At 42.7% G+C, this 65,996-nt stretch overlaps 2 protein-coding genes across 3 annotated transcripts in view; one reads left to right on the plus strand and one right to left on the minus strand.

Moving 5' to 3' along the window:
• The window catches only part of WISP1 (WNT1 inducible signaling pathway protein 1), a 35,578-nt gene extending 19,710 nt beyond the window's left edge, over positions 1-15,868 (plus strand). For both annotated transcript variants that reach the window (XM_009273976.1, XM_019470671.1), the window contains 4 exons: positions 8,633-8,912; positions 12,709-12,966; positions 14,771-14,964; positions 15,500-15,868. In XM_009273976.1, the coding sequence (XP_009272251.1) occupies positions 8,633-8,912; positions 12,709-12,966; positions 14,771-14,964; positions 15,500-15,799 (1,032 nt within the window). In that variant the 3' untranslated portion in view covers positions 15,800-15,868. The remainder of the gene's footprint in view (positions 1-8,632; positions 8,913-12,708; positions 12,967-14,770; positions 14,965-15,499) is intronic.
• A 9,427-nt stretch (positions 15,869-25,295) lies between these two features.
• NDRG1 (N-myc downstream regulated 1) lies at positions 25,296-51,986 on the minus strand. Its single transcript, XM_009273977.1, has 15 exons — positions 51,910-51,986; positions 49,919-49,954; positions 42,611-42,716; positions 40,759-40,879; positions 38,735-38,797; positions 36,995-37,055; positions 36,450-36,536; positions 34,835-34,891; positions 33,776-33,879; positions 33,336-33,392; positions 32,342-32,393; positions 31,525-31,572; positions 29,920-29,955; positions 28,500-28,551; positions 25,296-27,147 (listed from the first exon to the last, which is right to left on the minus strand). The coding sequence occupies exons 1-15, from the start codon at positions 51,970-51,972 to the stop codon at positions 26,882-26,884; spliced, it is 1,209 nt and encodes a 402-aa protein (XP_009272252.1). The 5' UTR covers positions 51,973-51,986; the 3' UTR covers positions 25,296-26,881.
• Positions 51,987-65,996: the final 14,010 nt, after the last annotated feature.

The following is a 65,996-nucleotide window of genomic DNA, read 5'->3' on the forward strand; positions in this document are numbered from 1 at the left end:
GGGGCCATTAAAGTAGCAGTAACAGCAGCTTCTCTTTCCTTCTATTATCTTGAAATCTTCCAGCTATAAAGCCAGACTTCTGATACGTTTTCTGTTATCAGCTAAAATAATAATTAACTGCCAAATAGCGTTTTTGGCTGTGCTCATGATATGAGGGGATAGACCTGCAAAACAGAATTCTTTTTTCTGTATTAAATGAACAATTTAACAAAAAGATTAGTTTTTATTTCTCTGTGCCAGAACCAGACTTTAGGTGGCACAACACAGGACTGAACTGATGAAGATACCTTGTTGTTTTTTTTGGATTTATGGTCATATTCCATGTGCGATTTTGGCAAGGTATGCATTCACAGGCTGCCAGAAACGCTGGTTGTCAGTGCCCTCTGGAGGTCTTTAATCCAACAGCTGAGGATGGAGAATTCAGAGCCTCCCTGGGTGACCTGTCCCGATGCTGCACTGCTCTTCTACTGAAGAAGTTGCCTTCCTGGTGTTCAGACTAAACCTCCCCAACTACATTTTGTGGCTGCTGCCCATTAGCATACCCTCTGCTACCACTGAGAAGGGTGGACTGATACTAGATCACCTGTTAACCTCTTTGCCAGACTACCCAAGCCCAGCTCCCTCAGCATCTTGTCCTGGGTCATGACCTTAAGGTCTCTGACCATCTTGGTTGCCGTTCTCTGGACTGCCGATTCCTTGATATCCCATTTAAAGTGAGAGTTCAAAACTGTAGTCCAGGAATTGAATTAATCTATTAAGATATCACCAAGACCAGATTCTTTTCCATATTCTGTCTAAACAAACTATTAAACACTGGCAAAATGAGAGCAAGTAACTAGCCCTTAGTAAAGGAGGAAGACACTTTGACAGTTGGAAAATAAAATTATCAACTCAGAAAAGCAAAGCTAGGGGGAAATAGCAGTGGAAACTTGACATGGGAGGAAAATTGCTATTTAAAGGAAATAGGGATGCATAACTTCGTCAGTTCATCAGCAACTCTACAGAAGTACAGATATTAGGTCAGGCAAACTGTTTCAGATTTGAGAATTTAAATAACAGTAAAAAGTTGTTTTAAGTCAAAATGCTCTTCATTGGAACAGAAACAGAAAGTTGTTGATACTTAAAAATGCAGATTTCTATTTTTATTAGAAAAATCATGAAAACCAAGATGATTTTGAAAAATGCCATGAAATCGGTGCTATTCTTGCCATGGGAAAAAAAAATAAGTAAGTGGAGCTTCTTAATTTTACTTACTTTACTTTTTTGCCCAGCCTGGGACAGAGTGTCCCCAAGGGAGTAAGAGGACAGAAGGCATCTTCCTTTTGATTTCAAGGCCATGACTGAAAAATAGGAGATGAACAAATGCAGAACATGGCTAATTGCAAAGTAAAACCTCTGCCAAAGCAGTCTGCTCTTGTCTGGCAGCTGGAACTGTGATACTGCTTTTGTTACCCAGCTCGTGGCCCATATGTCAACATCTTGTTCTGTACAGTTTTAGGATGGTTTGTAACCCTATGACCTTGGATGGTCCAAATGCACTTTCCACTTTCCTAAAATTGAAGTCTGTCTGCTTGTCCCTTCTGGAGACTTTTCTTATTGCTCCTCCAGATGTTCCCTGTTACTTTTCAAACTCTAGTTCAAGCTAGTTTCACTTCACTAGCTGCACAAACTGAACATGTGCAGTGCAAGACATTAAAATGTTCTTAGAGCACATAAACTATGCTGTTTAATATCCCGATTAGTGGAGTCTGTGGTGGCAGTGTCAATTTGTTAATGATGTCCAAACATTTTTAGGTCACCCTATTCTAAGCAAGCGCTACTCTTACTGGGACAACACTTATGAAACATCAGGTTGCTTTCTAACAGGGAGGTTCTTTCCTTCTGAGCACTCCATGGAAAAATGTGAAGAAAATGTCAGGCCACACTGAGTTTGCCAGTATAAGCAAGATTTTGGCAAAGAGGTAAATGTATGTAATCTTTACTCTGTAATTATCTAAACTGAGTAAGAAAAGACTATTCCAAACATCTGCCGCATTCTTCCCACAGATAGATTTCCCAAAATAAAGTTATGGGAAGTTGATTGTTCATCACTCATAGATCCACAGAAATATTAATGGTTGACTCACTGTGGATATTTTATTTTCTTAGGTTATTGAATGTTATGCTTCATGCAGAACGTTCCTTTCTGCTCAGCCTACAGTGCACAACAAGAATAAATCCAGCTGGCACCTCACATCTATGAAACTGTCTTATATTTTCTGGATTTAGAGTCTGTTATTTTACAATAGATTCTGGAGATTTCATGTCTGGGATCAATTTTAATGAGGTATCTAGAAGCTCATGTGTGCTCTGGGGAAGCTAGGCCCCGAATAATCGTATTTTCCTCTTACCATTATATGTCCTGCAGAATCTGATTTATATCTCTGTCCTGATGCTACCTCACTTGTTACTAGTATTACCTTGTGACAGTTTATGAGCATTCATGGGGACTTAGGGATTTGTAGCAAGAGTATAACAGCGAGGAAGTCCTGATGGTACTGTGATTACTGCTGATCTTGCTGTAAAAAGAACTGGCTTTTTGTCGACCCATCTGTTTTTGGGTGTAATAATAATGCAAATATTCAGCAATATTCAGCTCAGGAGTTCCAACTGAGCAAGACCAAGGAACAAATTTCTACCTTCAGGGCCTGGTTTAAGCCCACAGATGTAAGCCGGGTCCTGTTTTTCATTGCTAATGTGCCCATCTCTCTGACATGCATTATGACTTGCTAACCTCTGTTCTGGGATAAAACTAAGCAGTGTCTATGCTGGCCCAGAGATGCAAGTGAGGGATGGAATGGTATGTGGGTTTATTTAATAGATTATTTATATTTCATTTTGTCTTTTCGTTTTTACTTCTTTATTAAGCTCCAGACACTGTGATCCCCTTGGATCTGTGCTATGTCAGGTTAGCATTAGGAAGTTTTCAACACTGTGAATGTGGATGCGAGTCTCCTGGGGTGGCTTTTAAAATCGTTTTGGTTAATGGGAACATTTGGGTGGTACGTGGTGTTGGGAGTTGGCTCTACAGGCGTTTCTGCTTGTGCTGTCTAAATAGTTCAGCCAGTAGGTGGAACCAGGAGCAAGCAGATGTGTCATCTGGCAGGGAGACAGTACAAACGCACAACCCATTCCTGGGAGATGCATCCCTCGGTGTCCGCTTAAAGTTGTGTTTTTAACTTCAGTGTCCCTGTTTAGGACAGCCAAACTGCAAAATCTGGAGTTATTTCTAAACAGTGGCAGGCTGATGCTGTCAGGCCTTGGTGCGTGAACTGCCACTGGTAAGGATGTTTGGGTCAGCCTGCAAATCAGCTGATTTGGTCACATAGTAGTAAGGAGGGCATTTCAATAAAGATTTCCTCACTGACAGTTTTCTCCTGTGAATGTGTCAGAGACGGAGGACAAGGGATAATCCAGATCACGTGATATCCCTCCATCAATGACATCTGGCATTTGGTCAGAAAGGCAGTATCAGAAATGTAGGTTAAAAATATTCCTTTAATGTGTTCTATTGTGGGAAATTAAAAGGAGTCCACCCGATGGCATGTGCCCTGCAAAACACAGCTTGTGCAGCTAAGAGTGAGCTCAAAAGTCCTTTTAGAGCAAATTACCACCAAGGAGAAAACAGCAGGAGGTGATAAGGTACTATGGTTTGAGCAGATCTCTATCTGCCAACTTCTCATAACCATTTCCCCAGCTCGGCCAATAGCCAGAGGAATTGAATTCAGAAGTCACCGTCCTTTCTGGACTTTTTCCCAACAATAAACTGGAGGGGAAGAACATGGATAGCTTCTCCCTGCCTTCACCCAGCTCATCGTTATGAGAAAAATACTTGAAAGAAAAAGGCTTTAAGAGTAAGATCTTGCAGCACTGAAACAGTGAAATCAATACACATTAATATATTTTTAAACACCTGTAAAAACTGGAAGCAAAGGAATATATTGCAATGCATCTAGGGCTTTGCTGCTTAAAAGCAAAGCTGGAGGTTTCCTCGTGCATTATACAAAATTGCTGCTATATATCTGGCTGGCTTGCAATTTGGACTGTATACACTAATTTCGACACTGTAGCTTGGTCCCTCCAGTTTTGAAAACTAAAACAAACTTAAAATTACAGTATTTTCCAATAAATTGAAAATATACTTTGCCAGTAGGTAGAACATGCTGCTAAAATGCTGCTATCCATTTTGTATCTTTAAGACTTGGATAGTAAAACTCATGGCTATTAAAAATACTGAGTTTGTGGCCATGGCAGGCAGTGGGTCATTTTTTATTTTCTCCTCCTCTCCTCTTGAATGTGAACGCAGAAATTAGCTGGAAATTGTTGCTAGCGAAATACTATTCTCTGCAGATGCAAAAAGAAAGCCATTTTGGAGCTTGCCAAGCATAAATCAGGGGTGACTTTAATAGAGAGTTATCAGCCATGGCAGGGTGAGAAAGGCTTCATCTTGTTTTAATGACAATGGGCTTGTACCTGCAAAAGCAGTAAAATTAGAGCTCGTGAATAACTTGTGATGGAATGTTTTCTCCTTAGCATCCAAGATAACAAACCTGCAGACCCCAAGATTGAAGAGTAATTATACAAAACAAGTTAGTTACCAGTACCTGGAAAAATTAATGTCCTAGCAGGCACATTCTTTTATCTTTCTGATATTTTAAAATAAACTTGTCAAATCCCCACCACTGTGCTTTTTGGTGTTAAGTTTCTCTTCACTCTCATTTTGGATTTCTTACAAAACCATTGTCCTCCTATACATTATATTGACCCTAAAGACATGATTCCTGAAATCTTAACTTACACGAGGGGTTTTTTTGGTTTGTTTGTTTGTTTGTTTCTAGTTAAGGATGGCCATTGATGAAGGCCATTACACTGTGATTTCCTGTTGATAGCACCTGTGGAAAGAGTTGTTTTCATTGTGGTATTTATAAAGCATTATTCATGATGTGTAAACCATCATACCTATTAATAAGAAAGTGTCTATATCCCAAAATGTTCTGGGACAATGAAGTAGTAGGGCTGAATGACTTTTCCAAAGGGATTTAGATATTCCAGTGATGACAGCTGACCATGGAAAAGGAAAAGCCAAGAATTTTATAAATCTACAGGATTGTTTCTCCCATAGCAAAGCTCTGAGGGACTTAGAAGGGGAGAGGAGGAGGGCCTGGAAGCTGTACAGGTTGTGCACTTGTTCTAGTGTCCAGTGGATAACAGTTTCCAAAGGTTGGGTTTTGGTTGGGTGGCGATGGAGCCTAGGACATGATGCTGCTTTCGTATCTCCCTGCCTTCCCTATTTGTAAAATAAGGGAGTCACAGTATTTTGACGCCTGTCCACACTGGTTATTTGAAGATGCTCATGTAGCCCACACTAAGTGTCCTTCCTATGGCTTACTCAGCCATACCACTGGACGTTTCAGCTGGCAAGTCCAACTACAACAGCTAGTGACTATAAGTACACTTGAAAATCTTCGCTGGCCAGCCCAGGCTTTAGACCTAGAGGAAGGGCTGTTAAATAATTTACTCTAAATTCCTGTCTACCACAAGCCACCGAATGGCTCCCAGCTACCCAGTCCTTTACAAGAATTCACATATTAACTAAAACCATGGGACTAGCAGAGTTCCTCTTTGCTACGTGTGTTGATTCACAGATACTTTCATATCTACACAGGGTAGAAGCTGTTTGCTTGCTCATGTTGACAATAGAAACAAGGGACTGTGAAGGGATTTACTTACAGGGTTGGGCCATAGCAATGGGCTCTTTAAATAGCTGTGTGACTTTTATCTGTGTTTCTGGATTTGATTATTAAGCACTTTTTTAATGATCAGCAACAAAGTAAATAGGTTTATTGCACTTGAAGAGACCTCTCTTCTCAAGTGACAGATTATTGCACCTACTCAAATTATTGTGAGTGGAATGAAAAATACTACTATTAAAAGGCCAGGGCTTTTCATTGATCTGAATGTTCCTCTTTTAACAACTTTGGCAGTACCAAGGAGCCTTAAAGTGGGAGTAAATTATATTGGTATGTTTTAGTTTAAACACGAGTCTAAATGTGATTTTAAGCCAACTTTAAGGCCAACTGTTTGTAAAGGGGGCCTTAATGGAATTGGGAATTATGCCCAGAGCAAACACATTGCCTATTTGGCAGTGATTAGCAATGTGTTAACAATTTAGTGTTCTAAATACAGGGTACCTAATTACTAAGATACTTAAATACACCTTCAGATACAGCAGTAGCAGGTTTAGAAATGTACTTTAATAAAATTTGAGTCTGCTAGCAAGGAAGCTGTAGAAGACAGTAAAAGGGCTTTGCAGAGGTATCCTGCTCATCGGCTGGGGGGGGGGGCGGCTGTGGGATCACAATTCTTGGGGATGCTTTTCCCCACAAAGCCTTGGGTTGGGGCATTTTGTTCATGGAGAGGTAGTGGAAAGCCTTTTGTTTGAGACATCTGCAACTGTAAAGAGGACAAAACACCGGGGAATATATAGTACAGTACAAGGTAACCAGGAATGGATGGGATTACCTTAGTGATTTCTAGACCTTGACTTTCCTTGTCTGAACTTTGTAGGGTTGCACGCTTATTGTTTGCAGCCCTCACATTTTGTCATCAGACAGGGCTTCTGGACCACGTGTGCCCAAGCAAGGTCATGTTCTGGTTGCTGTTGATATCCTGTAAATAACCCCATTTGTTTCTGTGCCTGAGCTACTGTGTCCTGCTTGACCCCCATGTGTAGCTCAGATTTTCTGTGCAGCGATCCTGGTAGAAAAGGCACATCTTTGCTTTGTCACTGGGCTGGTTTGCGTCCTTCCTGCACCACAAGCATGGCTGGTGTGTTAAACGTCATCCAGAGTTTGCTCTGCAGGGACTGGAGAGTACAGAAGGCAATGAACCTCTGCCCTCTGTGGGTTTTGCTATGAGCTAAGGTACCCCAGCACTCCATTATCTCAGTAATAGTGACCTGAATGTGTCTACTGGAGTAGCCTCACTGCCTTACATGAAATCCCTTTTCTACCTTGATTTACCTTGATCAGATTTTTTATCTGATTATCAGTTTTTTAATTAAATTGCAGTTTTGTTTTTTTCTTATTTGCCAAGGCAATGGAGATCAGGAAATGGAAACCTGGCAGTATCTTCCCCATAAAAGTTTTCCTTCCTTGCTCACCATGCTGGCAAATATTTGTGCACGACTAATGGGAGAAATATTAACATTATGAAGCTTCATTTACACTCATCGGACTTAGAGGTCCCACAGTGACTCCCTGTAGGACAAAAGCATGTGCCAAAAGGCGTAAGTGGAAAATTACTGCAGAAATATCCCAATTGTTTGCCTGTGTCAAACGGCAACATCATAGGAACTACAGTGTGAGACCTGGAAGAGTCTATCACAGACAGACCTAAGAGCCTCATGACTACTTTAGGATTCACAGAGAGCATTTCTGCTGAATATGGTAGTCTGGACACTGCAAAGGATGGATAAGGGTGTTTGTCAGAGTGCTTAGAGGGAATGTGTGACTTTTTTTTTATTATTATTTTTTAATTTTTTTAAAATGTTATAGCTATAGTGTGGCTTCATTGCTTAGGACTGGGACTCTGTCAGGGAGCTGAACTGCATGTGTGTAGTGTTATAGGGGTGGAGACAAGCAAAACATTTTTCAAACAGAGGTGGGTGAACTTGTGCATCAAGACATTCACAGACAGTTAGGCAGATTTTGGTTTCAGAGGTTATCTTTTCCTGTCTCTAATCTCATCTCTATTCAAGTCAAAGGGCTGGCATATTGTAAGGCAGCAGCTGTTGTGGTATTAGTGGTATTGCAAGAAGAGCTGAAATGGCCAAGACACCCTCAGGAGGTCCGTGATGGAGTGCTAGGCTTGTGGGTTTCAGGTCATCCTCACAACGCAGAGGTTCATGACTGGGTGTCTGTGAGAGTGGTGGGCTCACAGGCCTGCTCCAGGTCCCCTTGTGGATTTATGGGATCCCGTGTTTTGGTTGCAAAACCCACACAAATGTGGATAAACCTGAGGAAGATGAGGCCAAACAGTGCCACAGGCCACATGCTTTCATATTGTAACATGATGAGCTTCATTTTGCTTGGTCACCTGAAGAACAGCTGCTGTTGCCTGAGGAAGCCTTTGAGTAGCCAAGAGGCCCTAGAGCCATGTCTCAGTGAACAGGCACAACAGCTACGGGGTGGCGCAATCCTCTGCCAGCGCCAAGCACCACAGGGTGACAGAGACTGGAGACATGTCACACCTTCTTCTCATGTATCAGAGGGGTCTTGACATGTGTGCCTGTGTTCCTACATGGAGAGAGACCTCTCTTCAGAGAGGAGAGGTCTGGAAAAGGCTGAGTACCAGCAGACTGGGGCTGTGCGGTCTGGGTGCTAGTCCAAGCTGCAGAGCATTTGCCCTCAGCTGGTATCTGAAGGGGTTTACAAGAGAGCAGTGACTGCTCTCTTTCCATGGCTTTTTGACATTAATTCTTTGTTTTTTTGGTTAAAAACCTGAGGGGATTTTTACTGAGGACTAATCACCACAGGGTTCACAGCCCCCTTTTCTCTGGAATGCTCTCCAAGCTGTGTTTCTTTGTTTGTAGGCCATTGCCCAGACCTCCATCACCATGACCCCCACCATCCCTGCCGCGACAGAGGCCTACACGCGGACTCAGTACTGTAAGTGGCCGTGCGAGTGTCCGAAGTCCCCACCTCGGTGCTCGGTAGGCGTCAGCCTGGTCACAGACGGCTGCGACTGCTGCAAGATGTGTGCCAAGCAGCGTGGAGAAAGTTGCACTGAGGCCGACACCTGTGATTTCCACAGGGGCTTGTACTGTGACTACAGTGGAGACAGACCTAGGTACGAAATAGGAGTATGTGCACGTAAGTGATGTACATATATTTTTGACTTAGATATACATTGGCAGCTCCCCTCGGTCCAAGCAATGGCTGAGATTTATCTCATTAAAGACTTGACTGTATGCTTATGAACTCCATTCATCATCTTCCATTTCCTTATAGCTGTCTTCATTCTCAAGGCAGTTGGCTAGATGAGAAATGACATCTGAATTCTTGCTCTTTGAGTTGTCTGCAGCCAAAAGCAAGGAGCAACCAGCATTTGAAGGTCTTCAGATTTGCAAGTAGATGATTCTGTATTCCCCGTAACAGGAAGAGATGCTGTAGTGGGTTGGGGATGAAGGAAGGATAGGTATGCAGCTGGCTTTAAAGACAGGCAATATGGGCGTCTATATGAAAACCGTGACATTAAGGAGACACTTTTGGCTTATTCCCAATAGTGGATCCCTAGGAAGGATAGCATGTGGCATCCTGTCAAGAGGGTGAGGGATGAATCATCTCCTAGCAAAGTTTCGTGGTGGCAAATTGAGGTCTTAGTCTTACAGATACTTACAATGGTTTCAGTCACGTTAGCTGCCATGAAGTGGAAGGATTTCTTCTTGCCTGTCATAATAACCTCTTGGTGGGATAATTCATGACTGGAATGTTTTTGTTCAAGAAGAAGAGGAAAAAGAAATGAGGTAGTGTTTTGTGTGTCAAGGATACATTCACTTGTTCTGAGATCCAGAACATTGGGGGAATCTGATCTGCTCATAAATGTCATAAATGACTGAAAATCATTACTCTGGGCATGATTAAAAGGGAAAGGATCATGAGTACAACCACACAGACAGCTGCTCAGAATGGATGCTGACTGTTTAGCAAGTTATTAGAACATATTGGTTATGGCTTTAGATTCATAAACAGCAAAAAGCCATTTAGAGGGAGGGTCTTCTAGGCTGGAATATAACCATGAATAAGGTACTAATAGAAAAGGTAAAGGTGGAAGGAAAGCTGGAGGAGAGCTGATTGCGAGATGAATAGGTAGAATAACTGATCCACAGGAAAGAGAAAAGATTGCAAAGAGTGGGCTTCAATAAACTTAGAAAATCAGCATAAGTTTCACAAGGGGCAAGTCTGAGGAGTAAAGAGGTTCAGGGTAGCTGGCAGTTTCTCACAGAAAAGATACTAGGGGTTGCTGTTCCTCAGCAGAAGGAGGATGGAAAGTGTAGTAAGAAATGAACTTGGCTTTGCATTAGCTCAGCCACAAAAAACAAGCATGCAGAAAGTGCAGCCTAACCAGATTTTTGTAGGACATGGACAAAATAACAACAAGAAAAGGTATGTGCAAGGAGCCGTAAGCTTAAACAGTGATTTTTCGATTAGAAAAGATCCAAGGTTAAGAAAAGAGGATATGAGATTATTCAAATGTATTGTCTGGAGTGTGCGTGGAGCATTCATGGGATGTCTGTAAGAACAGGTTAGACAAACATCTGTCAAAAATGACATCATTAGAGCTGGCCCTGCGTTGGGAGAGAAAAACAATATGAATGTCGTCTCAAAGCTACCTAAGCCTTCCTAGGCCTCTTTAAAGACCTTCACGTTGCTTCGCATTTATTTATTTAAATGCTTGCTTTCTTAGTTGGATTTTTTTTGTTTTTTTGTAGTCCTTGCATACATCACGGGCATTCAGTATGCCTGTGGCAACAGCAATGTGATGTAGGAAGATTGAGCTCCAGCTTCCCCAGTGAGGTCTGGAAGGATTCCCAATCCAATGCACTTTCGCATGCCTACTACCATGACAAAATATCCCGTTATGTGACATTTATGGCTATATGGTGAGGGTCATTGTGGCATGCACAGCTGAGGGACATGAGAAGTAGGTCTTTCCATGGTTAGGAAGTGAAGCGGTTTGTCTCTGGCTGCCATAGAAAGCTGTGATCTTCCCCTTGCTTTCAGCATCCAGGTAGATGCACACGACAGGCTCTGCACACGACAGGATCTGCTGCATGGTCTTTCTCATGCACTGGGTCATATATAGGCTGCATCACTCCGCTCTGAGTACACCAGCTATTGCCCTGACCACAGGGTGAGTGAAGGCAAGAGCGGGACTCCTGTGCTGGGTGTTGGGGACTAACTGCTGTGAGGAATTTGCTTTGCAGCTGGATGCCAAAAGCTAGGTCTAGAGAATCCAGTGCATGCAGGACTACAGAAACAATATAATTCATGGAAAATAAAGATCCTGAAAGAGCTAGGAACTGGTGTTGGAATGGGGTGAAACTGTGGGAAATTCAGGCTGTATCTGGACTTGTATGCTGAGGTGTGTCTCAGGATCTGGTCACCCGGACATCAGATAGGAGCTTGCTGGGAGTCACTACAGCTCTCCTTTTGTTGTTGGCTTTTCTCTGCACTGAAGCAGGGACAGCAGGGTGCTGAGCACATGCCCAGGTGGGGAGGCAGGCGTTGTGCACGTGGCACCAGGAACTGGGAAGCGCTCCCAAATCGCCTGACTTTGATGCAGTATCAGAGTGGTTCTGCATGATGGCATTCAACAGCTCCTTTGTCTATGTTTGGGGATGTTCTCATGATGAACATCTTGAAGTATGAGACCTGCAGGAGGCTGAGTTAACACAGTCCAGGAGGGACATGCTGGTAGCAAAACACCAGGAAATACAGCATTTTCTTACGCTGTCATAATCCCTGTGCACACCTAGAAGTTTAACTGAATCCTCAGCTCTGGCTCCAGCACTGAGAGATGTCTCTTCAATACAAAGGCTGAAGCATTATCAAAATTGCAGCTGAGCATGAACTGGAGATCTGGATCTGTGCTTCAAATTCCAACAAGTCTCATTTTTGTGGAAAAGGAGGGATTTGAGTTTGATGTTTTCATTCAGCCCATTCTAAAAATAGGAAGCCTTTGCAGAATTTTAATCCAGCATTTCAATTTGTTTTGGCCCTGAAGCAGCCACATTACAGCTCCATTTCTGACCAGAGTTAAAACTTGAGCAACCTGATCGGTGCGTGCACACTGCCTCCGTGTGACCAGACAAGAAACTGGTTTGAATTTTCCATTAGAAGATTTCTGCCACTGGTTCCAAATAACTGTCCATAACTTTGAAACAAAAAAGTTGCTACTTTATACAACTTGTGTCTTATTTCCTGAATCAATGTGATTCCTGTTCACGGGCAAGCAAAAAGCTTGATTTTTTTTAAAATTTTATTTAAAAATATACATAAAATATTAATTTTCATGGCTTTATAATGTGTTACTGCATTTTCCAAGAGAACTGTTCTGTGATAAACTAAGTGGGATCTAGTTGCCTAAATATAGGAATCCAGTGCCATTTTAGATGCTCCTTTGCTACCTTGGCTATCCTCTTTCTTCTGCTTCAGATGGGTACAGGTGTTGTGAAGAGATGTGTCATATTTGCAGCTCCATGTAGTCCTCTCATATACCCCTGAAAACCTCAAATTTCACTCAATAGCTGTTTTAATTACTTTGATTACTCCTACTGCAAATAACTTCTACCAGCATGCCACGAAATGATTTTTTAAGTGAGCATTTGTGGACAGAAATTGTTTTATTTTCTAACTTCTTTTTTCTATGAAACATTAAAAGATTCATTTTTTGCTGTGATTCAGAATGAAAACAGTTTCCTAGATGGTGTGACCACATTTGGCTCAGCATCACATTGAATACATTGCCCCGCAGAACAGCCGTGTCCCCGCGTTGGCTCCGTTAGCCCAGGGAGCAGCTTGGTAAAGAAACACATCAGCGCTGTTTGTTGCCAGCATTATGTTAACGGTGCTCTGTGTGTCTTTCTCTCTTTTTCTTTCCTTTCAGAGATTGTTGGTGTAGGATGTGTCCTCAATGGAGTCAGGTATAAGAATGGGGACACATTTCAGCCCAACTGCAAATACAACTGCACGTGCATTAACGGGGCTGTGGGCTGTATTCCCATGTGCACAAACTCACGCCCTCCCCTTGTCTGGTGCCCAAACCCAAAGCTGATTAAGATGGCAGGGAAGTGCTGCGAGCAGTGGATTTGTGATGACTCCAAGAAAATCAGGAAGACGTCTCCACGCCACATCTCCTCTGCAGGTATGGTGGGAGTGAGGTGGACCTCTCCTTCATCATTGGGGAACTGAAGTCAGAGTCTCTTCAACAAAAGCATCAGCTTATACTGCTAGACCTGGCAGGCGTCTAGTCTTTGTGTGAACAAGGCACAGAGACTCCTATACAGCATGTAGTGAAGGACAGGACATGCAAACACCAGTGCTGTGCTTGAACTCCTTAGCAGCAATATGAGATTCATCAAACATGCTTGTGTGACAAAGACCCCTTTGAAGCATACATCTGCTGGCACTTTGAAGATGTCACAAGTCTTTTTTACTTTACCATTTTTTTTTCAGTCTGGGCCCTCTGGAAAACAGAATGGGCTCAGTTTAATTTGGGACTGAGGCTTTCTGCCTGGGTTATGTTGCTTTAGTAGTATGATTTTAAAGCCCCTGTACCTTAGTAGTCCCAGACTTACCTAACACCTTGAACACAGTTATTGTGGTGGAAGTTTCACTGCCAACTGGGCTAAATTGTCTTTGTGTCAGTATAGCTTTTTAGCAATTCTGGACTGATGACATTATTGAACTACCTATTTTATGTATCACATAAGGTATCTTCTTTCCTCACACTCACATTCATAGTGGGGATCATATAGCCCACTGCACAGAGGTGGTGCCATTTGCCTCAAACATGGTCCCAAATGCTTAAGATGGGCCCACCTTGCCATATATCTTAAATTTATCTTCATAACACCCTGTGATGCAATGTAGTGACATTAGCCACATTAGCCCCATTTTACAGACTATCTCACAAAAGCAGAGCTCAAGGAGACACAGGATGCTTGTTGTAAACCAGGATGTTGGTTCCTTGATGGCAAGGGTTTTTTTCCCAATCCTTGGTCTGTATTTTTGTTGCACAAAACAAAGCCTTAGTGTCCATTTTGTGGGTTAAAAACACCAGAGTTTAGCCCTCACTTCTGTCCCTGGTAGCTTTGAACTGTGAGATAGGTCCAAATTCGAAACATCTACTACTGAAATTGGCCTTATTTCTTCATGGCTTGTGTCCCAAAATGGGCATAACACAGGTTTCCTTGCCTGACTTTTTCTCTTACAAGTAGAAGTCTTGTAGAAGTGAGACTAGCATTTATTACATTTAATATAATAATTAATATAATAATAAATATAATAGTGAGCAAGCTCAATGCAGCAGAGTTTCTATCAGAGTTTTGCCTGTGGGCTGTACTGTGAGTTGCAGACCAGTGGGGACTTTGGCCAAGGCTGTGAGGGAACCTGAACTGGGGTTGTCGGCTGCATTCAAAACAAAGCCCACCTTTCTTCAAGTGGCTGCCAAGCTCCCTGAGAGCTATTCAAGCTGCTCTTCCTCCCAGTGAAAGGCTGTGGCTGCTTCCCAAGCCCCTCGGCCATCCAGCAAAGACTGTCAACCACTTTCTGCCACAGGGAATCAATTGAATGAGCTCAGAAATAAACCTTCATGGTGAGATCAGATCTCATCCCTTTTCTGCACCGGCTGGTGCAGGCTTCTGTAATTAAGTGTTTGTATTGTGGCAGCACCTGGGGGTCCCAGACAAGGACCCCCTTGTGCAAGGCTGCGAAGGGAAATAAAGAAAAGAGCCCTGGCCCCGAGAGCTCACAGCACTGGAGGGTCTGACACAAGTAGGTCAGCGGCAAAGGGGGTGGGATGAGGCGGTTTGCAGGAATGCTGAACCACTTCACTGTGATTTAATTATTTGGGTTAGTGGCCTGAATGTGTAATGAGCTGGGGAGAGGGTGTTTAATATGGAAAGCTGCCCTGGCTGAATAATGTGGGGTTAATCTGGTCTCTGCAGCATACGAGGGAGAGGACGAAGCCTGGCAGAAGAACTGCATCGTTCACACCTCATCCTGGAGTCCCTGCTCAAAGACCTGCGGGCTGGGCATCTCCACCAGGATTTCCAACGACAACGACCAGTGCCGGCTCCTGAAGGAAAGCCGCCTGTGCAACATGCGGCCCTGCGAGGTCGATATAACCACGCACATTAAGGTGGGGACTGTTTCTTCACGTGCCCCTTGAGCTTTGTCTGGACATGGGGTCAGCTTTTGTTTGGTAGTGTTCAGGCCTCTGAGGGCTGCACTTCTGATCTTGGAGGCTGTTAGAGAGTACATGTGGACTCACTGTGCTGCAGAGAGGTCAAAAATGTATGCTTCCTCTGCTTCCACACGCTGGTATGAAAACCTTCCCCTGAGAGCTTTAATTCCAGCCAAAAGGTCCTTGAAAGGAAAGGCAAGGCAAGTCCACTATACTCACTGCTGGTTCAGAGAGACCTGTGACTCGGTTAGCGGAAAAGTGATGGTGCACTACTGTCATGGCTATGAACGGTATTTTGCAAGTATCATACTTGCAGCTTCTGGCTTCGTATGTCTGAACGTGTAAATCTGTCACACCTTCTAGACCAGGGCTGTAAAATTCTTCCTAATAGCTTCGAAATCCTTTAAATATTAGGAAGAGTGTTTGCATGTCCTACCTGTGTCAGCAATTAATATTAACCTGTCTCTTTTTCTGTTCTTCTCTGATTTAGCCTGGAAAGAAGTGCTTGGCTGTCTACAGGGCCAATGAACCAATGAACTACACTATCTCAGGATGTGTGAGCAAAAGTCCATATAGACCCAAATATTGTGGTGTCTGCACAGACAACAGGTGCTGCACACCCTACAAGTCCAAGACTATTGAAGTGAGGTTTGAGTGCCCAGATGGAACTGAGTTTTCCTGGAAAATCATGTGGATCAACGCTTGTTTTTGCAACCTGAACTGCAAGAACCCCAATGACATCTTTGCTGACTTGGCTCATTACCACGATTACTCTGAGATCCCTAATTAAATTGGCTGAATGCTGGAATTGACCCATTGCTCTGATTTTACAGAGGTTTTAAAATAAAAGGAGAATCTTTCATCCACTGCCAACACACAATTTGTTTTTTCCTGAGTTAGGATGTTAAATCTCCTTGTTTTGCCACACTGGTTTTGGAGAGGCCTTGAACAAGCAGGGTTTTCAACTCTAATAGACCTCCATCCATTAACGACAGCCAGAAATTCCACTATGCACAGATTCCAGGACTTAAATGACAGTCCTGTTGGTACTGCTATTTATTAGGCCAGCAGTTTAATTGTCCAAAGGAAAAAATAGTACACTAGTATGACAGGAAAAGTATGGCTGTCAGTAGCTTAGACATGAGCTTCAGACATTGTTACCGTAATTTCTTGAATAATGTGGTCTAAACTGGAAAATAAGCATTGGCCTATATATTTTATTTTCAACATTAGACTTCAGTCTTTGATGCTGGTGACCCTTGGGACTAGACTCAGGTCTCTGTGACACTGAGATCAGTCCTAGAAACTCACCCTCTGTCATTCTCAGTCAGATCCCACCCCATGGTGAAATTAATGGGAAGAACCAAGGGTTTCTCTTGAAATCTCTGTTTAAGGAGTCCCTGTCTCACTGCACTAGGCTGGGTCAAAGATCCTCTGTGTCCTGCTTTCCTTGGACTCACCTTGGTCTCTTGGAGTATCTTGCAACAGGGACATTTTCACAGTTTCTCTACCAGCTCTGATTGTGAGCAGCCTGAATGCTCTGAATCCAAAATGGCCATCCCAGAGCTCATATTTTCAGAATAGATCCTCTTGTCCATGGATTACATATTGCTCCTATCTTAGCTCTGCAGAGCTGAAGGATGAAATGTAGAGAGTCAGATGAGAGATGAAGGACAATATCTCATGTGCCCATTTATTCACATAGAAATGGTGTGGTCTGTGCCTGGGGACCACCACCTCCTCCTCCCCATGGTGTTACCAGCATGCAGGTCCTGCTTTCCACTGCCACCTTGCCAGTGACACACACCTTTGTTTTACATGGCTGGGGTAGAGGAAAGGAGACGTGCTAAACGAGAAAACAGGTCTTAGGCTTCCCATCAGCTCGGTGGATGAGTGGATGCAGAAGGAGAGGACAACCCTTGGCATAGCTTCTGGTGCATCAGTAGCAACTGGGTTGCTGCTTAAAGTAAACATCAATGTAAACATTTTCTGCAGAAGTGGTTCCACATGCAAACGTCACCTAAGAGAAGAAAAAACTCTCATTACCTTTCCAGGCAATACATTTATCATCACTGAAGGATGACGGAGCCAGTTTTTTCTCCAATAAATTGTTAGTACAGCACCCATGCACCATGGCACGTTCACTGTTGCTTCACTCGGGAGAGTAGAAATGTGTTTCTGCATGGGGAACTGTAGTATCTGCTTCCAAAACCCCTGGTGGCACAGCAGAACTGCTGAGTGACACATGGTCTGGAGATTGGACCAGTACAGGGCTGAACTTTGGATGATGCAACTGTTTTAAATCAGTCACTTATTTTGCTTTAGTTTCAGTTGGCAAGTTGTCTGTCTTCATCTTGATAACCCAGAGGAAGCTAGATTAGTTCCCAGGAGATATAAATCTTTCTGGTTATGATAAATTAAAGTTTCTTGTGAGCAGGCTGAAAATAATGCAATCCCTGTGTAGTAACATCTAGGAGAAATGATGTATATCTTCAAAAGCTGTTAACTTCAATAGCATCTTTGTTTGTACGCAAGGATTTGGCCCATCAATTTTCCATAGAACTAGGTCATTCCTTAATTCAAAGCTTTTACTATTTCTTTTTTGAAGCTTCCCTGAAATCTCCAGTGGCAGAAAAGAAGGATGACCTCTGTCTGCATGTTCCAATGCAGGTGCAAAGCACCTCTCCTGTTTGCTCCTCTGGTGATAAGGAACCTGAGGACACCAGCACTTTGCAAGATTCAGCCTCGTGACTGCCTTTGGCCTGGATGATGTGACAGGAGAGGTCACATCTGACCTATTCACCTCAACCCAAATAGGACCTCAGCACTTGCAAGACTGAGAATGTTAAATTTTAAACTCCATCACTCAGTAAAAAAAGACCATGGGGACATAACAAAAGAGGCCTCAGCCAAGAAGTTGACAACGGTTTTCCAAAAGGGAAAATGGTTTGTATTGAGGCACTTGGTAGGGAAGCCATCCTAGGATCTCTTTCTCGATAAGATCCCTTAAGTATGGCTTGGAATCCTGTGTTCTAGTTCTGGCCCTTCTTAAAATACCATCTATATATGTGTGTATACACACACCCCACACCCCACACCCCCATGTATATATCTATACATACGTATACGTACATATGTATATATGTGTATATGCACATATAGAAAATAATATGTGCATGCATTTATATAATATTGTATATAATATTATATATAAAACCATATATGAACATGTCCATGAATATATATATTTGCATATACATATTGCTATGGTGCAGTCTGTAGTGCATAAAATAGAGTGCATATATAATGTGTGTTTATATGTATAATCAGTCTTTCTCTGTCTTACATGTACACATAAGGAAACAAGAAAACAGGATCAAAAGACATACCCAAAGCTCTGGCACTTAATTGGCTTGTTTTGCTTTGCAATTAGCTAACGCTGTAACCACCGTAATCAAATGCTGCTGTGGCTGAAACACACAGCTTTCATTGTGAGATAAAAGAAGCTATTGTAAGCTAATGCATGACCAGCAGCTCCAGTGCGTGTCGGTTTTTAGTGAAGTGAATGCGAGGAAACCACAGATCTCGCCCAGCGCTCCCAAGATGTTTCTGTTTCTAGCCTGGTTTCCTAAGGGAACAAGGCGTATGCAACCATGCCGCCCATTTGTTTGCCTGTCAGTCAGTGCCTTTGCGGGAAACGTCGAAGTAGGCAGAAGAGTAAAGATCTCAGAAACATTGCGATTCCTGAAATAAAAAATGAAATAAAATAGCAGGACAGGGGAGAGGCCCACCACATTGCTCCTACCAAGCCCATGCACATCTGCCATGCAGCCAACACGTCTGCAGCATGGCCCAACCGCAACAGCAGCATTAAGGGATTTTAAACAGATGCGCCAGTTGGAAACAAGCAGCAATGGAGGAGGGAGAGCTGAAGGCATCGCGGACGTGGAATAGTGGTTATTATGCTGCTGTAAAGGAGTTTCTGGGGACATGGGACACAAATCTATTGGAAACCAAGCCTCATTAGCTGTGCTGCTTGTGCAACTGCTTGTCTGTCTGGTGACGCTGAAAGGAGAAGAGCAACATTTGTAGCCAGTGAACTTGACTTGCAGTTTGTGATGCATTAGAGATCCTTTGTTTTAACAGGTGTTTACAAGAAGATTAGCCCTAGGACTAAGGCAATGGACTAGCCTTTAGATTCGGTTCCCTGGCTCCCTGTGTGCTTGGGGAAATCATGTATCTTTACAAAAGTACTTTTATGGTTACTGTTTAAATACATTAATGAGCTAGATCCTCAAAGGCTTTCACGGCCCTTTGCTTCACTTTTCCTCATTTCTTCAGAGTCAGAACAACAAAGCCCTACTGTTCATTGCCTCTGTTGAGAGTGAAAACTCCTCCAGCAGTAACTGATACTCACTGTACATTTGTACAGTGCCTTGTACAATGGGCCCAGGTCTCTGCTGGGACCTGAAAGCGGTACCATCACCCAAGAAACCAACAATAATACCATTGAGGAGATACCAGGCTCCCAGCTGGTGCTAGACCCCTCTGGTGCAGTGGTCCAGGGAAAGGCTTGAGAAAGGATTGGTATGACAATTTTGCAATCCAGGCTAAGCCGAGACAGTTTGATACACACCTTGCTCACACAAATCATCCTGTTGGTCTTGTAGGCTGGGACAAGGACGGAGGATGGGATTTTGAGGGTCAGCTCATGCTGATATGAATGGCAGGCTCCAGCTAGCTCCAGTGACCACAGCCATTAGCCTTCCATAGGGGCTTTACCAGAGTCAGTATGGTGGCTCCAGCTGCCTTGTTTGGGAGCCTCAGAAAGCAGGGTAGCCACGGACTGCAGGATGAAAAGAAGCAAGAATGTGACTTATAAAGATGCCTTTACACTGAGCGTTGACTAGTATTTAAAACACCATTTCAGCATGCATGCAACTGGAAACAGGGTGTAGTGCAGTTGCTGTATTTTTGATGTGCTCACTAGGATTGTGCTGTGTATATGTAATACTCCAGGAAGACCTCAATAGTCAGAAACACTGTGTCATCCTGTAAATTAAACCCTGAGATTTTTTTTCTCCCAGTTTTTTAAAGGAGTTTTAAGACAAGCAGTTTATTAAACTGATGGAGACAGAGTGCTCTCATTAACCACAGGCACATATCCATACACCTACCTTTTCAAACTGTGACTTTCCAGTTTAAACAGTTCTACGGAGTTATTTCTGTAAGCTTCATATGCTGAAATATAAGAAAAATTAATGGGAAAAACAGATTGGTTTGGCAGTGTCAGTCAGAGTTACACCAACTGTGTAACACGTATTACTTGTTCGTACAGCATCATGGTGAAGTTTTATAGGTGGCATGCTGCTGCTATGGTTTAAAGGTATTAAATAACCTCATAAGTGGTAAATGATTAATGAATCTATGACTGACATCTCATTTAGAAACTTAGGCAAGCAAAAGAAGGTGAAATATGTTTACTACTGACATTTCTTTTTTCTTTTCCAATATCCTCACCTGGCCAGTGTCCAAATGTGCATTTGTAATGTGTGACAAAGCCCTGAACTGGAGGACACATAAAAATAAAAAAACCAGAGCCAGCCACGTGGTAAAAAAGGATGCTCTGAGAGCATTTCCTTAAGTGTGAGTATTTTGGTAGCTTGGGAAAACCAGGTGTTCCCCAATTCACATGTCCTTGTTTGCTGGTCTGTTTCTGGCTCTAGGGTTTGGGTTTTTTTCCCCCGCGCTCTAACTGGGCTTGGGATAGCCTGTCTATAGTCTTTGAGCAAAGTGGAGTGTGCTACTCAACCTGCGTAAGTATGTCTTCTTTATCAGCTCTCTTGAGAGGTTGCAGAAGTAATCTGTTTGCAGTAGCCATACAGACAGAAATTGTTCAAACAAGGTTATTAAAGACATGGGGAAAAGCATTTAAATTAAAGAATCATTGTTCCACATCCCTGCATATACATATCCTCAGAGCTAACCCCAGTAAGGATTCTACCTTTTAATTCTAGAAAAAAATACTTGTAGAGTTTTCCCACAAATCAAGTTTGCCTTCCAGCCTGAAGTAGGTTACCTGCCTCAGTAAGAACTTAAACACTTTGAGTGGCCTCCTGTCCTGCACAGTGATGGGTCTGTGTTGGGCTTGCTTATGGCTACTGGGACTTTAGGCGAGAAAGCACCCTCTCCACAGCCTTCTCCTTCAGTGTGCTTTTTTTTTGCTGGGAAGGGAAGTCCTCTGAATTTTTAAGCACATTCCAGCTAACTGTGCCTCTGGCAATAGCTTTCAGCAAGTGTAGCGCATTTCCCTGCTGCCTCTACGAGCATCAGAAGCCCCATCTGGCCTCTGCGTCTTCTGCTTGCACATGTGGCAGCTGCCAAGCACATTATCTTGCACGAAGGGCTTCCTGGCTGCTTTCTCAGCCACCCCATTTGGACTAGGCTGGGAAACCCATCATCTCCTAAGTACTTTGCACTTCCAAATAAGGTGCTGATCCTGGGGCAACTGTGCTAGGCTTTACCTCTGCGAGATCTCCTCCTGCCGAGCCTGCATGAGCGGCATGGAAGGACTCACCACAGTATCAAAGTTCAACATTGGCAGCTAATGGTAAAGAACCATGATTTTTTATTTGGTCACTGGTTATCATTAAAAATAAATGAAAAATCATTGCAATCAGTCAATAAATGACAATTCCCTGTCTGAAGAGATGCAAGTGTAGGCCTGAGGTAAGGCAAGGGAGTCTGACTGCATGCATCTCACTGGTGTGTGAGGGGCTGGGTGGCACCCTTGCTCGGGACATGCTCATCAAGCCCTACAAGCAGGTTGAGCGATGACCCGTGACGATGCCAGGTCTGCCACATGGGGTGAAACCGCAGCTCAGCAGCCTCATCTTCCCTGCCCATCTTGCTGCGTGCAGGGTGCAGAGCCACATGGGGGCCTGCGCACGCATACATGTACACACACACACACAGAGCCAAGGGCTGCAAATTCCAGGCTGGTGGCAGCTCTTGCTCACTTCTGAGTGCCATTGCTCACGTAGGCTTCGCCTGGAGCTGCCCTAGCTCTCTGCGGGTGCAACTGCCCAGCAAACAGCCCTTCCCTCCCCCAGCCCCCTTTGCACGCTGACCTTGACCTGAATACAATAATCCACTTCAGCCATAAGCAATTGCTGAGAGTGGCGGTTACCCAAGGATATCTTTTTCCAGCTCTGCTGTGGGTCGCAACTCACCGTGGTAGTGCTGCTTGGGAAGGAAGAGCTTCCTGCTATCCCCTTTGCCAACCCTCGGGCTCTTCTGGAGATGCCCGGTGATGTCTGCATCCAGTGTCTGATGTACATCCCACAGCCACCAGTGCCAAAAATATGCAAGGTGGGGGGCTGCCTCTTTAATTACATTCAAATAACAACTCTCCTCCAGCCCCCAGGAGGTGCTGGGTTGCAGGGAACAGACGTTGAACTGTTTGGCAGTTGCAATCAGAAGCCTTTTTTTTTTTTCCTTTTTTTTTTCCCCCCAACACTGGTCAGCAGCTGTGTTGTTTATAAAATGAATGGAGCCCTTAATGAAGCAATAGATAGAAACAGTGAGAGGCTGTGTCTGTCTGTTACAAAGGGCTGAGGGGGAAGGGTTGATCTCTTAAAATACCCTGACATCCTTTGTCTGTTATTTAAACATTAGGCATAGCAGTGACCAGCTATGAACATAAAGCCTATATTTGGCTCAGTGGAAACACTAAATCCACACATCAAAACAGCTGTTCATATATACAGACTGGGAGAGACTTTCAGTTCCAGTGCATGTGAAATAGTGTAAAATAGTGCAAAAAAACCAGACAGCATGTGGAAAGCGGGAGGACTGAGTTGCAAGCAGCACTTTGGAGACACTGCTCGATGTGTTGTGTTGGCAGAAACAACAGACAGTGTTACCGGCACATTGAGGATTGCAACAGATACTCTGCCCAAGATGCAAAAACAGACAGGAAGAGGATTCCAGCACTGAAGAGAAAAAATAAGCAGCTTTGCTATAAACTGTTTTCTCTCCAGCTCAGTCCATCACTTGCAACACATGACATTAATTATAAACCCCCAAAACACATCCAGGTTAAAGTTTCCAGCTGTTTAGTCTCTAGAGACTTTTAAAGAGGAAAGCAGCATCCTTCAGCACAAAAGTCCTGCAGCGATGACATGGTATTGGCACATCCTCTCCCACTCCTCCTCTGCAAGGACAGGGAGGGAGAAAGCCATCTTGAAGTTTAGCCAGATTTTTGTACAGTAGATGTCGAGGCCCAGGCAGAGGTGGAAAGAACTCAGATTTCAGCAACGACACCCCTTCTGCTAGTGGTTTTGAAGAGCACCACTGCAGCAAAGATTTGGTATTGAGATACATTAATGCAATCAGGAAGCCCGTTGGTCCCCGAGAGCCCGTTCTCCTCTTCCACTCTTTCTAACCCCAAAAGCATTATGAAGGGTGAACTGTTTATTTTCTGGAAACCTTCCGTTATCCAGTCTGAATTTCCTCTATGCTACAGGAGCTCCTTACTCCGTGGTGGCCATTCATCCTTTGAGAAAAAGGTGAAACCCCACCTCATCTTTTCTAGTTTAATGACACTACAGTACCCAGGCTAACTCTGTCTCCAAGAATAATGCAGAACTCAGCATTTGTTAGCTCTAGGAAGGGGTTTTATAAAAAATTTCTAATAAATCTTCAAGTTACTTGCAGCACAAGTGAAGGATACCAGGAGACCAGTACTTCAGGGAAAGAGGAGTCATAACTCCTTGTAAAAGGTAAGACACCACTCCTCTGTACTGTCCTCCAGCTTTTTTGTACAGGTACACACTGTTCCTTGCCAAATGAATACTTTTTGTTGCAAAGCTGACATTTATAGTGGTCCTAGCAACTCCTCGCTGCTCAGAAGTGCTCGCAGATCCCTTTGTGCTGCAAGAACGCTTGGATGCATTCCTCCCCGTTAAACAAAAATAAACTGCCTAGGCTTGACAGGCACACCATGATGTCCTTGTGGAAGGAATGATTAGCCATTCCCAGAAAAGCTCAGTGAAGAACGTAACTTTGCCCTTCTTTTGTAAGATGAGTTGGCACAGGTTCCTCCCGTTTTCACTGGCACAGGCTGTGGTTAACCAAATCAAGCCCTTTGCTGGTATCAGTCCAATCATGACTGCTGAATCATCACACCTAGCAGAGCCTCGGCTCAGACATGCCAAATATTTGCTTTTGCCTCTTCCTATCAGGATTTTTTGACATGCAGGAGGAAGGAGAAGCCCAAAATAGTTCTAGCAAAGCCACAAACCCACCTGTCCCTGAAAACCCCAGTATGTTAAATCAGTCACTAGGTAAGAGGACCACATCCTCACTAAGGTCCCAATGCAGAAAGCACAGCAGAGCCATTTTGGTGACCGGGCTCTGTTGTTTCCTAAGCACCCCCACGCTGAACAGCACCAGTGCTCCCAGCCCCCCTGTACACATGGAAGGGAGCCTCCAAACCCGCTTCCCTGTGAAGGGCAGATACTGCTCAAGTTACAAAAAGCCCCAATCTTTTAACAGGTAACCACTGAGATAAATAGAAGCTTAAGATGAAAAAGGACAACTGTACTTCTGCTTTAAGGATGGAAATAAAACAATGTTTTGATTCTTTCCTGCACCTCTAGATTCCTCTCCCTCTGGTATTTGAGGAGTCCTTTTAAAACTTATTTGTGAAGGGTTAATCTTTTCTCTCCTTTTCTGAAGTTAGATTCTTGCAAGAGGTCCAAGAAGAACAGCTTTTGGAAACTCAAAGTGGCATCTGCAATTTCAGTCAAGAGGCGCAAATACCTCCAGAGATTGGTGAGGAACATGTCACACATCAACGGATTTACAGATCAGATTGGGAACAGAAAGGATGCAACGAGCATGGTGCCAACTCCAGTGAGGAAGTCAGTGCACAGACCACAGACCTATGCACTAGACAGTATTATATCTAGGGAAAAAAGAAAACTTCGAACTGCAAATAAACAGTACTCCATACCAAGCCCTCAATTTTGTTATGCATTTGTTAGAGCAAAATTATCCTTTAGTACTTGGAATAGCCAGTCACACCTAATACTGAGTGTGTTGTGTTTTCTTAGTATAAACAGTGGGCTGGAGTGGAAGAAAAAAGCTCTGAGCACATAAGTAGGGAAGGGCAGAGATATGAGCAAAAGAAAAAAGGTTTCATCGATACAAAGGGGTGACAAGAATATATTCCCACTGAGAAAGACTATTGTACTCCTGGTAAAACATTAAGACACCAGACATTGCAAAGTTACAAATTTATTCATTTTGAAATAAATACAAATACTTCATTAAGAAACTTTTCTTGATAGACTTTACACAATAGCTTTATTCTTTCTGGAAATTGTCTTTTCTTCCCACAAACTGTTACGGATATTCTACACAAGAGCTGAAGTTAGTCAATATAAAGTAACCTAGATGGTGTTCTTCTGAACAAGCAATCCCAAAGTATTAACATTTGCTATTTAACTGCTCGGCATTTGAGTTTTCTTGTTTGTGTGAGGACTGCAATGCAGCAGGTATGCACTGGAGCTCAGGAAATCCTGTCCCACTACCTATGGAAGGACGAACTTAAGAACGCCCAACTGTGAAAATCTGACTGGCGGAAAGGTATCAAGCCACTAGCATCAAAGAAAGTAACCCAAGGTATCAGGAGGCTACGTAAAGATGCAGAACCAGCAGATCATTACATTTATGCAGTCATTAAACACTGTATTTCACAGATAGTGTTGCCGCTCCACCACTTTGTGGAATACACTTCTCAGCACCAGTGAGATCTCAGAGTTTCAAATCCAGTAATTAGTGGCAGTTGAACGTACAGTATCTAATTACATGCCATCCCACAGTTATTCATCTCTCCTGACAAAGAACAGCTGGATCTGGCTTCGCTTACAGAATTCTGAATTTATCACAATTGTGCTGGACACAAAAACTTGAGCTGCAAAGATAAGAAGCTGTCTGAAGGAAAAATCAAGCTGTTTCTGCTTTGCTGGCATGTATGGCTACCCTGCTTGTTACAACTACACCAACTTTTGCAGTATGGTAAACCTTTTGGCCCAAGATCCCAAAGAGGAAATGCTACCTTGCTTATTAAATTTAAATCCTGTCCTCATTCGGCTATGCAGGTTTTAGGGTCTAGGAAGGGAGAAGGAAAGGAAGACTGGAACTAAATCTCAAAAAAGCAAAATAAAAAAAGCTTAAAGTTTTAGTTTGTCTCAAAGTCACATTAAAATCACCTATTTTAGTAGTATATTATTGTACATAGGAAAACAGGCTTGAATACTAATGAATTAGAAGGCCTATAAATGCACGATACATTAACTTCTTTATCATTTGAAGTCAAGCTATATACAAAGAATTCAACTCCAGCTTCAACATGAGGCCATAACACATTTGTTTCGTTTCCTTCTTCAAAAGCCATCCACAATAGTGATTTTTTTCTCCCCCTCTTTGAAACTTGTCTCAAATTGTGCCAGTTTACTTCAAGAGAATAAGAGAGAAAGGGGCATGTAACAGCTTTGATTTTAAAGGAGGATATTAAGCAAGTCTAGTTTGACTCTGAAGTGTTTATAACCACATCAGCTTTTGGCAAGTATCCTTTAGAATTTGGCATCCATTGAAGGAGGGCACAATAGCAGCAACTGTCTGAGTTACAAGAATAACGATAGAGCAAACGAGATGCTTCTTTTCTTTGGTCCCTGTCAGACCCTGGTGAACAGAGTTCATCCTACAGAATAGCTTGAGATTAATACCAGTTATGTTTTTGTGATACACAGGGGGCATCCATTACTTTTTCACACTGTGACTAGCTTAAACCTCCCACAGCAACCTAACAGGACACTTCCATGGACTTGGGGCTTGATTGTTCAGCGTTGCTTGCCGAGTTCGGCGTCAGCTCAATGCGTGTGTCTGTGTGGGAGCGGTTCCTGGCACCATCCCCAGTGTGGGATCTGCTCCTCGTTCCCTCCCCGGTGTGAGACCGGCTCCTCGTGCCTTCCCCGGTGTGAGACCGGCTCCTCTGTCCTTCCAAAGAGGTTACGCTAGAGCCAGAAGCGGTGCGGGACCTCATCAACCTGGTCATGCTAGCAGAGGGGACTGGAAAAAGAGTCTTTTGTTAATGCCTTGCTTCGTGGGCTTGGAAAGAAGCCCTTGCCTTCCTCTCCAGCCCTAACCACCCTTGAAGAAGCCTTCAGGGTTGAATCTAGACTTTTCACAGTAGCTTCTTGTGCAGAAGTAGTACCGCTGCTCCAGGCATACAGTTAAGGAGCCCAAATTACTAAGGCAAAAATCGGTGGCCATGGCTGAGGGATTCAAGACAGAGCTTTATGGCATGTTGCTGTGGCTGCAACAAGCCAGAGGAAAACTAAGGAGACTCATCAGATCCGCCGTTACTTTCAGATGTTTAACCTTTGCTGGCAGCCCAGGCTAGCAATGCATCTATACAATAGCAGTTGTCAGAAGCACATACATGAAGGATGAACAGCTACAAGTTAAAGAAGTCTCTGAACTAACAAGGTTTTAAATGTTGTGTGCAGCATATGAATCATGTGCCCAGGCGGCCAGGAAGGCCAATGGCATCCTGGCCTGTATCAGAAACAGTGTGGCCAGCAGGAGTAGGGAAGTGATCGTACCCCTGTACTCGGCACTGGTGAGGCCGCACCTCGAATACTGTGTTCAGTTTTGGGCCCCTCACTACAAGAAGGACGTTGAGGTGCTGGAGCGTGTCCAGAGAAGGGCAACGAGGCTGGTGAGGGGTCTGGAGAACAAGTCTTCTGAGGAGCGGCTGAGGGAACTGAGGCTGTTTAGCCTGGAGAAGAGGAGGCTGAGGGGAGACCTCATCGCTCTCTACAACTACCTGAAAGGAGGTTGTAGCGAGGGGGGTGTTGGTCTTTTCTCCGAAGTAACAAGTGACAGGACGAGAGGAAATGGCCTCAAGTTGTGCCAGGGGAGGTTTAGATTGGATGTAAGGAAAAATTTCTTTACTGAAAGAGTGGTGAAACATTGGAACAGGCTGCCCAGGGAAGTGGTGGAGTCCCCATCCCTGGAGGTATTTAAAAGACGTGTAGATGAGGCGCTTAGGGACATGGTTTAGTGGGCATGGTGGTGTTGGGTTGACGGTTGGACTCGGTGATCTTAGAGGTCTTTTCCAACCTCAATGATTCTATGATTTTATCTCCTGTGATGCAACGAGGGGACACTATTACAAATATCCACCTTAAAAATATCAAGGTTTGTAGGTATAAGCTGTCTACAAAGCCCTCTACTATTCAGTAACATAATTTGGTCTGAAAACCCTTCGCCCAGACACCACAGGTGTTTTTTTTCCCCTTGCAAATGCATATCCAACAGGGAAAAGATCACACATCTGGGATCATAAGACTCTGAATGCTTAGATGCCCAACGAACTTTGGTAGCCAGGTGAACCATTCCATAAAACCGATACTTACTGTATCCCATTCCCTGAACAAAGTATTTGAAAGCTTCTGCAAGCTTGGCAGGCTGCAAAAGAAAGAGAGTATTATTGTATGCAGTGCTCAGCAAGTTAGTTACATGACAATGTTAGAGATACCATAGATGCCCTATCTGAATAGGGACATCTTAACTATTCTCTGGGTTCTACTGAATGTCTGAAATTTTCACTTACATGAGAAAACTCCACCATTCCCCTCCCTGGTCTGTTCCCCTGCCCCGTTATTTTACCAAATGGACACGTGCGTTTGAGAATAAGATTTCTGGAGAAGTGACTACAAGTGGTCTAAGCCTGGCCCAAACTTTGCTCGCACAGCTACTGAGGCAGATGAGCCAAAGTAGAACAACTGGCCTCACAAAATACACAAGGCAGTTCATACAGCATCGGTAATTCAGCAATTCCGAATCAGCAGAGAACAAATTCAGCTAGTCAGAGCTGACAGTTATGTTTATAGGGCAAAAAAGCTCAGCAGGAATACACAAGCACAACTGCGTATGACCGACATTCTTGCCATGAGGCACTCACTATTTTTCTCTGCTGCTGACACAGTGGCCAAATAAGCCTCAACCTCAATTACTGACCTTGTAAATATTGCCTATATTTTTGTTGTAATTTTATCTGAATCAGTTCAGGGAATGGACTCTATCAGAGAGGAGCAACGCACATACTCCTTTGTGGCTTTAAAAAGCCTTTTCCCCCCCTCCCACTGTAAAAGCACACACTGCCTGTACAGGGACTTCTCAGCTGCAGGTAATTACAAATTCAGTTTTTTCCTTAAGTTCAAGACCACCACATTACATTGCTTAGAAATCTGTTTAGAAAACATCACATCCTAAAGCTGATTTACAGGTCAGCTGTTTTAGTGAAGCAACACTAGAGCACAGGTACATTTTAACTTTCCCAGCCTGGTTTTACTAGCAGCCTTGGAATTTATGCCTAAATGTATTTCAGAAACTCCAGTTCATTCTCAGTCAAGCCGGGTCAGTGTATGCAAGAACACAGCATTGTTATTTCCTGCCTCCCACTTTCCTGATCTATACTATAAATAGTCCAAATACGAGTATGTTTTTAAAGCACTAGTGCTCAAGCCTTAATCCATGTTAGCTTAGTAGATAGGCATAAAATAATACTTCCACATTCCCACCTCAGACCTTTACTTGGTTAAGACTTAATTAGTGGAAATAATATCCCCTCCCAATCTTAATGTTGCGCTTCATTGGTCTTTAAAGAAAAAAAGAAAGCTCAGATGACCGTCTGACATCATTATTCGTGAAATCATAACCATCCTTTTGGCTGACATTTGGGAACAGCAAGTACCCTACAGGAAAACACCCATTTGTTGCAGTCTGACACGCTGCAGAACAGGATTAGTAGGATTTCCATCAGCCAAATCCTACCTGGGAAACTTGAGGGAGCCCACCACAGTCAGCCATCTGAAACGGGGATGAGAACAGCCAGTTAGCGTAATGCCAGAGGAACTCATTTATGCTCAGAATATATTAAAATGACCTTTTTAGCTATCTGGCAGAAAAACATTTATTTTTGTTGTGTGAGTAACATACATATAGATGAAGGCATCAAAGCAAGCAGGTAAATGTTTATAAAAGCTACAACTGCACCCCAGAAAACCCCAAAGTGTCTTGACCCTCAGACAAAGCATCAGCTGGAGCTACAAATAAATGGTTTTTGCTAGGCAGTGATTACCAGTTTCTTAGAAACTAGCCTATTAGTCCTGGTTACAAGTTCAGCTCTGAATTACAATAAGGTGACTCAGTATTGACCTGAATGACAAACGGGAGAGAGAACAAACACCTAAACCTCAGCGGTGAGAGGGAAAAATGATTTGCTGAGATTGCAGATGGCAAGCATCAGCCTGACTTGCCAAGGGAAGCAGGGAAAGCTGAATTAGAAAAGCTATCCTGAGTGCATGCAGTATTTTTGGAGCACTTCATTTTTCCTGCCACTCCACCCCTCAAAGCAAACCCAACAAAAACAGTCCTGTTCCAAGGAACACCACAAGCTGAAAACAGTTGAGTTGTGAATTACAGGAAACCCTAAATCCTATCTAGGATTAGTTAGCAGCAAAACAGGCCTGTAGCAGGATCTGGCATCAGCCGTATCCCTGGACTGAGCAAAGGCTGGCCACTGATAGAGGATCTGAGATAGTTTCAGATTTTTTCTTGGGGCGAGTCTGCCATGTCCACGTGGTAGGTCAGCAGTGTAACTCCTCAATGTTAGGCAGAAAAAGCATTGAAAAAAGTCATTGTTTATTATAATTTTCCACTGACCAATTCAATAAAGAGAGATACAGTAAAAGTTCCCAGCAGCAGCATGACCAAATTTGTTTCACCGTTTGCATGCTATTACACTCATTGCATTTTACTTCATCAGTAACGAGCTGAAGATTGCATCCATACTCTGAATGCCAAGTATCAGCCAAAGCCTTTGCACGATGCTTTGCTGTTTGGAAGTGCATTTTACCAAGTTTTTGGAAAACAGAGTCATTTCTGACAGTAAGATGTCCTGGACTGTGTCCACATAAAAGGCAGGATGACAAAACTGTGGCTGATAGATCAGCTGTCTATTCATCTGACGCTACTGTTGAGGGACAGGCAAGCACAGGAACAGAACGAGTTGGTTTGCACTTCCACTCTGCTGATGCCTTTTTTAAACCTTTCCAAATACCTCAAGATCAACTTTGCCAGCTCTAGTCAAATTCATTATGGGTATGTGAAATACTGAGCATTTCAAGTCTCACCCCTAGTGTTTTAAAATGGAGGAGCTGAGGAATTCCCTGTTGTTAACTTTGACAAGAAGCCCCTAGTCTGGTTTACCCCACTAAAATACTCTTACCCTGAAGGAACTGCCCTTCCACATCCGAACTGGATTCTCACCGTGTTACCTGTACTGCAGCATATGGGAGTGGTTCTGCTTTTTTAGTTAATCCAGCTGATCGTAAATGAGGGAAATGCTTATTTTAAAAAAACAGCTCTTGTTATTACCTTCAGAAGTGTGGTCCTTGTTGGGTCCAGCTTTGAGTTGCATTCAACCTATATTAAAGAACAGCAGCATAAGGCATTATACACAAGATTTTAATTATGAACTGCTGGATGAAAACAGATTAAATATCTTGTTTTCTGGCTTAATACAGACTAAATTGGGTATCTTAGGCTTCTGTGCAAAGACTATTTATACATATATACATCTTGAAACCCAAGTAGGTCAGTTCACATTTCTGACTGTATTCTTTTCCATGTACAAACCAACCCATTAGTTGGGAATTTGAGATTTTTTTTATCTGTTTCTGGGACTCCAGTGGCAACAACTGTTGTTTATCTTGTGATGGGGGGGTCATCTGGTAGCGTCCCAAGTAGCGAGCAGCCATATGGCCACAGGCCAGCAGACCGGGCATGCCCGTTAAGGCACAACATTTAAAGTCATCCAGTCATCTGGGGCGAGTTATAGTGGTCAAAAAGAAGCTCTTTGCTTCCATAGTGACCCAAGGCAGAGCTCCAACACCACAGAACAAGTTAAAATACCAGCGGCAGATTCCTCTCTAAAGGAAAATATTTGCGGTTCACTGGAACTGCTGTGGCGATTGTTCCTAACGCAGTAGCTATTAAATAATGGTGCACAGACAGAGGGGACAAACAGCGAGGAATTAATGGCAGCTCTCCCGCGGTCTGAAAGAGGAGAGCCAGCTGGGCTGGATCAATAGCAAGCGAGGTTGCTGCGCGGGCGTGAGCTCTGCCGGCCTCGCGCAGCTTCTTGGCTCGCCTGCCCGTTAGCATGGTGGCAAAGACGGCTCGATATACACACCACAGCATCCACCGCCGGGGAACTGTCGCCAACCACCAGGAGGACAGGGCATCTGCAAGGAAGCACACAAAAGAGGTATTATCTCTGTGATCCGGCCTGGACTTGCCCTAAGCTGCATTCTGTGTCACTGGAAGGATGAGACAGTTAAGTGTGTGAAAATGATTTCTTTTTGTATTCCAGACACCTTAAATACACACCAAATCCACTGTATTAGCTGCAGATCTACTGACACGCTCTGATATCTTGCCTGAGAACCTGTCCTTTTCCCCACCTCGTAGAAATCAGCCCTTCCCAGTGCTCTTATTCCTTCTTTTAAAAGAAATTGAATGTGGGCATCAGCATCGAAGCCCCACCCCCACCCCCTACCCCCCTGAGCTCCAACTTTTGGATCTGTCCATCCAATTTCAACCAGACTGGCAGAGAAGCAGAGTCTCAAAGTCTCCTGTAAACATCAGCAGCTGAGCAGAGGACTTGACAACTGTTCCGTTGCACAAGCTGCATTATAACTGAAAAGCTATTAGCAGAAGATCTGGCAGATAGTCATTCTCATACCTGCTCCATCTTCCTGAACGTTTGTTGGTGGTTTTTTTTTTTACTTGGTTTTGTTTATGTTTTCTTGGATGCATAGGCACAGCTTAAGTGCATTCAGAGCTATAGTTTCCATTAACTAGGACATATTTCCAGGTGAAGCTAAGTATATCTACTTTCCAAGTACTGACTCTGTAAGCCGAAGTTTGCAGACACACAGTGACAGGAACTACTTAACTTTCCATTTCAGCTAATATGACTCTGAAGTTTGAAGAGGGGAAGTTTTCCTAATGGCGGTCCCTGACTTGCAGTAACGTTTTATCTCCTAGACAAAGTTACAAGATCCTTTGCTAGCACATAAGCACGTTCAGCTACAGCTCTGCAATGCATATGCAATGCACCCATTGATCACACCTCTTAGCTCACATCATGCACAGGTGAACTGGTAGGAAATAAAAATACTTACTGAAGGGTGACAACATTTATACCAGGAACAGGGCGCTCAATCTCTAGGTCTCGCCGACTAAAAAAAAATGGAGAGGACAAAGGCTCTTGATATACTGAAATTTTACAGATACTTCCATACTCTTCTAGTTTAGAGAAAGCACAGACACTCACGTATGTTAATTTAATCTGATACATGTTGTAGCCTCCACAACTGATGGAAAACCACTTTAGCCTGAAGTCTCAATGTCTCAGTTCAGTCCCAGTGTACCATCTATCTCCTCACAAATGCACAAGGTCCTTCTCCCATAAGCAAACCACCTGAGATCCCTAAAGGCACTGTCAAGCAGAACTTTATACTGGGGGAATACAAGTAACTCCACCACACAAGTAATACTGGCTCTAAGAGCTGGACAGCCTCTTAAAACAGTTTCCAGTTAGAAATCAGGTAAATGTATTTACCTGTTGTAAGAGTTGACAAAGAGATGAAGGTTGGTTTGATTCATATCATTAATAATATGCTGACGGTAAGTATGGATCAGGTCGTGGTTGCTGTGAATCTCTTCCTACAGTGGAGACAGAATCGTTCAGAATAGGGGCTATTTTCTGAAAGGATCTGAAGACATGGCACAGCAGTCATGTATCAGACTCATATCTACACAACAGGAGTGCACCTTTAGGGAAGGGACAACTTCTAGCACCCAGTGGTGTCGCCCAGAATTAACATTAGCCTCCGATTGCAGTACAACATTTTTCACTTTAAAAACTTCAGTATGTTGTAATGTCAAGATCTTACAATTGCAAAACATGTAGTTGCAGTGCAGACGGTTACAGTCAGACAAGTGTGAGGTTTTAAAACAAAAAAAGATTCAGGGTAAGAAGCTCAATAAATGTTTCCAGGGTAAAGCAGATGTTGAAAGCTTACAAACATATGTAATGTGGAACTTAATTTCACAATGGTAAATAACTAAGCTTCAAGGACTTCAATCACTAACGTTTTCAAACAGTTTGGTTCTAAAGTCTTTATAGATTAGTTCCATTCCTTGTCCTGCTGGAATGGAGTTTTCCATTGCAGTTACTAACAGTTTCAAACACAGCAAAGTAGCCTCAGAAAACAGTATAGCACTTTCCATTAAAGTAGGCTTGCACTGAAGAGCACCGTTAGTACTAATAACCAGCTTTCCCAGAGTTACAAGTATATTATGGTATAAAAAAAACCTGTGGGGTAATTCTGCTCAGAACATGAGCACATACGACACATACTCATGTTTAAATGTTGGCTGTCTACACAGGGAGCTGCTCCTACTAGACTAGTCATGACTCAGACACACTTGAGTCATCGGGACACAGCACGCCCCATGGCAGCATACACCTCCAAAATACTGGGAACAAGTATGAATCCTATCTCACAGTTTAACTTTGTACTTTGTTGTTTAAATGAAGGCTTCTCCCCTCCTCCCAGCCCCAGGAGGTAAATACAAATGACTGAATACATCAGAGGAATCTTTCCAACATCCTTACCTTTCCAAAAAGATGTGAAATGACCAAGTCTGGTAAAGCATTTGTCCAACCTGAAATCTGAACAGCAAGATTATCTAAGTATCTGATATTAAAACAATCCTTGAACAATTGAAACCTTTCAATTACCCATAAGTAGACCAATTGATGTTTCTCTGCTGTCCTTATCTGTACAATATCTTGGATTGATATTTTTTCCCCCTCAATCCAACTAAAACACCATTAGGGGTTGTTTACATTTGAGTCATTCTCATAAGATATCTTTACTAATGCAGTTATACAGGGAACACACTACTAGTGGCATAGGTATATATGGAATCACTCCCTGCAAGAACGCCAAGCAAACCAGCCAGTTGGGTGTCATTTAACCTCACTGCCCAACCTCCTCACTAACAACCCACACTGACAATACGTTGGAGCTGGTACCTAAAGCTCACGTCCCAGAGTATGTGCTCTTGCTTTGGAAGGACAGAAGGATACAGGGCACCTGCTGCACTCAAGGTCAGCAATACTTAAGAGAGGTGGAAGGCAGAGGCACAGATATGGAAGAACTTAATTACAGTGAGACATTGGGTGAGATAATCAAAATAGGTCAACTGGTACATCTCAATGTAGAGGAGTTACTAAATATACTTCCAGATCAAACTTACCAAAATAAACTGGTATGCAAAATTATTTTTAAAAAATGAGTAACTAAGCCTCGAAAGAATGTTACATCCCAGCTCAGGAAAGTTTCTCCCAGTATTATAAGGTTGTCATTACATTTAATATCACCCTAGACACTTACAGTGGGTTGACTCTATGTGTGGTTAAAAGATGACGCACTAATTTTTGTACTTCTCAGAGTGTTTATAACAACTGCCATTCACTTAGACATGACCCTGAATGATACAAAGTGCCTTCCATCAGTTTACCCTGAAAAATGCTTTAACAGATTAAATCTGAGTGACATGTAATATATACGACACGTTATATATACTGGTTCCAGGAAGATTTTTGAAACCAGTTCTCAGCGCCTGTTTTCCCACATTGCAACCTTTCTTACAACTACAAAAGAACACGGTTAACAGGAGCTTCTTTGTATGTGAACATTTTCACTTAAAAGTCTGGTTGTATGAACAATCTGTCCACAGTTACCGTAGCTAATGCCCTTTTCTGAGTCTTTTTGGCATCTAAGACTCAGCTAGATGATTGAAACCTGAAAGATGTTGTTCTGAACATTTTTCTGTGCTCTAGTTCACATTTTGGACTGTGCTGGTAAACAAAGCCATGGACAAGAACTGAATGTTACACTACACTTTAAGTTTACTTGAAAGAAAGCTGTTTCCAAAACTACCCTGTGTCCAGGTTAAACTAGGTTTTCCCCAGCAGTCACTAGCTCTTAAGAATTGTCCATACCCAGTAGCTCCATTATACCATGGGTATCTGTTTCCTAGAAGTACTTACTTTTATCACTAGACCTACAGGAGGTATGTTTGCAAATGGAAAAATAAACCCCAAAGGAATTAGCCTGGGATATTTTGTGTCTGCAGCCATGCCTTGACACACAAGCTTGCCCAGCTCCTCATGCTTGACAGGCTCACAGTATGATTTATTTTTCTAACTTAAAAATGTTTACCTTAGTTGCTGCCCAGTCCATCCAACCTTCAGCACAAGGGTTTACATTAATGAGAACTAATCCCTCCACCATCTCTGCGTGGTTTAACTGCAAAAGAAAAGATTTAAGATTCATTGCATATCCTTTGCAACTTGACAGTCAGCATAAAATTTAAATTAGCAAATAATCTCCTGGGGAGGAAGGCGGTAGGTCTAGTTTTATCTTGCACAAAACAAGCGTATGTATGGAAAAAAAATTTTCATTAAAGCAATTCAACTGAGCAGCTGGAGAACATTAAGATTTAACTTCTTCTCCACCCTCAGTTTAAATAGAGAACTCCCATTAAAAAAACCTTCTGCAAACTAACTGGGTAGAGCCCAGGCCTTAAAATGGAAAATCTAGGTCTTCTGGATTAGCTATCCCGCAGATTGTGGTATTTCACTTAAAAGCCTAACTGCTTACTTAAATGGGCACGGCAGAGCAGGAATTCTCTGTACATGCTACGGGGATGACAACACGTCAGGGAAATCGGGTTAAAGGCTTTAGGGAAGCTCCACGAAACTTACAGCAAATCTGGTTAAGATGTAGGCACCGGCTCCAGTTCCCATTCCTATAACGGTCTTCAGCCTGCACAGCAATTAAACGGAAGAGACAAATGAGTCAGACAGCACTGAAAATAAACAAACCTGCATCAGCAGCCTTCCTCTTTCATTCACGCCAGCGTGTATCTACAGAAGGGTGGGTTGCAGCTCGGGTAAACCGTGGACCCTCAGCAACGCCACCGGCCCCAGTAAGGAGCTCAACGTAGCAGCTGGATTGTTATCGGCAGATTTGCGGGACGCTGGTCCTCATGCGTTTGCAGGGCAGCAGCAATTCTCACTTATCTTTAAGTAAATATATTGAGCAACCATAGCATTGTTCTGCTCCTGGAAGGAAATGGTTACTCTCTGCCAGAAAAACTTATAAGACACAGTCCTGAAACCTGAAATACAAAGCTCCCCCCTCCCCAGGCTCCCCCTGCCCTCCACGATACAGCTATCCAACTGGGACGCTGATTCCTCTCTAACAGGGGGCTGGCAGGCAAGCCTCTCATGCTATCCAGCCATGGGGGTGATTAAGTTTAAACTTCATAACCAAACAGGGCAGAGACAAACCAAATATTTGCGTTAACTGAAACGGGTTTTAAAGCATCACCTTCAAGGTCTTAGAAAATACGTGGAAGGGAAGACTAGACAAAACCACTCAGAAAAACAGGTTATACAATGCTTTTAGGAAAATACCTGAGGATAGACTTCATTCTCATTAGCAATATTAAATCGAGGCTTTGTAAGAACACTCCAGCTTAATTGATTTTCAAGGCACTGACATTACGTTAGCATTTTTTTCAGTGCAAGAGCAGAATTGGCAACACTGTGCCTTATATCAGGCATTTCAAAAAACACATCTCTTAAGAAGGCAGTGAGGTAAACTGGTCCAAGGTATTGCAAGAGCTGGTTACAACAGCTGAACAATGTCTAAATTGGGTGCTGGTCTGAGACTAAATCCCCCGCCAGCAGTCCAGCCTGTCTGCTCTTCAAGGCTGCCTAAACCTGAATGCCAGGCTTTCTCTGCTTGGTCTGCAAACCCCTTGGAGGTGCCTACCTGCAATCTTCATTGTGTACCAGGAGCACCAACTCTGCAGAGAAGGTGCCTTTCTCAGCTACAGCTCCTGCTAAAGCTAAGCTTTAAGGGAGGACACACACCTAAACCTGTTGCAGATAGACAACAGAGGAACACTGCCACCAGGTCCTTCAACACCGGTAATCTGGCATCGGCACTTGGTAGTAGAAAAGGCTTAAGGAGGTTGGACTGACCCCCTGAGACACTCAAGCCACAGAAACAAAACAGTAAGCATCTTCAGACGGGACCACGTTTTTTTTCTGCTAACCACACAGGAAAACGTGGGTTGTTACAGTGGGAAGAACAGATTGTCTGTGCCCTGCCCCTGTGAGGGCAACGCATAGAAAATACTAGAGGAAGCCCCTAAATTAGGCACATGGGATTTCACTCAAAGTTGCTTCCCGTTTAAAAATAAACAGACATTTCAAAGAAGGCCAAAAAATAAGCTCTTTCAGAAACAAAGGCAGAAGTGATTCATCTATAACAGAGGAATTTAAAAACAACCACAACTGTAATTCTAGCAAACAAAATGCCAGGTAGCCAGACCAAAGCTTCAGCGGCAGCACAGGCGAATATCTGCTCTGCCCTGCTCTTTCAGTGTGCCACATAGAGAGAAGAATGAGGAAAATAAGTAATTCTGCACTCACCCAAACTGTTTCAGGATTCCGGGAAGCATTTCGGCCAGCTGATCCATGGAGGGATACACGTACCTACAACAAGTATGTGTTTGTGGAGTTACTACACCACTTTCAGTAGAGTAGGCTGGGATGTTTAGAGACACAGCGGTCACTGTAGATTTAATACCAAATGTGCTCATTACGAGATCATTGACAGTATGACCTGAATTTAAATCAGGAGCAAGCACAAGTAAGTAATTTAGCAGAAATATGAGCATATCCTAGATGGTACTTTATGTGAGTTACAGGATGATAGATGTCTGGTCTGGCAGAGAGCAAAACAGACCATAATGAATCTCTTCCAAGAAAAGTTAACACTTAAAGCTTATGAAAAAGTTTGAACTTGAGAGGTGAGTTTCCAGCCACATTCACCACATTTGTTCTTCTAGTCTACCACAAAAAAGTTTCCCTGTGTTGCAGAATCACAGACTACAGCAATGAGATCTAGATCTTTGGCAAATAATTTGCATGCATGTTTTCAGGGACACACAAATTACCATAGGATAAATAAGAATAGCTTTCTATTAATATTGATGGAGAAAACAAAGGCATAGGAAGGGCTACAAAGCTGCTGAGAAGTTCAATAAAAACAGCTGTCAGTTAATGCTCCTGGTCTTCTGCAGAGCAGATACAAAATTTTGAGGGAAGGCAATTCTGAGCAAAATCTCAACCGAGCAGCACATGGAAAAAAAATCCACCCAAAGTAGCTGGAGAACATCTGCCTAGGATGTATCCAAATCTCTGCTTCCCATCAGGACTACACCTAATGATTCTCTAGTTTAGTCTCCAAAATAAAACCAAACAAAAAAACAAACAGTGCAAAAGTACTTTAAGTTATTTTCTTAGATTTTCTTGTTAGGAAACTAAACCTTGTCATGACAAAAGCTAGTGTCACCACAACAGCTGTGACTTTTAACTTGAGCATGCTGGCCTCCCAGCTGGAGGGCTGGGAGAGATAATTCAGCTTCTTGTGCTGTCATCATGATGTTATTAAGCAGTGGTCTTTACTAGCATAGATCATGATTGCTGCCCTATGCAGCTGACAACTCAGAAATGTTAATGCTTGTTCAGGACATGAGGGTTAAGACACTTAAAAGCTCATGATTCAAACAAATACAAAGTGGGGGTGACTGAAATAGCTTTGTAGGCTGCTCTGGTAGACAACTGGGCCATTGCAGTTAACACTAGCTGAGAACTTGGCCCATCATGACCTCCTCAGCATCAGACCAGCTTAAATATTAAGAAGGGAAATAGACTGGCTCATGCAATAAGGGTACATGTAAGCTCCTTAATACCTAGTTTTTACTGAACAACTGTTCCTTGCCTTGTACCCTCCCCTTGGCATGTTGGCTGCTCCCTTCCTCAACAAAGCTGATTCTCACCCAAGGGGCATCTTAAGGCAAATCTGTCTCATTTGTGGTCATGGCACACAAGGTTTCCAAGAGTTACAGCACCATTCGTGATACACAGTCAGAAGTATACAGCTATCTGTGATATTCTGGGGGGGTACCTCACTTTGTTACTGTCCAACAACTTGGATTTTCCGGGTTGGTTATCAAGTCTACTTATCAATATCTACCATGCTGCCATTTCATAAAAAACATGGATTTAGGAAGGACATTATATAATGGCTAATGCCTATCTTGTTTATAGTAACAAATTAGTTTTGTATTTGTATTCAGGATGTCATTACAAAACAACGTAACTCGATATTTAAACTGACAGATGTAGACATCTGTCAAGGAACTGCTTTACAAGCAGCCTAGTTATCAGAGATAAAACACAAAATTACAGCCCCAAAGTCTACTGTGAACTGGCACAACGCAACAGAGCTCCCAGAGCTCCAGTACCTTAGAAACAGAGCGTCAGGATTTAAGTTCAAAAGCCAACTACTGTGTTTGCTGCAAGTGCTTTTTAATTAAACTGCAGATCAAGACTCTTTTTCCAGAAAGAGGATAACTCTGAAAGCACGGGCTGTTTCCCTGACAACTCACCCAGCTTGGAAAGACGGTGCTCCATCCTGCTGACCGGGTGCATCCACATGGCAGACTGCAAAGTGTTGGGTAATTTCCTGCATATCCTCAAAGTTGAAGAGAGGATTGAAGCAAGTTTTATCTTGAAAAGGAAAAGAAAATATGGAATAATTATGCTGAGGGAAAATAGTAAGTTTTCAACTACAATAAAATTATTTATTAACCTGTCCTGCAGATTAATGGAAAGTTGGTTCAATCAGGTGAGCTATGTTATTGCCTGGGAAAAGTGGCAGTCCTTTATCTCTGAGGAGGAAAGACCAGTGAAGCCCTGCTACAAAGCAACCTGTGCCAACTTGCTTTAATTCCTTGAAGCAAAAACACTGAACAGCTCCTTCCTTATGGCCAGCTAAGATTTATCCATGTTACTTTGGTACCTGCCAGAAGTATTTGCTTGGTGCACCAAAATCTCAAAAAATCATTCTTTATGCAAAGTTAAAATACTAATAAAATACAGTCAGGTGTATTCATCTCAGGTTTTAGCTTAGATGAAATTACCCATTTACTTGTCCAGTCATTTTTCTTTGGATTGTGTCAAAACAGATGGAGGAAAAAAGTATCCAAGGCTGAGATCGTGACTTGTGCTTTTGCCCAAATATTACAAGATAAACATTACACGATCAGCTGCTGCAGGCAGCTCAAGACAAAAGCGTCCTTCTGGGATACTCAGTGCTGTAGGCTCCCAACTTTGAGGTGACTTGATTTCTGATTTTTAAGCAATATTAATGTGGGGAGAGGGTTAGCATATTTTCCTCCTGGAGTGGAAAGCATGAATTCTGTAGCACCGTCTTTGAGATGCCTAGAAAACGGTTCAATGTTCTGTGTGTGTTTCTGAATGTCTTCACACTACAAGTAAAATCATTGCAAAATATAAAACATTTTTAGCTCAAATCAGCTTTAGGAGAATATGCAAGAAAGGGAAAGAAAGTTTATTCACCATAAAGATAGACTTTGTAACTCTAGAAAGAAAAAAGTCTTATTCAAAGATGGGATCCAGATTAAGCTCTGCCCTGATCCACTGAAAATCCAAAATAAAGCAAGGCAGTTCCACAAAAAACAGGCAAGAAAACACATTTTTTTCTTATAAGTAATATCCGCCCCCCCAGCAACAGCCAGACTTTAAAGATCTGCAGGTGTTTTTAAATGTAAATATTGATAACTGATTAAGAAACAGTAAATTGTGTGAAGCAAACAGTACTGGTGAAAAGAACAAATTAGAGCAGATCTGGATATTAGGTCATAGAATCATTAAGGTTGGAAAAGACCTCTAAGATCATTGAGTCCAACCGTCAACCCAACACCAGGTCATTATATTCTTGGATATGACAGATAAGGTAAAAGGCACTTAAAGTTATTTTCTTAATACTGGCTAAAGACACAATGCCAGCACTCATTTTGTCATCCTGATTTGACACGTAATTCATATAAACCCACAGCAGCATAAGACTGGTTATCAGACAGGAACCTAAGACAAAGCACCAGCAATGTTGTTTTCAACCCTGCTGGCAATATACCCTCAGCCATCCCCTACAGATGTTTTTACAGCATTTATACATGGTCATTATGAGCTACCAAAGATCTTTGGCTCCTTTAAGTGAAATATTCCAATTATTTACTTTGCAAGGATAAAAAAAATCTGAGAATTAAACTTGCTGTAAGAAAGGAACTAGATACCACCTAACAGGTTACAATGCACATAAACAAGCAAGGACGTGGGAAAGGCTTCCAAACCATCGCCGCTTCCACACCTTTGATTACGGCAGTAGTGTTAAGGAGCCAGGCCATACCTGTGCTATCAAATAAAAAGTCTGCTTACGATTCAGCCCGATGTCATGGTAGGTGAGGATAGCTGGGCGGTTCCCTCTGGGAGTCCCACACATGGTGACATGGACCGAGCCATGCACAGTCTCCACATCTTGCTCCTGGCAAAGAACAGGAGGAATCTGTTAGCAGCTTGTCCGCCCGCTGCAGCGGACCTCTGGGTGACCATGAGCACAGGTCCTGCCCCATCCCAGGGTCTGCCCGCAGCCCTGGGGGTCTCCGCAATTCCCGTGCTAACGCACCCCGTTCTTCCTCACGGTGGGGGCTCTCTGCTAACGTTTTACATTCAGCTGTCATCTACTCCAGTCCACAGACCACTACAGAAGCACTTAAGCTGCTAGCTCTAAGCAGATGCTGAGGGAATAGTGAAATAGTTTTTAACCTCATTAAAAGGCAGCATGAGAAAAAAAGAAAAAAAAAAGAAAGCAGTTCGGTGCAATGACACCTAAAATAATAACAGCTTACAACTATAACGCAAGTTGCCAAAAGAAAATACTTCTGTTTTCTAGGAAAAGGACTTTAACTCAGCAAATAACTACTATTCCCCAAAGAAAGCAGTATTAAGTAGCCTGTATTCACCATAAAGACTTATCACACCGTGGGGCCTTGTGATTATAGTAGCCTTCCCCAATAAACACGACAGCCACATATGTTAGCTTTATGGCTTGCTGTGTATAGACCTGACCATAAACCCAACTGTCTAAAGTTTGCTATAGAGCAGCATATCCACAACATTGTTGTGGCGATTATCAGAGAAACAACGTTAAGAAGCATACTGCTATTATTTGACATAACAGGAGTTTGTACTATTTAATGATCTTAAAGCTAAGGACACCTTTATTATCAAATCAAAGTCCCCCTGAGTACCATCTTTTATCTATTGGATGTCTATGTAAGTTAGATGCGACTTGGGTTGTACTAACATCCACAACATATGGAACAGATTTTTTTGTTTCTTTTGCACTTGAACTTCAGATGGGTATAAACAATTTGTTATTTTGCCAACATGTATAAAGGGAATCGCGAAACAACAGTTATTTATGACACATTTACAGTACCGTTATACCCGCATAACAGTCAAGGCAGTATATAGTTAGTAGCCAGTCTTAGCATTTCATCAGAATATTTTATTTACTGTACAGGACACAGATATCCGTGTCATTCAGTACAGTGTACTGTCTGCTACTGCCCAGCTTGCTTGACTTGCTCCATGCAGTAATGCCCAGAGGCAAAGTCCAAGTTAAATTCAAATTTATTACAAATTATGCTGTAGGAATCAGGTGCGTACAGCCTCTGTGAAAACCTTTACAGAGCAAAGCACAGAAGCTCTTCTGAGATTTGAGGTATTAATTTGATCTAAATCGCAGCTTGGTAATTTGATACATGAAATACACCACGTGTTTTGTTGAAAATAAGGATGCTAGGCAACACCATTCCACATTTCACCTATTTTCTTTGCAATTACACATTTACATCTGTTTTAAGTTACAAGCATAGCAACGAATCAAGATCTGCCCCTGACTCGTAGTCCGGGCGAGCTGAGCATCACTGCTATCTGAACTATACTCCATTGAAACACTAACGTTCAGCTTTTATGTCTCCTTAGAGATTCATTCCTCTGCATACTCACTGCATTATTTAGCAGGTAAGCTGAATCTTCCATATCCAGCACCATCTTTAGGCAAAACAGGGTGATAAATCCAGCAAGTCAGACAGAGAACAGTAGCTGGTTTCTGCTTTGTCCAAGTAGGAAACTAGGTTATATAGACAAGCTGCTATCCTGCATAGGCTTATGACTCCCATAATGCCCAGCTAGAAAAAACAAAACAGACTAATTCATGAGGATGCCATTCTTAAATAGGATTTGAATCAGGTTTGATCAGGAGAAGCACTTACTAAATAGAGCTCAGACATCGAAGATGAACTAAGTCGCTGCCACACAATGTACAAAGTGCCAAATTTCAAATCTGGGAATGAGTACAGTCTTTCCTGTTGCTGTTTCATTCAGGTTTTGATAAGTTTAGCTTCATTTCAGGTTTTGTTATCTCAAATGCTAGAACACCCCAAATTCATTCTAAATTAAATCAGAAGCAAGTTCTCTCCTAAAAGCCAGGAGTAAAGTTTCCAGTAAGAACATGAAAGACACTGAAGTCTTAGTGTAAGTCAGAATCATTCTTCACAACAACAAAAACAAGGACTTTAAATGTTTGAAATCTAGTATTTTCCAAAGTAGATAAGCAACATTTAGTCTAAAGTATTCCTACATCAGTCATACTAATGTTACTGTAAGTTTCACTTTGGCAGAAGATAGGGTATTGTAGGTATATTCATTATACAATACTCCAGAAGAGATTTGCAGTAGCAATAGATAGCAATTAGTAACAGCAATTAGTATTTTCCACATTCTACCTGCCTTCTGTACTCTGGATAATTTTCAATACAGAGCATAAAAATCGATAGTTTGGCAACCTTAATACCAGTAATGAGAGTAAATGATATTGTGTAACACACCTCCTGCTGAGTGTGGAATATAGAAATTATTTCCTCCTCAGAGACTAATAAGGTATTTTGTATCATCAGATTTTTATTGCTAGATCCTTGCAGTAACAGCACTGAAAACCTAGAAGTGTGTTTTCTTAGGAGGGACCACCTTTCAAGATTTGGGACCTTCTTCCTTTGTGCATGAAAGAAAAAAATCTGTTCATGGTAGGTAAAGCCAGACCCTTGAACCTGCACATCCCACTGACCTCCACAGCTAATTCTTCTGGAACGAGAAGCCTGAGCCTAGTTCAAACTCAGTGTCAACTAAGAATAGTTCAGAGACGACAGGCGACCATACTCCTAATTACCGGCATAAATCACAGTCAGTTTAACAACTGGTTTAATTCCTCATTATCTTCACAGTAAGACTCCCCTAATTCAAAAGGGTTGTGCTATTTTCCATTAGCTCAAATTCTTAACAACAAATACCCAAAACGTTCTCCTAAAAACCAATCAATTCAAACCAGTTTCTTCGATGACATCAAACCAACAACTTCACATCCCTATTGATCCTATTAAAGATCAGGAGATTTGTCTACGTGATGTAGGGATGGATGTTTTCAAAATGCAGAGCACTGAAAACAGATGGCAGCACATCCCAATCAATGTCAACATCATAGTAAGAGGCTCTTCAACTGATTTATATTAAAACACCATCTTGGAAAAAAATCCAACGTACACTAATCCGATAGAAGGATAAAGACAAACACACCATCTGTTCACATCTCTCACTTTAACAGAGGTGCAGGCTTGTCTTAGTGCCCTAAAAATACACACAAAACTACTTTTGATACATGCAATTTAAGAGAGGCTATCTTAATTTGAAGGAGCTGATCCATTCTAAAGTAGATTTTATTTTTGGGTCAAGTGACATTTTTTGACGTTTTGTCATGAGGTTAGAGCCAATTTGTAAGTCCATAACACAGGAGAGCTCATTTATTCCTTCCCCTCTCTACCCTGGCTAAGGAAGACATGGATTGAGGAACATGCTTATGAACAGGTTGTTTTCTGAAGTATGGGATATGCAACCAAAACGCTTTAGATATCTAAAAAGGAAAACCACACACATTGCACATTTTGCTAAAAACGCCGTATTTTATATTTTAAGTAAAATACTGCGTTCCATCAAGATTATTTTAAAGCTTTCAAATATACTTAATCCTCAATTACCATCTCATGCTTTTATTTTAATTTATATTATGCCTGTTAAATACACCTCCCTTCTCTTGCCTCAGAACTGAGGGAAATGCTTCAGAGCTTTTAACGAGGATTTAAATCACTTTTAAATTGCAGAGACAGTAGATTTTAAGTTCACATTACTTAAGAAATTTAATATACTAATACCTGCATATGCTATTTTTCATTTCTTTTTTCCAGTATCTTGACGATCAAATATATTTGAGCTTTTAACGTGGTATTGCAATGTTGGGTTTCAAATCCCCTTTGCCCTGAGGTTATTTAGCATTTTCCCCTAGCTTTTTCTACTCCAAAATAGTTATTTCAATTAATCTTATGTTCTTCTAAAACCCCAATACCCACCTGTCCAGCTATTTTTCTTTTTCTTTTTTTTTTTTTGTTAAGACTTCTATTTTGAATTAGCAGTATTAAGAAAAAGGTTCCCCAATTTAGGTTGTGAGTTGGGTACATTAATAAGTATGATGACTTTAGATGTAAATGTAAGGGACTCTGCTAAGGTGGATGCCAGTAACAAAAACTTTGGTGCAGGAACTGAAGCAGATTATTGCAATAGTTCTGCCCAAGAATTCTTCCTAGTCTGATTAGCACTGGGTCACACTGCTCTGCAAAAGCACAAAACCACCATCACCCCCATCCCTTTCCTTCAGAGACCTAAAAGGACGAGGAAATCCATGTAACATGCTGCAAAGCCCCAAACTGCATCCACCGATGCCTGTGGGAAACCCACCCCATCGCGCCATGAGGACCAGCCGATTTGTCTCCCGTTGCAAGGCGCCTCTTTCCTTCTCTTCTGCATGCAGGAGGAGGAGGAGGGAAAGCAGAAGTGGTCCTTGCATGCTGGTGGATATAGATGGCCATAAGCCACGAATTGCAAGGGACAAACTCATCTCTGCCACCTACAGCTGCCACACAGCCCGGAAAGTTTTGCTTAGTTATTGAGAAAGCAGTCTCCTGATGGACTGCTCACTTCTGAAACACAAAGCTAAGAGAATTATATACAGTGACGAGAAGCCAGGTCTCCGCCGGCTCCAATGCTACCAAGCGAGAGAATAGGCAAATACATCAAACTGGAAATACAATTAAAATGTGTTTGGCGTTAAGCCGAACTAAAGCAGCACAGGGCACACTGCCCTGCACCCGTTTATCATTAATTGTGCTAAAACAGGTTTGGTCAGGAGCACTCCCCTTCTTGGGAGGCAGGGGACCTTCACTTAAATTTTCAGGTAGGTGCCACAGACAGACATATAGTGCTGACTAGAGGTAGTTCAGAGCTGTCAGTTCTTCCATCTCGTCTTGGCCATCCCCTAGTAACTCCATGAAAGCTTTCCTCCAGAGGACAACCAGTGGCTTACTTCAAAATGGAAAGGTATGTTTAACTCAAATCTGTCTAAGACAGCATGTGAAATAAGAGTCTATCTCTTTCCAAATCTGAATAACTAGATATAATTTATTGTTGGAACCAACACACCTCACAGGCAGTCACTACTTCTTCACTAGTGGCAGAAACACAGTTATTAACTGAATACTGCATAACTTGTCCTCAAAAGGACAGAGCAAGTTGCAAGGGATATGATGGACACCCACACCCATACACAGGTGCTAAATAAGGAGCTCCATCCTGCCAAGCGCTGATCACCTCCTTCCCTGGCCAGGTCCATCCTCCTCCCAAGTGTGGCTCATGGGACAGGTTGCTCATTAAGAGCACACACACGAGTTGCAGTGTCAGTCCTGAGTGACTTGGGTCCTCCAGGGCCACATGTGAATTTCTCTAATGAAGTAAGTAATCAAGGCTCTCAACAGCTCCAAACCACCTTTTTCATAAATCAACCACAGAAGAACTTAAAGACACATAGGTAGGGTACTTGTGGTTTTAAGGACCAAAGCTAAGCCTCCTTTGCAGCGGCAGTTCTTAACATAATGGATTGAGACTGTTCTTCCACATTTTTCCTTCCTGAAGTAGAACAACCAAAGATTAAACTCGAAGAAAGAAAGATCATTAAAAAAGCAAGAGCTGGCAGAACAGGGCTAAATGACAAGAACCACTGGTCTGGATTAGCGACAGTTAATCCAAAACATGGAAAAAAACCCAAAAAGGCTTAGAGAATTTGGTCTTGCAAGTTAAAAAAAAATCTATATATACACATGGTTTACAAACCAAGCAAATTTCTTCCAAGAATAGAAATGAGATATGGGTCACTTCTGGATTCATAATCAAAATACTGCAGTATTCCTGTTAGCAGACTTAATCTGGGATTCAGATTTATTTAGAACAAGTGATCAATCCGGACCCAAACAGAAAGCTTCTTCCATGCTGTGCACAGTCCTGCAGGAAGCCGCATGGTGACAACTTTAACTTATATTTGTCAAGACTTCAGGCAGCAGATTTCATCATTAGAAAGGATGAGGGGGAAGATGCAGGATTAATGTAAACTACAGTTTTACTATAGAAGTAAGAGCCACTGAGATGATAAAGATGTTTGAGATAACTGTCTCCCTTCATTTCCAGGGAAAGGACTGCTGAGTTTGTGCTGGATTTTTAACCAATTTGGACAGCATTGAATAAAAATATAGACAGGCGCAAATAAAGTGCAACATGCCACAATGTACAGAAGGGTTATTTCCTCCAAGGACCTCCGCCTGCATATTCAAGAGACTAGAACAATTTAAGAGCTTTCCTTATTCCTGCACGATCTACCTCCCTCATTACACCCCCTTGACGAAAATAAGACACCCGGAGAGCCTCTTTTCCCAACACATACTCCGTCCTGTCCTCAGCGAGGGGAATTCACCACTCGCTCTTTTTGTCGAGGCAGGTACAAGCTCGCTGGTCTCCCTCCCAGTTCAACCTAGCCTGACTCCGACAGCAGTGCTTTTCCTTAGTCTCAGCTTAGGAACCAGCGAGGACAAACGTCTCAGTCAGAAGCCCAAATGGCAATAAAATAATACACAAGAGGAGCTGAGAGAGTTACAAAGTCACTTCTCAAAAGCATGACACATGGGGAAAGTGGAAAGCCACCGTCTGACCTAGTGGTGCACTTTATGAACTCATATTCTGGCTGTAAATGCACATACGGAAGCTACCATCACTCTCGTTAGGGGCAAAATTGATTGCTTAGCACCTTCCACCATTCCACAGGCTTCAGGAATCTTTTGGAAACTTTCAATGGCATAACGGGATACATCGAGAGGGACATTTCCTCTGAGGAAATGCATGCACACCACTAATGAAAGCAAATTAATTGGGGAAAGTGCGTGACCATGTGGGAGGGGAATATTTTGCTTTCACTGCCACTGCTGAAGAATCTCATTCTCTTACAAGAATAGAGCTGCTTGCAATCCAGCCACCTCTTTTGGATGAAACTTTCTCAGCTTCAGTCTGAAAAGACCTCCTGCAGTCCCCTTCACATCGCTATGTCAGAGCCCCATTCACACCCCTCTCCCACAACAACAGTATTTCTGGAGAGCGGTCAGTCATTTCTGATCACATTTTGCTGTCTTCCCAAATGTCAATTCAGTTTCCCCTTTTACCAAAAAAAAAAAAAAAAGAGAGAATATCTTTACTTGCCTGAACATCAAAGTCTGGAAGGAGGCGAGTGATAGCCTGTGAAGAGATTTTAAAGCATTAATGCAGGTAACTTTGGCAGCTACAGAAATCTGCGCTGGGACATGTGTGTTCTAACCCACGGGTTAGGTAAATTAAGGACGGAAGATGTCAGAAGCAATACAGCTGCTGTCACAGGTAATATCGTCTCAGATGGTGGACCTCAAAGCATTGCAGTCCAACCCGTAATCATGACAAGACTATAGAGCCTTGATCTTTAGGCCGTTAGGCAGTGTCTTGTACATACAAACAAGTAGCTAAAGAGCTGACTGAGCTTGTGGAAGTCACTTTACATCAGCCTTAGCTTCAGACAATACGCTGGGTTTTAATCTTACGATACTGTTGGTCTCACAACCTTTTAAACATAGCTAGTTTCATACACTGTTGTTCCAGTGGGGTCTAGAGTTGAAAGGAATAAGTATATGTGGCATCCGTATAGACAGCATATGGAATAAGGCTCATCACTGTTCAGGAACGAAGACTCAGCTGTAGAAGAAACCTAAGCACAACAAGCCAGGATGCGACTTCAGAGTGCATCACCCACTCAACACCAGCTCCACTGTTAACCTTAGTATGTGCTGAGTGTCCTTCAGGGCAATCCTTTCCACTTTCTCAAAGTAACTTCCTTCATCTATGTTAAGAATGGCCACAGAGGAAATCAAAGTCAGTGCTAGTTTCCCCACATAGACAAAACCTAAGGTAACATCATGAATCAAAGCATATAGGGTTAATTGTCAGGATTCCAACTTTTGATCTACGTGCTACAGAAACCCAGGAAGTTGATCAGTGTTTTAAGGCATTTCTGAACTTTGAACCAAAGGCATTTCAGTACCCGTAGGACTTCTGCTTAGTATCTTCTTTGCTTTGCTACTACTGAACAATACTGCATTAAAAAGGAATCTTAGTTTCTGAAAAGTTTGAGTGCTGCATTCACTGGTATCCAAACGAGCTCTGCTTTCATGCAATGTCCTTGGCAAAGGAGCTGTGTTTAAAGTTTCTCTAGCCATTTCACTGCAGTCGCAAGTGGAAGTGATTTTCTGAAGTGTTTACGCAAAAGAGGTAGAGAATAAAAAAGAAAGTAGCAGATAGAGCAATGAATAGTTCTAGTGCAGAAAACCAGAAAAAACCAACACAGTTATATATGTCATTGTCAAGAATTACAATCATTGGGAACAAAAAAAAAATTTTAGTTTTGATTCAAGAAAAAAAGCTGAGAGGTTCCTTCACATATTACAGTGAATTATTTGCCATGAACATACCGAAGCACAGAGTATTGCTACCACCGAAGAGTCAGACAGCCACTGAACCCAGATGCTGTGGGCAGATTTTTTAAGAAAATGATGCAAAAACAAACGGAAAGAAGTACAACAAGGTTAAGCAAAAAAAAGTCTAGGATGTTTCTACACTGCAGCCCCAGAGGAAAGGCTGCGGCTTGTGCACACCCAGCTGGCTGCAGACCTGGTAGCAGTTTGACTGTAACTCATAGCTCAGTGCAGTCAGAGAGGGCTAGATAGGGCACAGTCGTACCTCTGGCCTCAGATGTGCCCAAAAGAAAAGGCTCTCTATGTGCCTCCTTGAAAGGTAGCTGACAGCAAAGTTTGTATCTTTACACTGAGAAATCTATAGGTGTAGAAGGATGTACATGAGATTGCCCAATTGGCATCATTCAAAATAGCTTAAGACACCCAGAGCTGTCATTATTCAGAAAAGAAAAAATGTCACCACCAGACTAGCACTAGAGAAGAGTAAAACCAAAGACCAAGAAAGAGCAAATAATTAAGGCTCAGTTTTGCATTCTTTAAAAAAAAAAGCCAACCCACTCTTATTCCATCTCCAGTTTCTTTTACTTGTTTCTTCCACACAGTATGTCAGAACTAATCTAAGAACACATGTGCAGTTCCAACAGCAGCCGTGAAATAAAACACGTAAGTTCTAAAAAGCTTTAAAATAATTACCTCCTCCTTCTCCACCAGAGGTTTCACCTCTGCAAGGTGAGCATCCTGGAACTCTGTTGACATGGTCAGTAGCTGATATCTGCAAAGATGAAAAAAGATTTGTTCTCAGCTTGCATCAAAGATTAAATACAGGAACAAATAAAGATCCTGCTCCACCCAACGCCCCCACCAATGACCCACTGTCTCAGGTTATAGTTTAAAAGACCTTTGCAAGAAGGTTATGAATCTCTTGTAAAATGCCTCCCTGGTTTATTTATATACACACTCCGGCACAATATGAGATTAAAGAAATATTAAGGCTGCAAGATCAAACAAAAGTTTGGCAGCTTCAAAACAGGGAATGCTGAAGGAAACAGGGCAGGGACCGGTATAGAGAGTGTCATGGAAACTGTCATTTCACAGGTGAAAGGAGGCATAGCCAAATCTGCACAGCCACCTTCTGAAATTAGCTTGAATACTTGTTTCTGATTTTGGTTTTGGTTTTTTTTTTTTTTTAATGCAGGCTCCCTCTCCATCCCCCAGATCTCTACTGTAAGAAAACTGAACTGGACACTCATTAGCACCATTTTACTCTCAGATCGATGTGCTCCATTCTTTGGGACACAAACACCTTCCCTGATCTGAACAAAAAACTAGTACCAAGTAAAATAGATATTCCTTTAAGTGGACACCAACAAGATGCATGCAATAATGTCGTATTCAAAACTGTCAAAGTAAGGAACAAGATTTCTGTATCCTGCTCTAGGAAAGGACTGGCATTGCGATACCCAGCCCTCGTCTGCGGGAAGCTTAACTGGGAACACGGATACGGCCGAACCCCAGAAGAGGTGACTGCCGAGGCAGACAGAGCAGCAGGTTGTGCTGCAGGTGCAGTGCCCTTCTGCATTTGGACCAAGAGGCATCTCAGTTCAGCGACCACATCACTCCAAACTGGGAGTTAAAGAGAACGGCATGTTTTCATTCTCTTGACAAAGATAAGGTGCCAGAGGCAGAGGGCTGTTCCCTGCGAAGCTCTAATGAATGGCCAGAAACAGTTCTCAAAAGAGATACCGGAACTGTTTCAACAGCAAGATGACAAATACAAAAGTCAAAGTATGTTTGTGACATAACCTCTGGCCTGCTGGAGAAATGCATATCGTGGGTTCTGGGCATCTTTGGACAAAATTGGAAATTTATTAACTACACAACTATAAAACAAATCAATTATTTTTTAAGAAAAAATTTAGAGCTGTCTCAAGTGAAGCATATGAGTAAGTGTACTCATAAAGCAAGCCAAAAGGCTGAAACATGTTTAGGAATTATTGACTAAGCGTAACTGCAAACATTTTAATTATTAACAATTTTCCTGAAGATAAGCATAAAACTACAGAACAAAATTTAAACCGATGCTTTAAACCATGATTTCCCACCTCCTGACTTAAATCTGATTTAAGCCGATCAACCCTGTGTACATAAATGACCTGCTGCTCAAGAAGGGCTGTGAAGCCCACAGGAGCATCCAGGAGCCGGCAGTGGCAGCAGCATCATTTTCACTCTGCCCCATGGGTTAACTCGATGCACTTTTCCCTGGGCAAAGATGCTCTAGTGAGAAAGTTCACAAGATGGCTGGATGCTGCAAGAAGCTATGAAGTGGCACACACAGATTAAGAAAGTTAATGCTGAAAAAATGCTGGTGTCCATGCATGTGCAAACAGCTTCAGATTTTAGGAACCCTTCTTGCTAGCTATGCAATTGGGTGGATTTTTGGTAAAGAATTATACTGGGGATTTTAAGCTTAGAGAAATGCTTCACAAATACTTAACCCCACCACTTGAGGCATGGGGACAGGAAAAAAACTGACCCCATTGCCAGTAATTTGTAATCCAAATTTACAAGGCACAAGAGATACTTAAATAGTCAGAAAAAAGTCAAGACAGAGTTAATTCCCTGGCAGTCACTCTGATTCACCCTTTTTCTCCAGGTTTTTCAGTAAGTTTTGCCCATTACAGATTTTAATCATAAAGAACAAGCAAAAAACAAGTTTGCCAAAATTTCAAGCAACTACAAGTGACATTTTAGAAATAGTGTTACATGTTTTCATAATTACGGCCATCTATGTAATCTGCCATTTTACACAGTGAGCAATTGTGCATGGCAGAGAGGGAAAATAAATACTGCTGCAATATTTGGAGGTCGAAAATATTTACATGCAATTGCACTTAACTCAAATGGCTTTTTTTTTTTTGCAATTTGGCAAATTCTGTTAAGACAGAAATAGCACCTTAATGTTGCACCTAATTTTGCAATAGGGACTATAAGCACAAGAGATTTTTCCACGTTTTGCCTAAAGGGGAGGAAACTAAGAAGCCAGGTCCCCTACAGTTTTCCAGTAAGAAGCGGCTTGGGGAACAAAGCCACAGCTAGTGTTTGTGGAAGAAAGTTGTTTACACGGGATAGCTTCAGATTTTCAGGGACTGAGCATTGACTACAAATGACCAAAAAACTGTGCCAAAAAGAACAAGATGGATGCCTTTTATAGCCTTAAAAAACAATCCTGTTTTCATAATAGTTCAAAGTTGTTGCTCTGTGTTTCCGAAAGAACCAGCACTAGGAAGTGCTGACCAGCAGATTACACGACTGCCACAAAGTCTGCTGAACAAAAGCCCAACGTGTACCAAGTTCTTGCATTTGGAAAGATACCAGATCTTGGAGCCACATAACGTTTTCAGATCAGGCATTTCCAACCTCTGGGTTTTCCTTCTCTGCACCAGGAATACCTGAAACTTTCCTACCAAGAAAACACCTTGTGATAAGGCGGCACAACAACATGCTATTTGTCCACGAGAGCTAGCAAACAAAGCTCCGCTACCTGACAGCACAGTAAAAAACATCTTATTTTCCAAAGAGAAAGATGCTGGGGAAGTGGTTTTGTACCACCCATATTCAGCACAAATTTTATAATCTCTAAATAAGTGCTTTGTGCTCCCCCCCTTATGTGACAGGGTAGCTCGAAGCTAACGTAACTGCATAACTCTCCTAAACAGATAACCATACAAGCATTCCTTTATACACATTTCAAAGCACTTGCCTCACAGAAGTCTTCAAAAGACAAAGTTCATTTATATCTGCAAGCAGTAGTGTAAAGTTGCCAACTTGGAGGAAAACAACTTTTTTTCACTCCACTTGGCCAATTCAGCCTGCTAAGAGGTCCCAAGTTCTCGTCTCCAGGACAAGCCACCTCCACCCAGTGGACACCCACCACTCTGCACCCAGGTATCAGTTACAATTGCTGCTCAGAGGATTAAGTATTAAAAAAATCATACTTCTGACTAGGAAAAAAATAAAAGTTTAAGGCACCTTTGCAGCTAGCAAAGTACTTTAAAACTGATCACATATCTACCTTTGCCAACTAGCAGGAAAGGCAGCAAACCCGTCTCTAGGAAGCAAAGGGGGATGTGGGGAGGGGTGAAGTCATCTGTGTAATACTGTGTTCACTAATTTCATTCAAAGAGGCTTTTCTGTACCCATTCCAGCCCAAACCCACTGCTCCAAAACCACCGGAGCAAGTGTCATAACCAAGGCTAGTAGCTCAGGAATAATTTTACTGAGCCTGATTATTTTGCTGTTAAAGGTTCAGAGCATCATCGCCAGGGCCTTGTTTTGGCAGCAGGGGATACGGGACGGATGGGCAGCCTGGCTTTGCACAACAGTGTGCAGAGCAGCTAAGAAGCCACACATCAGACCATCCATCCTCAGACACCAGCAATGTTGCAATCGTAAGTACCAAACATTAGGTAATCCTAATATACGTGACCAAATTCATTCCAAGCACAGAAGCGAAACAAGTTCAAAGATCCCTCGTTTGAAACCTCATTCTGCTGAAGACACACAACGGCTGTCTGAGTTTGTGCCACGGGGTGCATCAAGTGTGATGGTCTCACGTTCATGAAGGGCTGGGGGAACTGCTACCAGAACTACAGGATTTACCTCTGCCCTCATATCCAACTGGTTTTTATTTACATGTTATCGTGGAAAACAAAGAACAGGAAAAGACTCCTGCCTGAGCGTTTCATAAAGAAGACAATTTCCTCAAAACAGCTTGTTTAAACACTGGCAGCAGAGATTATTCTCCTTTTGAGTACTGATATACAGAAGGGTAACCTCACCAGAGCAGCCTGACGGCATTTCCACCTTTGCAGGCTGAGCAAGCAGGAGGAACAGCAATCACTTTACACATGGGATTAAATACTCATGAGCGTCTAATGGCAAAGAGAGGAGGGAGAAGGCCATGGGCACTGATGGACACAGCTCCCAAGCACTGGTATTGCTCTCTTTGGAGAGAGAGGGACCACATGAGACGGGCTCCAGGGCCACACGTGGGAGGTGTTTCCAAGCCAGCCACATCACTCTGCACTTTATCCCTTGAAAGCCACAAGTGTCTTCAGAGCTCAGGCACCAAAGCAGGTAGGAAGGACAGGGGTGGCAATTTGAGGCTGTGTGCATCTGCAGCAGCTCAAAGCATAAAGCAGCAGGGATGAGGCAAGGATGGAGAGAGCTAAGATGTCTCCAGAGCTCTGCAGAAGTTGATTAGCAAAGATTCCCATCAGTTCCAGGTCAGAATAAAGCAGCTTAGGCCTCTGACAGTGAAGCAAGGAAAGTTACTGTGATGCTCAAACAGCATTTGAGCTTTACGTATGGTCAGTTAGACCTCTTCCAGTCATTAACAGTAAATGCTGTAAACTAGTCTGACTGGCCCTAAAATAAAAAGTGATGGTTACTGTAAACTGGAGACCAGCGTGAAAAAACTTGTCTCCACTAAATAGAGACAAGTGGACATCGGTTACTAGCACCCATGTATGGTTATGGTCCACAATGCACACCTTCATTAAGTGCAGTTTACATTTCAGGTATTTTATAATAAACTTGACAAACCTAATCTTCCTGTTTGTGATTAATTTGAAAATTACTCATTTTGCAAGCATCCAAAACAGTTCATGCATAAGCATCTGCCCACACCATGCCCTGTTTAAGCTACTCTTTGTTACAGGAACTGGTGTCACGAGGTCCTTTGTGTACTGAGTTACTGATTTTCTCTGACATGGTTCCACACAATAAATCAAGAAAGAGGTTTTAGTAGAAGTTTCTCCCCTTTTAAAAAAAACAGATGACTTTTGACAGTTAAGTAGCTGCTCAAACTGTTTAGTCAGATGCAAGTGTCAAAAGCTGAAGGCACTCAACTGCTTGGGACTCTCTGGGCTTCCTTACACTCTGGTTATACATGACTATCTCAATTTGCAACTAAAAGTTAATAACCTGACACAAAGGAAGCTTGGAAGCATAACCCTCAAATAACCTAAAGTTTCAAATCAGAAAAGGTCAGGAACCAAAGCATTAAGTTAAATAATATCAGGGAACTGAAACAACTATGCTGCCTGGTGGCCTCTGATTCACAGACGTCCTGTGAATCGCCATCATCCAGCCCTCTTCAAGCACAGCACACTGCCAATACTCAATTATTTTGCTTGTTTCTAACTAATTTGCTTTTATTTCCTTTCAACCTCCTTTGTGAGCAAATCCACTAGCATGCTTTAGTGAAGGTTCTAGTTGAAAGTAAGAGCTCAGGCTGGTGTCCAGAAAAAAAAGTGGGTTTTTAGGAGCACAATCATAGAATCATGTAGCATAACAGTGATTTTCAAAGCCAAAAAACAAGAAGGGCTTGAAGTTTTAGCCATTTCTAAGTTTAGACTTATGCTATGTGCTAATCAATCTGATTAGAAAACCGAAATGTTTTAGCCAAGAACTTGAGCCCTGTGCCAAGTAACAGCCAGATGAAGCCACACAGAGACGACTGCGAGGACAGAGCCAGCAGCTGATTCCACCGAGCTCTCACAAACAATGCGCAGGTGCAGGTCTGCAGCGAGTCCCACAGCTATGCTTGCCTGCGGCTTTGGCATACCAGTGCAGTTAGAAAGACAAGATCTCCAGGCTCATCTCCAGTCCTTTTCCTCTGGCTGTTTTTCGCTTGTGCAACTGGCGCCGGTGCCTGTACGGGCGCAGAGCTGTTCAGCTGCAATTGCTCCGAGATCGGACACAGCCTTTAAACTGCCAATTCCTCAGACCAGGGACTGGTTACTCTTCACACGTATGATATGCTCCGGCAGCTGCACATTGATAGTAGCATCAAAACCAAGTGAGCTGGAAGCAGCCCTTCTGTCTACTCCACAGATGTTGAGCAAGAAAACTGTTGCAACGCAGTTTGCACAATCCTCTCGCTGTGGGATGCAATGAGGAATGTTCCTTGGAAAGCTCGGGGTCCTCCCATGCTTCACAGGAGTAGAAACTGACTGTGGGAAGGGTTGGTGTGCTAGCCAAAGGACATGCCTGCTGTCCCCATCTCCCCTATGCTGGGCACCTCTGTTGTCCCCCCAATATAATGAGCAGCTATTGTATTCCTAGCTGGCAGGGAAATGGAGAGCTTGCAATGTCTTAGGGCTTTTTCCTGTTGCAGCAATCCCTAATACTGCCTACAATGTAATAGCACAACTCCATGAAGGACAGATTACAAACCCTAGTGAAATTCTCTGAAATTCAGGTTTCTTTAGCATCTGGCACCTGTTTCTGGTCATAACCACTTTTCACAGAGGTATCTCCAATAATGTGAAGTTTCTTTAAAGAGATGAAAAATACTAGCGATTCCCAGGACTTCTTAGCTATGATGACTGCTGTCATCCCAACCCACCTCCTCAAGTGCCACTGCTCACGGCCGACGTGGCTGCAAACAGTCTGTCCTGGTTTCAGCTGGGATAGAGTTAATTTTCTTCCTAGTAGCTGGTACAGTGCTGTTTTGAATTTAGCATGAGAATAATGTTGATAACACACCGATGTTTTAGTTGTTGCTGAGTAGTGCTTACAGCAGTCAAGGACTTTTCAGCTTCCCATGCTCTACCGACTGAGAAGGCTGGAGGTGCACAAGAAGCTGGGAGGGGGCACAGCCAGGACAGCTGACCCAAACTGGCCAAAGGGACATTCCATACCATGTGATGTCATGCTCAGTAGGTGAGCAGTTGCATCGTATACAAAGCATACTTGCTTTGTATATTCTTTTAGTATTATTATTTTCAATTATTAAACTGTTTTTATTTCAACCCATGGGTTCTCTCACTTTTAATCTTCCAATTCTCTCCCCCATCCCACCGGGGGCAGGGAGAGTGAGCAAGCGGCTGTGTGGTGCTCAGTTGCCAGCTGAGGTTAAACCATGACATCATCCTTGCAGAGCGTGATGGCACAGGGTGGAGGTAGGGGAACCCGGGGCTTTCGTAAGAAATCTGACATCGGAGTGGCAGCCTAAGTCTATTTGGAAACACACGATGCCCATTTGTACTGGTGCCAATATTGTCCTTTAGCTTTAAATGACTCCAGGCTGTGGGTGTCAGCACCACAGGCTGGAACGAGTGAAGAGCAATCAGCTGCCTTCCCAGGCTTCGTTTTCTTACCCCACCAAGCCAGCTTGTCTCCTTCCACTGCCCCAGCACCCTCCTAGCATCCTCCCAACATCCTTCTCTGCATCTGCCCCACTCCTCCTTCAACTGACTGCAAACATAAAGGTCTGAAGCAGAGATTAAAGGCGATGAATCGGTACAGATCCTGACATCTGCCTCGCACCTGGGTGTTAGGCTGGGCTTTGGGTGCAGATTAAATAACAAATACTGCAAAGATGCATTAAGCATTTCATAACATGGAAGAGACCGTTTCTGCCACAAAGATTGCAGTCTAAACAGACAAGAAACAAGCTATTGTTCCTGCAGCTCACCAGTGTCAGGCCATGCTCCCCACCCCCTCCTATTCTCAATCTGCCATGCTTTAATAGATCATAGCTTCTGCCCAGCTGCAACTGCTTCAAAAAGTGGGTGGTTCTGTGCAAGTTAGAGGCAAAAACGTACTGAGATTATTCCAGAAGGGACAGGCTTGTAGTATACTCAGAGATGAGGAATGCTATCTGGCTCTCTAGGTTGCACCCTTGCAAGTATACAGTGGTTTCTTTTTATGTGTTTTGCATTGTCATGTTGATGTTGCAAAGATAAGTACTTAAATTACAAAACATCACAGCTAAGGTTGATGATGTATCTTAATTTACATTTATTCATTAGGTCATACTATATGGGTTACAGCTTCTGAGTACATATACAACTTGTTCTACCACCTATTAAAATTGCTTGCCCATTGCTGTTACAAGTTCTCTTTATAACCCTTGCCAAGATGTCTGGGCTGAAGTTTTCCATGACAAGTGTCAGAGAGTTTTTGTTTGTTTTTGAGGAGGAAAGCATAATTTATGGCTATTATTTTGTTCCTGTGAGCTCCCAGTCCCCTTTTCTAGGATGAACTTTAGCATTCTGGATCTTTATCTGGACTCAAACTTTGCACAAATGGCCACCATTGTGTAATGGACACATCTTTCATTCTTACCAAGAAAGTCCCATTATAAAATTACCCAGATTTAAGCGTTTGCACATGCTGAACTACTCGGGACTAGGTTTGGGTAACAGTCTTCCATTGCCTGCAAGCCTCAGCACCTAGAAATACAACGTGATCTTCCTAAGGGCTGAGCACACTCCTGCCTGTATCACAACAGATGGGAATGGTGAGGGAGTGTCTCAGTCAGCACCATCCAATGCCAGAATACTCCTTGCTTCTCAAAACAAGGCCTTTCAAAATCCTTCAAAGTGGGCAAAAAGCAATTCTTCATCCTCAGCTGACTTTTTTCCAAAGCCTTACCCATCCATGCTCCAGGTTAGCATCTATTACACCAAGCAGAGAACTTACAGTTATCACTTTTCAGGCTTTGTTTACAAGATGGGTTGGAGTTATGCATGCCCAAGTTTTTGTTTAAGATTGGGATTTTATACACCACTTCATAAAATTCAGTATGTTTCACATGAAAAAAAAATGCAGTGTTCTTAAATTATATCATCTAGGAAAAAAAAACAGTATTTTCAATTTGCCAAAATATAAAGGGTCATCATAAAACTCTTCAATGCCTCTATTTCATAGAATAGTCACATAACCCAGTATGTCTCAACTTTGTCCAAGGACACAAATGCATCTTAAAATTTAGCAGGGGTATGTTACATACAATATATACAAAATATCTTTAGAGCACTCTAGAACTATAGCAGTAGGAAAATGACAGCATTAGTTTGACAAGGTGCACATGAGCTTCCTGAAGGAAGTAAATGAAAAACTCACAGCAAAAGAATTCTTCCTTCCTCAGTGCATTTCCCATCTGGACGTCTGCTTACTGTGTTCACAAATAAAGGTTCCTTTAAAAGTTGCAGTCTACTTTGCTGATTACTTTTCCATTTCACCTTATGCCTACCAATAAACACACACGTATATAAATAAAATATATTACGACTCTTTTGCTTTGAACACCAGTGCCTCCACCTACAGAGTCTTTGTCAGGGACATTACAGATTAAGATCCTTAGCACTTAGTTTTTGCTTCCTAAAAAAAATCAGCATTTCTTAAAGAAGTCAAGTTGGAAGAGTGGTAAAATGGCAAGGACATAAAAACCCACAACACACACACACAAACCCGAAGGGATGGTTGAAAGCACATGGGAAGATTTGTTTTACAGTCAGTTAGGTTTTCATGCTGCACTAGCTTCTAAGGTTTGCTCTTTCCATTAATTTTGACATCACCCATACAGTACTAGCAGACTGGGACATCCATGGTAGAAAAGAAGCTAAAAGAGCTATACTTTTGAAGCTATACTTAGTTCAGACAGGAAGCAGCCAGTTAAAGGCTTGGAAAAGTAGTGAATATCCAGTTTTAAAAACAGGGCTTGAAAAGGAAGATCTGCATTGACCAGCTTCCAGCTATAAAGAGAAAAAACCTGACTGACAGATGAAAAAGATATATTAAAATTGTGACAATTAACTGAAAGGAAGTAGCACAAAACCCAAAAGAAACATAGGAAACGTGATCAGCCACACAAAACAAGAGCAGTAAAATTGACATACATCCTGCTTTGTACAAACAGATACAGCTGTGGAAAATTTCATCAGCCCAGGCAGTCCAGCTGTGCATCAGCAAGCACATTGCGGAGCACCTCTGCGTGGCGAACACCCCATTTGACAACAAACCGCTGGGCATTATCCAAAGACAACGCTCTCCTGCCAGTTGGGAAACAAAACAGGCCTGATCCTGCAGCAGCCCTTAGCTAAAAGTAAAACTAAACTCATCTCCCGCATCGTCCAACATAGGAGCTTGCACATTCGAGTCTGAAACTTGGATAATTGCAGGCTTTACTCTGTGAGCACTTGCTGTGCTGGATTAAATGGTGAATAATGGTACTGATTCTCATGGGCGCTCAGTACTGGGTTTAATTATGTCATAACAACACTTTAACGATACATGATCACATATTCAGGAGAAGCCCTGAATGGTTCCTTACTGCTGCTCCATCTCCGCAGCCAAAGGGAATTAACAATAGGGATTACCTCCCACTGACTGGCTCCGCTGCAGTGACCCAGGGCTCTGGAAGTGACACAGATAGGGGAAAAAAAACCACCAGCATTTGAGAGAAACACCAAGTTCAATAGCCATTATATTCATAGCCACTGATTTCCAAGAGGCCTAACCCAGGTTTTAGTCATCCATAGCAACACACACCACCAAACCTGAAAATGGGATAGCCTTACTCTCAGCCTTTTAAACACTTTCAGAATATTTCCCATGACTTTCCAGTACTAGAAGGTAATTGCAACTTTTGGGACAGAGCTTTTGACAGATGGCAGAGGGGTAACTATTGCTTCCTTGACCTGCTGACAGGTGGAGATCTGCTCCCCACTCAACAGTCCGGGAAAGTTCTTCACCAAGCAGGCTGCAGGGGCAGCACCATCGCACATTAGGTAAACTTACAAATTTACACCTAAAAGCTGAAGCTAAAGGGCAGTCTACATACAATACCATTTATTTAGCGAAACAGTGACAGGACAAAGTGGGCTCTTCTGTACTTCTGCCCGAGATTTCTAGGTGCTGTGACACGATGTGGAAGTTAGATGTAAACAAACTGTCAGCTGGAAGTCGTACTTGGTCTCAAGAACCAGCATTTCATCACTATTAATATCAAACAGTTGCATCTCCCGGATTTTGGAAGGTTTTCCTTTCAAGTGGTCAAACCAGAGCAACTAGAGACAGTCACTCTTGCTGCATACTGCTGGGACTGAACTGATTCAGGCCGTTGGTTTCCCAGGCTGTACTCTCCCCTGACAGCAAACGGGCTTTTGCTGCCTTAAGCTTCCAGCTTTATGCATAATGTAAACACTGCTGATCCACCACAATTAGAATCTGTATTATTTTTGACAGTTTCACAGTTTCTAGTTGTCTTCATTCTGAAGAGCTTCAATCCAGTTTCACCCCTTCTGTATCCGTTCTTTCACTCTTTGTCTTTTTTGAGACAATAAAAGCAGGAAATGTCTCATTACATATATGCTCCACATTTTGTGCAACAGATTCTCAGGCTCTAATGAAGTTAAGTGAAAAAACAGTATTTTCTGTGGGAAGTTAAAAGTTTGCCAAAAATCCCTTAAGCTGCTCATGAGAAGATGTATGTTGCACTTCAGTCAAACAAATTAATCACTTTGGTTTAAAAATCTGAATCAAAGAATTTTTCTCACAACAGTTCACTGCTAATCCCACCTGAACTACAAGAGCAAATTATTCAACTGCCTTATAAGTATTTTTAAGGACCAGACTCCCATGCCAAAGTGCTTCCCAAGATGCACCGTGATGTCCCCACGTAACTGTCATAGCGCAAAAAAGGAATATTCAAAGAGCAGAGTATCTCCCACTGGAGTGAAGAAAATTGGGTGATTCTGCTTTTTTTACTGAGCATTCATACAGTCTACCCAGATCATCTGTCACGGTTTTAGCATTCCTTTTTATTTTGGCAAGAACAAAAAAGCCATTGTGTAGGGGAGAAACAGAAAAACTTAAGAGAGTCTGTTTTTTTGGTGGTGTGGACGATGGTTCCCAAACACAGGCAGGTGCATGTGGCAGTGCTCCCTCAGCAGTGGGTGTAACTTCTTTGGCTACTGCCAAATTCCGTGGACGCCTGACACTTTGATATCTCTCTCCTGCTGTCACCTTGGGCAAAGTGGCCAATGAATGTAGGGAATCAGTACACAAACCCTTTTTCCTAAGGGAAACAGATGAAAACCCCAGATTGTCAAGACCATCTAGACTCCTCTCCCGCAGCCTGGTTCAAGGCCAGCCACTTTTGCAGAGTGCCCATTCTCAAGGGGATGAGTTCATTTTTCAGTTCACTGACTGTAGAAATTTTGGTTCAAAGTTGAAATCCAGCCCATTCAGGTATCTGCTGAATTGCAGGGCAAGGAACTCAGAAGTTGCGGTCTCCAGTTCCCCAAACCGTTATGCCATGGCATCTGTTCAGTTTATACTGAAAAATATTAGGTACAGAAACCATACACACCCTAAAGGAGTCTCTCATTACTACGTTAAAACCTGTTTCCACTGCATCTGTATTTTCCATGTCAAAACACACAACAGTTCCTCCTGAACACATCCATGCATTATTCTTCTTGAAGGGCACAGAGCTTATTAGTACTCAGGGGACTGTACAAACTTTTAAGGAACACTTTATTTTTGCTGCGCCTACTCCTGAGTTTTACCATTTCATCCACAGTCATTAAATTCTTGCTGTGCACAGGACATTGTACAGCATTAGCTGCCTGCTGTTTACTCAAGTACTTGTGATAAAAACACAGTCATTCTATGTCAAACTACGTTAGACTGTTTAAAAGAGCACAAAATTTTAAAAAAACATGTTCCCAGAGCCAAGTTCAAAGTGCACCAGCTTAATGCCACTGGCAGAAGTTTTGATGTAAGTTATGCCTGTAACAGCCAAGACTAAAAACAGCAAGGCAGGCTTCTCACATGTTTACCTGAAGCATTTGATAGCTCCCGTTTACAGGCTATTTCCATTGCTTGCCCTGAATGGTGAGTTTTTCAGCAGCTGTGTATCTTTGACACACTTGGACACACACAAAAAAAAAGCTGACAAAAAGCCAGAAGAATTCAAAACAGTGCAACACCTTGCAGAGAGTCCGGACAGAAAGCTTCAGGTTGTCTTTGACCTCTTCCACGCCACTACAACTACATTTTCTAGGTTCAAAATACAGTTCCTATTTAAACAGATAACTGAGGGGAAAAATGTCCAAATAACATAGTTGGTAAATACTTCTATCTGAAGCCTAAAGGGAGTCCTATTCTGGGGATGGGGTGCAAAATCAGGCACTGTGGTCTTTATAAAACAGTGGGTAAAACAGTGAGCAATGCCAGTTTGCAAGTGTTTCATAGGAAAACCATAACACAGTGGAAAGTGTTAACCAAAACATCCTTCCTAGCAGAAGTGAAATCACTTATTTCATCAGACACAGTACGCAGCTGCGCCTCTACTGCAAACACTACCATGAAGTGCTCTGAACCTGAGCAGTGCCTGGAAGCACGGACGGCAAACTGCACCTACCATCACATATGAAGACAATAACCCCACTGAAACAACTGACTAGTAAAGGCTGGACACCAGTCAAGTCTGTCCTCTGCTCCAAATCCAACGCAGAGCTACGAGAGCAGAGACACAAGCAACAAGCGCCAGCAGTCAACTTCCGAGGGAGAAGTATGTGCCTTCATTTCACAGCTGTTTTCCAGCCCAGCCCAGTCCGCTGGTGCCAGGGGAGCCTGGACTGTGGCAGCATCATCCAGCAGCTGCCCCCACCACCGAGAAGGGCCAGGGTACGGCTCTGGATGCTCCGTCTAGTGTTCCCTCCCGCCAGCGCACAGCCACCATCCCGCCAAGAGCCACCCGCTCCCCCACCGGCAGCCGGGAAAGCCCTGCTTGGAAGGAGGGGGAGAAAGGGATTTATTGATAAGAAAAACTAAAAACGAGCAGGGTGATGCAAGGATGCACCCTTGAAGGGGCTGTGAGGCCCACGGGGGTGGGTGGGTGGATGGATGGATAGGTAGGTGCATGGATGGATAGGTAGGTAGATGGTTGGATAGGTAGGTAGGTAGGTGGGTGGGTGGGT

This window comes from Aptenodytes forsteri, unplaced genomic scaffold, assembly GCF_000699145.1.
Source record: "Aptenodytes forsteri isolate BGI_AS27 unplaced genomic scaffold, ASM69914v1 Scaffold223, whole genome shotgun sequence".
Classification (NCBI taxonomy): Eukaryota; Metazoa; Chordata; class Aves; order Sphenisciformes; family Spheniscidae; genus Aptenodytes; species Aptenodytes forsteri.

What these genes read in the sequence shown, in the direction of transcription:
- NDRG1 (XM_009273977.1), bottom strand. Translation starts at nt 51,972, where the DNA reads ATGTCAACAGAGTTCCAGGATGCTCACCTTGCAGAGGTGAAACCTCTG. An exon ending in CCATGACATCGGGCTGAATC is followed by an intron (nt 40,880 to 42,610) that starts GTAAGCAGACTT and finishes TTCCTTTTCAAG; the next exon opens with ATAAAACTTGCTTCAATCCT. An exon ending in TGTTCAGGGAATGGGATACA is followed by an intron (nt 27,148 to 28,499) that starts GTAAGTATCGGT and finishes CTCTTTTTCCAG; the next exon opens with TCCCCTCTGCTAGCATGACC.